The sequence below is a fragment of the Ctenocephalides felis genome, unplaced genomic scaffold (genome assembly GCF_003426905.1).
Source record: "Ctenocephalides felis isolate EL2017-DRISC unplaced genomic scaffold, ASM342690v1 CF-g0.4_SCAFFOLD_03571, whole genome shotgun sequence".
NCBI classification, from domain to species: domain Eukaryota; kingdom Metazoa; phylum Arthropoda; class Insecta; order Siphonaptera; family Pulicidae; genus Ctenocephalides; species Ctenocephalides felis.
In genome coordinates, this window is record NW_020539725.1 from 341,165 (window position 1) to 404,557 (window position 63,393).

The window sequence follows — 63,393 nt, forward strand, 5'->3', positions numbered from 1 at the left end:
TCGGCAAATTGGATCCTTAACTTTGGGATAAGGATTGGCACTGAGGATCGGGGCGTGCCGGGCTTGGTCGGGAAGCGGGCGTAAGCCGATGTGCGGGGCCTGGGCAAGGTAAAATTGTCCTTGTGACTTAGATCCGAGCTTGGTCCCGTGCCTAGGCCCCCCGCGAATTTTTCTTGCTGCGAGGTGTCTGTGCCGGCTTCAACGGTCAGCTCAGAACTGGCACGGACTAGGGGAATCCGACTGTCTAATTAAAACAAAGCATTGCGATGGCCCTAGCGGGTCTTGACGCTAGGGATTTCTGCACAGTGCTCTGAATGTCAACGTAAAGAAATTCAAGCAAGCGCGGGTAAACGGCGGGAGTAACTATGACTCTCTTAATGGTGGGAGTGGTTGGGGTTCTTCGGGACCCCAGCTAGCAAGTAGCCTTCCTCCTTGTGGGTCCCATAGTGAGTACCCCCTCGGGGAGAAACCAAGAGCCACCTCTGTGAATATGGGCTTGTGGGCTGCCAACCCTCTCGCCTCCAATCAAGTGAGTGAAAGCATTAGAAACCTAGCCTCGGATAAAAATTTAGATTCAAATTTGGGTGGAACGTCTGGTCTGCCCCAACCGACTAATAGAGTTGGGTATAATTGCCGTTTTCCTACCTGTGAAAAATCTTTTGCAACTTCGGTTGGCCGTGGTGTGCACGAGCAACGAGTACATAAAGACTGTTACGACCAGAAACTCTCAAAGACTGTGACTAAAAAAGTACGATGGACCGAAGAGGAACAATTCTTGATGGACAAAGAGGAGGCTGTACTAATTTAAAAGGGGTGTAACCCAAATAAATAAAGCTCTCCTTTTATTAATACCAGGACGAACGATAGAGGTCATTAAGGGCCAAAGACGTTCTCCAAAATATAAAGGCCAGGTCGCGGGTTTTCTATCTGCACCCGTCGATCCAGAAATAAATAATTCTTGTTCTCCTGAAACTAACTCTGACACAAGAAGTGCACTCGTACAGGCGCTTAGCTAAGCAGTGAGCAAAGATGATGACAAATTTAGGAACTCAATTTTAGTAAATATATGCCATAAAGATCTGTTTCCTACTAAGCTAAGAATGCGAATGACCCAATATATAGAGGAAATTTTTCCTTCAAAGAGAACATCCAGATTTCGATCTACTACAAAGAAAAATGCACCAGAAATGAATAAAAGGCAGATGTGCAGGTTAGCTTATAAAGTCACGCAACAGCACTGAACCAAAAATCCCAGCAAATGTATTACTTACATTTAAGACTGCAAAACTGCTTCTACAATACCACCACCGAATATAATGGTGCAATTCTGGACAAATGTTCTAACAAGCACATCGACTACATCACGGAATGGCCAGGTAGCGAGAAACGAAGACCTCTCACACATATGGAAGCCTATAACTCCTGAGGAGATCAGAAACGCGCTACCAGCTAGAAACATAACACCTGGGCCTGATGGTGTTTCGGCCAAACTTCTGAGGTCGATGCCGGTGGACATCCTGGCAAATGAGCTTAACCTACTGTTACTACTAGGTTGCATTCCAGACAGATTGGTAGAATCATACACAACATTAATTTCTAAGAAAGATAACGCATGTAATCCGGGTGATTACAGACCAATTACAGTGTCATCAGTCTTAACTAGAACGCTAAATAAAGTGCTCGCCAGGCGGCTGCTTAATGAGGTTCATATTGACGATAGGCAAAAGGCTTTCCAACCAGTTGATGGTTGCGCGCACAACATATTCGCGCTTGATCACCTTTTGAGGCACCATAGGTACTACCACAAACATCTATTTACAGCGTCAGTCGATGTAGCTAAAGCCTTCGATGCAATTTCACATACTGCACTGTTAAACACACTCAAGTATTATAACCTTCCACAGAGCTTCATCAATTACATACAAGAGTTATATAAACATGGTTGGACAAGTCTCCGACTTGAACGCTGGATCTTGGATCCCATTAGTCCGAGGTGCGGTGTAAAACAAGGAGATACCCCGTCACCCATCTTATTTAACTTGGCCATTAACAGACTAATAGAAACATCACCACCAGAGATCGGAGTCAGGATTGATTGTAAGGTCTATAAAATACTGGCTTCTGCAGATGACCTAATTCTGGTGGCTTCTTCAATCAAAGGATTGCAGTCATTATTGGACCAGGCAGCAAACTTTCTTTTTAGCTGTGGTCTAGTTATCAACAATAGTAAATCGTTCACTGTTTCCATAAAAAATGCACTGCATGTTAAGAAATCATTTGTAGACAATAACACCGTCTTCACACGTGGAGGGCTGGAACTTCCGGCTCTATCGAGAACAGACGGCTGGCGCTACTTAGGAGTACCATTTACTCCAGAAGGTGCCAACATTGGGGATATTAAGAGCAAGCTCCAAATAGTTATTGATAAACTGACAAAAGCACCATTAAAGCCCCAACAACGCCTATTTGCACTGAGAACCATTGGTATTCCCAGGCTGTTACATCAACTAACCCTGGGAAATGCCAAGTTGGGTTTTCTCAAATCACTTGATGGTGTCATAAGAAAAGCGATTAAGTCTTGGCTCAGATTACCGAATGACCTCACAACAGCTTATTTTTACGCGTTTTCCTCTTCAAGGTGGCTGGTACCTCTGAGGCGTAAAAACCGTTTAATAAAATTAAACTGGGGCGAAAACGAATTCCACAAACTTGAGATTGCCAACTGCAAAAAACTATTAAAGGATAATAACAACGTCCTGTCTTCTAAAAAGCAATTAGACGACAGATGGGCCCGGCTACTGCACCAATCAGTGGACGAGGGACCACTCGCGAAATCGTCGAAGACCCCATCACAAAATCGATGTGTAATTGATAGCCGTAGATTTTTGTCGGGCAAAGACTATATGAACTGCATTAAATTTAAGATTAATGCAATGCCAACGAGATTCCGTACCACCAGGGTAGAAAGGAAGACAGATTTTGTTGGACGGGTTGCAATGCTCCCGAAACCCGAGACCACATCCTACAGACATGCCATAGAAGTCATCGTCAAAGAATTGAGAGACATAACGCCGTATGTCAATATGTTAGAAGAGCTCTAGGAAAAACGCACTCGCGTGTCGACCTAGAACCAACATTCAAAACAACGGAAGGCACCAGGAAACCAGGATTTAATTTGCCTGCGCCAAAACCCGCCAGCCATAATACTAGGAGTTAGGTTTAGTGGGTATTGCCTTCGGTTCGAGTCCTACACTACATGGTCAACCTGGCGACCGGTGCGTGTAAATGCATTCCTTTCCTAGCCAAAAAAGCCAAATTTCTCGTCATCTAACTAGTGACGCGCATGAATGGATTAACGAGATTCCCACTGTCACTATCTACTTTCTAGCGAAACCACTGCCAAGGGAACGGGCTTGGAAAAATAGCCGGGAAAAGAAGCCCCTGTTGAGCTTGACTCTAGTCTGGCATTGTAAGGAGACATGAAAGGTGTAGCATAAGTGCGAGATAGTAATATCGTCGGTGAAATACCACTACTTTCATCGTTTCTTTACTTACTCGATTGGGCGGAAAGAGTGCATCGACAACTTGCGTTCCGACTGTCACGGTTTTCTAGACCTAGTCGAGCGGCCGGTGGTGTAAAGCTACCATCCGTGGGATTATGCCTGAACGCCTCTAAGGCCGTATCCTTTTTAGACAAAGTAAGCAACGATATCTATAGGAGTCTCGTGAGTCGAAAGGCCTAATACAATGTGTTTTATTTGGTATTCGGCGCACGCCGTTTATCGCACGAGCCATGTTTAGCCGAATGAGGCGCTGGACAGTGGCGGTATCCGTACGTTATACCTGTCTTGCCTATAGCGGTCGATCATGGGTCACTAGTTCGATGTTGAGACTCGGAATCGTTTGTAAACGACTTAGGTACCTGGCGGAGTGTTATACTCGGCAGAGCAGTTACCACGCTGCGATCCGTTGACTTGGGGATTCGTCATGTTGGCTTGACGTCACCCCACGCTATTAGAGCATAAGCCTTAAGCCGTCGCATTACAGCATGCCACAATCAGTAGGCTTGACAGTCGAAAACTTGTATATGCTGTACATGTGACACTTCTTCGGTATCTACTTAGCTATTTTGTACAACGTGCGTAAGTCAGCACGTAAATCAAAACTTATCGACAAATTCCAATACTAGAAATATTCATTATTTCTTTCTTATTAACCATAATGCTAAAAAAGTAGTCATGAATATTTTGTAAGTTTACGAAATATATGTTTTTAAGAAAAACTTTTTGAAATATATGAAATAATTCATTAAATTCTAAATAGGGAGAATGTTTTTTGCTAAATTTCTTGGAAACAAGTTGCTAATAAGCAAAGTATGTATAAGTTATCTATAATGCAAAATGCGTGCAAGTTGTCAATGTGTAAAATACGTGCAAGTTGTCAATTTGCAGAATGCGTAAAAGTTGTCAATTTGCAAAAAATACGTGCAAGTTGTCAATGTGCAAAATACGTGCAAGTTGCTATTTTTATTTAATTTTTGTAATATACTCTAAATAATTAGTAACTTCCAACCTATAAATATTTCGATTCTTTTATAATAAAATATTCAGTATATTTATTTCTTTTTTAACAAAATATTCAGTATTCATATATAATTTCAAACTACATCAGGTATACTTGCATCGAAAGAGGTCAAACTACTTTTGTAGAAAAATATTGTTTTTGGGTTTTGAGGAATGACATATATTTATTTTATTATTTATTTACATGACATGGTTTAAATACGACATTTCTTACATTTAGCTAATACAATTTGAATAAATTAATATCTGAAATCTTGCTTGCTTTTCAGTCGAGGATGCTTTTCACGAGATAGTAGTGTCGCTGTCATAACACTTTCGCGATTTTGCTCTAATACGCGTTTTGATACATTAGCCAGTAATTGAACATGTCTCTCAGTTCCCTGAATGTGGACCGGAATTTTAGGGTCACTCCATGTACACTCATTGCTTTGTAGATATTTTACTAGATGTTCATGAGGAATATTTAGCGTAAAGGCTGGTTTGGATATATTTGAATAATCATCCACATCTATCATATTAGTATAGTCGGTGCTTTCGAAATTTATTTTGGGTGTGTTGTAATCTCTCAATTGCGTCAGGTCTTCCACATTATTACGGTAATATAAGATTTTTCTTATAGCTGAATCTCGTATTTCTTTTTTATTATTAAACAACATTGCTAATAAAATATTTTCCGAGTGAGCATAGTATGCGTTTTCTTTAGCAACATTGTTCACAATTTGTCTCAAATTCGAGTCTAAATATTGCATCCAGCTAATAAATTTATAAAATAATATACTACCATACACCACAGAGTTGTAATATTTAATGTTAAAGTACATTGGAATATATACTTTCATTACGTAGTTTGCCAGAATTTTGAAATTTTTGGATGGCTTATTAGTAGTTACATATAACCGAAGTAACCTACTAGCCTTCGTGAGCCAACCGGAATGTGCCATTGGCCCTGGTTTTATGTTAGCTAAGTCTGTCGATACTTCTCCGGAAGCAACTGCTTTAGCTATTTTTATTAAATAACTTGAGTCAGTTGTCGATTCAGCAGGACTTAAATCAGCCAAATTTTCAAGTGGGATTATTTCAAAGTTTGTTACCGGCTGGAAGTACATAAGAAAAAATAAATTATATTGAATTTGAACATAGGGTATTAAAAAATAGTAAATATGTTAAAACTCACCGGTATATTTTCGCATGTTTCAATTTGTTTGCTTATAATCCAGTTTTTGTTCGTGGTCCAGTGGTCAATGATTTTTTTAAATAGTTAAATAAATGGCGAAGTGGAAGTTCGTTAAAGTGAAGAAGACACACAAACCAATGCAGTGGCCTGTTTAACTGAATTTCAAATTGACGTAAAATCCCACTTTTACGCCTGTATTTGCTGGTTCACCATCGCAATATATGCCTATCAAAGAATCAAGAGCTATTCCTTTATTGGCGAAAAACTCGTTCAATTTGATTACTTTACTTTCCGAATCTTCATTTTCCAATTTTATGTAACCCAACAATTGACAATTCGTTTTTTTTTTTAAATAACTAAATGCGCTTCTTTAATCATTCGTGGGTGAAACTTCTTATCGATTTTTTCCATGGTAATAGAATCATTTTTTCGGCCGTCGAATAAAAATACTATTAATTTAGAAAAATCATATCACTTGTGTAGAGTTTGCCTATTTTTCTGCCTCTCACGAACGCCATTATTTTTATTCATAATGACAGGATTGCCCCAATAATCCATTACGCCCAGGTCATGCAGGATTGCTGTCACCACGCCAGAACCAACTCTATCAGAAATTGCAAATCTGTGGCACATTAAGGCATAGCTTGGAGCATTATATCTTCGACTATATGGTCCACGTTTTAAATGAGAAGTATTTTGTGAACTTTCCGAACTGCTTTTAAAATCAAAACCAATGTCTGGAGTATATGTCTCACCTGGAATAATATTGCTAGTTATTGTAGATGCTGATACTTTATCCACAATTTTTATAATATATTCTGGTATCGTAGATTTCTTCTCATTATGTTGATCCATCATAAACGCTTGTAAATATTCTGGGATCAGTCCGCAAAAACACAGTAATCTCCGCAAATCGCATTTGCATTTTCCAATATAAAATAATTCTCTCGTGGATTCTACAAACTCCTGAAATGCTGCTTTGGTAGACTTACTTTTATTTGTACTTTTATATTTATCAATCAACCGGCTCAATTTTCTAGCGATACTTCGTTTCTCCATAATTGGAATATCAATTTTTTCCCACGTCTGAATCAATTTCGTTACCACATTTGGAGTAAATGTTTTATATGAAAACATTTTATTTTGTTTTTTTGATTTTTCCGCCAAATAAAAATAACCTGATAATTTCCACAATTGTCGGAAGATTCACTTCTGAAAATTCTACTGCTGGTCCAAACGTAATTTGATCATGCGAGCGCATATGATTCAAATTACTGGCACTTGCGCCTGAATTTAAATAAGGATTCGCCATTGATACTTGACGCCCTAGTAAAGAACTGAATGAAGATTTATGCGGATTTGTCACATTAATATATTATTTTCGAAATTTCTAAAATTATAATAAAAAATACTAGCGCACTCTGATGGAAATAAATAACAACAAACTAAACCCGATTTAAAAACCCCCGCACAAACTATTAATAAAAATATAACTCACAATTTGAATTATTCACATGCCTAAATTAATATAATATATTTAATTATTAAAAACAGTATTTTATTGAAAATTTCGCTGGTTAAAGAGTTATTTGCGATATCTGGTTGTACAGTCAAAATTCATTTAAATAGCACATATATTTCATATAAAAGGGTGCCCATATCGCTTAATTTTACTTCAATAATGAATTGGCCCGACCATATATATACATATATATATATATATATATATATATATATACTAGATGACCCGACAGACGTTGTCCTGTACCCACCTCAACGTTTTTTTAATATCCTACACTAATATTTATACCGTTCAGTTAAAAATAATCATTATTGTTTTTCGAGTTACTATTTACACCAATATATGAGTGATGTTAAATGTAGTACTGTTTCAAATAAAATGATTATTCTCAATTCCCACAGTTAGCACTTTAATTATCCCTTTAACAAATATTAAAATATGTTCAATAAAATTATATATTAAAAATTATACACTGCGATTTATTAAACAAATTTATTTTCAATAGCTCAGTTTATTTGAATTTAAGGAAATTTATTTTAATACCACAATATTTTTAGACATACCTGTAGATGCGGATGTTTAAATGAATGATTTTTTGTTTATTCAAGGCTAAAACATTGATTTTCCAAATTTATCACCATGTATTTATTGTCATAGCATAGATACACGTGTTGAAAATTGAAATCTTTTAAAAAGTATAACAAATTCAGAAAAAATTAATATATAGCATGCGGTCAAGGTACAATATCACCTTGGATTTTTCTATCCAAAATAATTGCTTCAATAATGTTGCCTACAATTTTTATAATTTCGTACCATATTTTAACTGGCTTTTAGTATTTTAATATCTAAGTTGCATTTTTCACACTAATAATTCAATATACATTATTACTTAAGTTCATAATTGAAGTGAATTAATTTGCCAAAGTTTGTTCACATGTGCTATATTCAATCTACTATCAACAAAATTATTGCAGTAAATGAAGAGGAAAAAAACGTATGACCAGCTAATCTTAATCTAAAGTTCAGAAATGAAAACAATTTGCATTTCGTCACCACCCCCGCATTAATTGGATTATAACTCTTTTAATTCTGATTTTATCATAACTTGTAATATACTATTTTAAAGGTGATTAAATGAGCTACAACTTTCTCTATCATAAATTTTACCGTAACTTCTCGTATTTTGAAACGGCGACGGGTTAAAGAGCTCGAAAGACACTCTGGTTGGACAGCCGCGCACTCTTTAAACAATTAGAACTCTATCAATATTTGTGTAACAAAAAAATAATAAAAGCAATAATTAGTCTGAAAAATACCTTGAATTTTCACATATATACTTTTATACGTATTCTTTCAGAGATATTATAATGAAAAATTGTTTTTTTTTAAAAAATTGATTTCTTTATGAAATCATGAGTTTTTTGAAAATCATTTGTACTAATGTTATGGTATTTTCTAGAATCCATCAAGATCTCTCAAACCAAGTTAATTCTAGATGGAAAACGATTATTTTTAATTTTGGCGGAAGTGGCACTCATAAACTATTTGATTTAAATGAAAAAAAAAAACATTGTATGCGTCTTTTAATTGCTTGATCGCTCACTCATTTTACACGCAGAAGTACTTCTTTTAAAGCTTATTTGGAGAACTATAAAAACCCATTTTTATAATTAACTTAATATTGTTTCTAGAACACTGTAAAATAGCGATTTATTAGAATTTTTATTGATATAATTTTGTTCATTACATAATTTTCCTTAAAATGTATATTTTTGAAGATATTAGCAAAAAACGATGAAAAACGCAAAAAAGAAACAAATTTTCCGTAGCCAGTAACTTGAAAAGTATTTGCTTTTTTGAAAAACATTATTAAACATTTTTCTCTTATAATTAGTTCTTTTATCCACACCCAACGTTATTACACCACTGAAAAGAAATGGCATTCCCCCGGATAGTGCAAAGGAGTCTAAATTGTTTTCACTTTTGAACTTGAGAGTAAGATGAGCCTAATTCCAAAATTCCAAACAAATTGGAAAACAGTAAAAAAAAGTTCAGACCCAAAGCGCTCCATTGAGTAAATATTCCGTACAAAATGCCAATGCCATATGAACCATATGAATTTTTGACACAATGAATCTTCTAAATAATTTTTTGAATAAGTTGTTTTTTTTGTATTGTGACTTAGTATAGTAAGACAAAGCGACCGCAAATTGAATATTTTTGAGCGCAATCTCTTATGGCTCGTCTCTTTTGCACGAATTCGTACGGCGAATCTGTTCGCAAAGTGCGTTGAGAACACGATTCGCCGTGCGCGTCAGTCGCATGCGCAGACTGTCAGACGCATGTTATATTATTTGCATCTTATATTATTTTAATTATGGCATATCTCAGCTGCTTTGCGATAATAATAATGTAGACATTACGTTTTCTTTATTTTAATCATGAATTTATTATATTTTAATATTGCCTTAGCCTATAAGTGAATAGAAATGTTTGGCAAATGACAGTTGTAAAATGACCTTAAATATTTTAAAGGTCAAACAATGATGAGCGGTTTTTTGTATTTTTTTTCATTTATTTCTACAATCTAACTATATTTCTATGAATCAAAACATTCTAGAAAATTTTCCGAACAAACTTCAGGAAAATTCATGAAAATCCGAATTTTAGTTTAAGAGGATTAATGAAACTTACATTGTTACAAAAGAATTTTATATATAAGATATATATATATATATATATATATATATCTTATAAATAAAATTCTTCTGTAACTACGATACTGTAACTCGTATGTATGAATGATTAATCCTCCTTCCTGAAGTTTGTTCGGGAAACTTTCTAGAATTTTTAGATTCATAGAAATATAGTTAGATTGTAGAAATAAATAGAAAAAATTACAAAAAACGCTTTTCATTGTTTGTCTTTGAAAATATTTGAAGCTTAGTTTGACATTAAAAACAAATGAAGACTGTCATTTGCGAAACATTTCTATTCACTTATAGCCTAAGGCAATATTGAAATATAATAAATTCATGATTATAAATAAAGAAAATGTAATGTCTACATTATTATTGCCAAAAAGTAGCTGAGGTGCCAAAAATTAAAATAATATAATAAACTAGAGTCAACATGCGTCTGACAAGTGATGCAGTTCTGCGAATGCGTCCCACGTTTGTGAAATGTCAGTTCAATATAATTACATACCCTATATTAAAATTCAATTTGACAGATTATTATTTCTTAACTAAATGATAAAGAAAAATTAAAAGCGTTGTTTGCTAATATCAGGAATATACATTTTAACAAAAATAATGAAATGACCAAAATTATATGAATGAATATTTTAATAAATCACTGTTTTAGAGTGTTCTAGGAACAATATTAAGCTAGATATGAAAATGGGGTTTTATAGTCCTCAAAATGAGCTTTAATATAAGTATTTCTGCAAGTAAAATGAGTGAGCTATCATGCAAATAAAAGACGCATACAATGTTTTTTTCATTTGAATGAAATAGTTTATGAGTGTCATTTTCACCAAAATTAAAAATACTCGTATTCCATCTGGAATTAACTTGGTTTAAGAGATCTTGATGGATTCTAGAAAATACCATAACTTAAGTACAAACGATTTTCAAAAAACTCATGAATTCATGGAAATTCAAGGGTTTTTTTCTGACTAATTATTGCTTTTTATTATTTTTTTGTTACACAATTATTGATAGAGTTATAATTGTTTAAAGAGTGCGCGGCAGTAAACCAGAGTGTCTTTCGAGTCCTTCAATCCTTTGCCATTTTAAAATAAGAGAAGTTACGGTAAAATTTATGATAGAGAAAGTTGTAGGTCATTTAATTACCATTAAAATAATATATTACAAATTTTGATGAAATCAGAATTAAAAGAGTTATAACCCAATTAATGCCAGGGGTGGTGAAGGAGTGCAAATTGTTTTCACTTTTGAACTTAAGATTAAGATTAGTCTATTTCCAACATATCAAGTAAATTGAAGGATAGTAAAAAAATTCGCAGAGCACACGCTTTTTTCCTCTCTATTTACTGCAATAATTTTATTTGTCGTAGGTTGAATAGAGCACATGTGAACAGGATTTGACAAATTAATTCACTTGAAATATGAACTTAAGTAATAATGCATATTGAATTATTCGTGAGAAAAATGTAATTTAGATATTAAAATTACTAAATAGTACCAGTTAAAATATGGTACAAAATTATAAAAACTATAGGCAACATTTTTGATGCAATTATTTTGGGTAGAAACATTCAAGGTGATATTGTACTTATACCGCGAATGCTATATATTAATTCTTTCTGAATATGTTAAACCTTTTAAAACACTTCATTTTCTAATACGTATATCTTATGCTATAAATCACAAAGGCAGACGATTTTTCTTGTGATAAATTTGGGAAATCAATGTTTTAGTCGTAAATAAAATCTTGGCACTAAAATAAATTGAGCTATTGGAAATAAATTTGTTCTATTAATTGCAGTGTATAATTTTTAATATACAATTTTATTGAACACATTTTAATATTTTTCAAAGGGATAATTAAAGTGTAACTGTGGGAATAGAGAATCAAAATTTTATTTGAAGCAGTTCTACATTTAACATCACTCATATTTGTGCAAATAGTAATTCGAAAAACAACAATTATTATTTTTAACTGAACGGTGTAAATATTAGTATAGGATATTAAAAAAATGTAGATGTGGGTACAGAACAACGTCTGTCGGGTCATATATATATATATATATATATATATATATATATATATATTAAATGGTAGAGTCTTGGATTTGTGTATATTTTGTAGTGTTTCGAACAAGAATTCAAAAGTAATAAAAAACAAGAAAATAATTAGTTTTAATAAACAATTTCTTTATTTATTTATTTATTTACTATCGACGTTTCGGAACTAGGTACGTTCCATCTTCAGGACATCTGTCAAGAAACATGATCTTGATGAGATTTAAGCAAACAATATGTTTAAGAAAAGAAAATGGATTTTTTAAATTAATAAATTAGTTGAAAAAATAATGTACAGAAATATGATAATATGATCAAAATGAAAATGATAAAAATAAATGAGGGGATTATATAACAGGATATTAAAAATGATAAAAAAATTCTTAAAATTTTCCATAACTTTCAAAAATTTTTTTATCATTTTTAATATCCTGCGATATCTGTTGGTTTTTGATACCAGTTAATAATGATTTTATATTCTGGCATTTTAATGATATTTACGTCTGAAAGGCTAATTGATCTATTGAATTCTTTTTCAAAAGTGAAGGTGAAACATTCATTAAAAGAGTTAAAAAAATTTAACAAGGGATCAAAGTTATTTTCAGGAATACAAGTAATTATATCATCGACATATCTATAATAAAGGAAAAATTCAACGTTAGATAGTTCAAAGACGTTTTTTTCGAGGTGTTGTTTCAGCAAGAGCAGGTGAGATAGGCGTTCCCATGGGTGTACCAACAATTTGTGAATAGAACTGTGAATTGAATTCAAAATATGCATTCGCGACTATGAATTTAAAGGACTCTCGATACCAATGGAGAGAAAAGGGAGTGTGACAAGAAATCTCATCCCATCTATCTGTGATTGACTCTAAAATTAGTTCCAGTGGGACATTTGTAAAGAGAGAAACTACATCTAGGCTTAATAAGAGGGAGTTATTGGGCAATTGTGTAATACGAATTTTGTTGAGAAATTCGAAGGAATTTTTAATGAAGAAAGGAAATTTATTATTTAGGGGAGAATTAAAATCTGCAACTATAGGTCTAAAGGGAACATTGGTTTTGTGGATTTTTGGGAGACCGTATAATTTTGGGTTGTTGGGATGTAGGTTTTTTAACGACAAGGACAAGTTTTGAGGAATTTGTTTGGTGGATACTAAATTATTAATGAATTTGTAGAACGTGCGGTTGATTCGATCTGTAGGGTCGCTGTTGATAGGACAGTAAACGTTAGTGCCATTAACTAGGTTAGTGATTTTTCCTAAATAGGTAGTTTTGTCGAGAACTACTGTGACATTTCCTTTATCTGCCCTGGTTACTAAAATGTTCGGATTATCTTTTAAAAAGTTTTTACAAAGTTTTATGTCTCTTAAAATATCTTTGTAATCAACTATTTTTTTGGAGTTATAGAACTTGAATGGCTCCAGCCGTTTTCGAGAAAACGTCGATTTACGGCAAAAAATCTGTTCACACACACATACTTTTTTCCAAATTTGGTCTCATTCGATTCAGAATGGTTTGAAACGTCAAGAAACCATAAAATTGGTCAGATTTTTTGATGAAAACATAAACTTCTCCTTCGGGAAGTTAAATAGCGTAATGCTTTTGAAAAAAATTATTTAGGCAGTTATTGTTTTGGGAATAGTCAGTTTGTTTGAGCATCATGTGGTTGATAGTCGTTTGCTTCAGGATGTAAATAAAAAAGCGGTAAGTTAAAGTAAAAGTAAAAAAAATAGATAAAAAAAGAAAAACACGGAAATTTAAAATGACAAGAATAGTGTACAAAATATTATTCTAAAGTTATTACAAATTACTAAGATACTTAGCTAAAAATTATATAAAAATTATTATACACGTAATAGAACAAAAATAATTAAATAGAGCAACGATAATTTAACTAAAAATCAATAAAGTCTTGATAGAGTGCGTAGTGAAGCAAGAAGTTGGAACGATGTGATACGAATTGTCCTTTGTTAGCCCAGGAATTTATGTTAAAATTTTAATAATTTTGATGTTGAGATATGTGAGATTTAGTCTTCCGGGCAATACATCAATTAAAAACTTGTATGAACTTATAACATTTTTATTGTTACCATACGTTTTGACACATTGTTTTGTGTCATCTTCAGTGGACTCTAGCTTAAAAGCACAGATTAAAGCTATTAATTAAAACTAATTTATAAGAAAGTGGTATGGTGTAAAAACTTACATGTAATTGTAGTAATTCTAATTATTTCATAATTATAATTGCTCATAAATGCACAATGAAAAACAATTTTTGTCACTTTAAATCGGAACAATTAAATACATTTTTAAAACGAATTTTTTATGTATAGTACATGTCGCAAATTCCGATGCGGCAATGGGATCTGATCAGAAAAATCTGCACCGCACATGTTAAGTTAGGTTGAGGGCACAAACACTGACCAGAAAATTTAAGATTTGACAACACGAGGAGGGTACATACAGTAAAAAGATAAAAAGATGACAATTGTGAGGGTGGACAAGTCGGTAGAATTAAGAGGAAAACTAAAAAAGAAATTAATTAAAATTAATATAATTTAAAAGTCGAATCAGGATAGGTGATGAAAGCTACTTGATAATTCTCACAAAGTAATTCATACACATCTTTATAAAATTAGCATAATTAAAAGAATTGATACTTCTTCACTGTGTTCTTCATATTGTTTTTATAACTTCTTGTAAGGTAAGTTATAGTGAACGCAAAAAATAGAAAACTTTTATATTTCTTTACGTTTCAATGTCTTCGGAGTTTCCCTATCAATACGAATCAAATGAACTAGACGAAATATCCAAAGAATATTAAATGTTTTCAAATAGATTATTATATATACTGTAAATTCTATTATTCGTATTTTATAGACTATAGAAGCATATGAATTAGACAACGACGTTCATATATGGTAACGTGAAAAGTAAATGAACAAAACTTAATTAATCGAATGTAAAATGAAAATTATTGCCATAAACCTCTTCTTTCCATCATTACAAATCGATTTTTTTTTCAATTATTCAAATTGGTTGAGCGGTGCTCCTGAAAACGTGGACAAAACATTGTATCCACACATACATACACACACATCTATTTTTTCTGAGGTATGCTAAAATGTTCAGAAACCTCTGAAACGTGAAGATATGCAAAAAATTCATTTTCGGTAATAATTATACGACGTATAACAATGCTTAAAACATTCTACAAAAACACTAAAATGATTACATTTTCCTTTTTATCGGTATTTATATTGTATGGCAACAAAATCACAGAATAATAACCTTTATATTCTGCAGCAAGTAACCTGTAAAAAAACAAAACAACTGGCAACATCTCTAGGCAGTGTAATATATTTATATACTTAAATAAGTAAAAAAAGTGTTGCCTCATAAAGTTTAATATATCACGTAATCCAAGGTCGGTCAACAAAAACCTACCTAACCTCTCCCAATTTATCTCGAAAACAAAAGATTAAATATTTGACTTCATCACTCAACTCATAGCATAAAAGTCGGTAAGAACTCATTGGTCAAAAGTTTACGTACATTTCTATTTATGCACAATTATAGTTTCCTAAGATACTTACCTCGAATTCTATAAAAGTGTGGTATGCACCCACAACGCTTATAAGATTCTTTAATTCTGCACTCCATCCGGCAGAAGTTGTAGCTGTATACCGGACTATGTTTCAAATTGGATTCGTGTTGGAAACGGCATTTTCTTTGCCAAATGTGAAGTCTAAAATAAAACGAATAAGATCTTATATAATATCAAATTTGATAAATTGCGTAAACTTTAAAAAGTATGCTATGTTGTTCAGGTGGGTACGGATATCATTCCCCGGTGTAGTTTTTACATCATATTCGATACTTTTAGTCTGTCAATGATATATTAGCGTAACTTTTAATAATGTTGTGAGCCATATCTAGAATTATATACTCCTCATTCGTTTTATGAACGTTCGATCGGAGCGAGTTGAAATTATTCGGGTCTGCGGACCGCAAATGTGAAATCTATATATTTTAATAATATAGAATTTTACAAATTGACTACGGTCAAATAGATGGGTGGTGAAGCAGAACTGACGATTCAAAAGCTTCTTGCAGCGATGGATCATTTGTTTTATGAACGTTCGATTGGACCGAGTTGAAATTATTTGGGTCTGCGCACCGCAAATATGAAATCCATTTATTTTAATAATATAGGATTTTCCAAATTGACTACGGTCAAATAGATGGGTGGTGAAGCAGAACTGGCGATTCAAAAGCTTCTCGCAGCGAAGGATCATTCGTTTTATGAACGTTCTATCGGAGCGAATTGCAAACTGAATGTTGTGGTTACTCGACAAATTATCGCAGTAATCAAGTGCGCTCCCATAGTATAATATACTGCGGGTAAAACCCTCTGGCAATGACCGTTCGTTTCATTAACGTTTAACCGGAGCTAGTCGCAAAATATTGCGCAGTGTGCAAAAGCAGCGTGACGCAGTTTACAACCGCTTAGCGCGCTTATGCATTGTGTGAGAGCACTGCCATTTATATCTGCTCGGTATCGTCAGATTCCTGAGCGAATAACGAAGTTCGTTGTGAAAACAGCGCTCTTTTTGAATATTATACCTAAACGCGTATTTCAATCATTTCTTTGGGCGCTAGGCGAACGTCTAGTGTTTCAAAATCGATTGTCGTAAACGCTTGCGTTAGTATTCTATACACTCTGCACATTTTACTCAAATTGTGCGAATTTGAACATTCGCTTCATTGCGTTGTTTTGAGAAAATGAAAGATCAGCAAACGCAGATTTTGAAATCTCACACACAATGAAATATTCATATTTCAATTTTGAAACGAGATCTTGTATCTCGGACCGAAAAGCGAATGCTTTACGGAGTAATAAACTAAATGTAGCCATAATAAACATACTAGTTTCAGAATCGCCCGAGTTATCGTAAACAATTTCGTGGAAATCACGATCGAAACATGTATAAATATATATTAAATCACCCTGAACGGTGGATCACTTGGCTCGTGAGCCGATGAAGAACGGTGAGCTGCAGGATACATAAACATTGACATTTCGAACGTACATTGCGATCTTCGGATACTGTTTCCGGACCACCTCTGGCTGAGGGTCGTATAACATTACGAGACTGCAGCTTGCTTTAAACGGCTTTCCGGCGAATGATGGAGTTTCGCGTATATGCGTGCTCTTAATTAATTCACTCAACGTGTGAGCCGGTCCACTTTGCAACATCGGACATTGCAGTTCGTTGATGTTTTGTGAGATTACGGCGGGCTGTGTGTCCTAGAGATTTTAAATTCATGCGACCCTCTCCATAACCGGAACACAAACTCTTCGTACTGCGGTTCTTTCCGGCAAATTTGGACGATTCATAGGTTCCTCGTCGATTTTGTGTGCGCTTGCTTACTAACGTTTGCGAGCACATCATAATCATAATACGACCTCAGAGCAGATGAGATTGTGTGTTAGGGAGGTGCGTTGCGGCGAGTTCACGTTCATCTTGAATGGGGCCATTTACGCGTATCGAGAGAATCTCTCCTCAGAGTCGAGTTGCTTGAGAGTGCAGCTCTATGTGGGTGGTAAACTCCATCCAAGGCTAAATATGACCACGAGACCGATAGCGAACAAGTACCGCGAGGAAAAGTTGAAAAGAACTCTGAAGAGAAAGTTCAAGAGAACGTGAAACTGTTCAGGGGTAAACCTGAGAAACCCGAAAGTTCAAAAAGAGAGATTCAATGTTATCGCTTTCTTCCATTTATTGGCGTGCGATTGACCGGGATTTGTCCTGCGATACGCCGTGGGTTTATGCGTTAGGCGGCGATGGCATGCACTTCTCTCTCAGTAGGACGTCGCGACCCGTTTGGTGTCCATCTACGACCGTTTAAGCGTTCGGCCGGTTGCAAGCACGGACGGTTATTGGCCGTCGGACCTGGTCCGGCATCAACGCCGCCTCGAGCTGTTAGCTACCGTGTCCTCGGACGGACTCTATTACCGGTCAGCGATGCTATTGTTTTGGGTACTTTTAGGATCCGTCTTGAAACACGGACCAAGGAGTCCGTGTCCGAAATACAAAACCTATAGGCGCAATGAACGTAAAGGTTTGCTTAAGTGAACTGAGGGATGACGGACCGCATCTACGGATGCGTGCTTGCAATTCCGGGGCGTCTCACTCTCATTGCGAGAAGAGACGCGCTCAGAGCGTACACGCTAGGACCCGAAAGATGGTGAACTATGCCCGGTCAAGTCAGGGGAAACCCTGGTGGAGGACCGTAGCGATTCTGACGTGCAAATCGATTGTCGGACTGGGTATAGGGGCAAAAGACTAATCGAACCATCTGGTAGCTACCTCCAAAGTTGGCCTCAGGATAGCTGTCATTCGATGAGCAAGTCTCATTCGGTAAAGCGAATGATTAGAGGCCTTGGAGCCGAAACGATCTCAACCTATTCTCAAACATTAAATGGGTAAGATCTCTGGCTTGCTTGAATAGTGAAGCCAAAGATTTAGATTAGAGTGCCTAGTAAGCCACTATTGGTAAGCAGAACTGTAAGATGAACCAAACGTCGAGTTAAGGCGCCTAAACGAAGCTAATGAGATACCATGAAAGGCGGTGGTTGCTTAAGACAGCAGGATGGTGGCCGTAGAAGTTGGAATCCGCTAAGAAGTGTGTCAAAAACTCACCTGCCAATGCAACTAGCCCTGAAAATGGAAGCGTCATGCCTATACTCGGCCGCCAAGCCAGGAGGAGCGTTCATCATAGTTCGTTTTGACGCCCTGGTGAGTAGGAGGGTCGCGGTGGTGTGCGCAGAAGGGTTTGGGCGTAAGTCTGCCTGGAGCTGCCTACGGTGCAGATCTTGGTGATAGTAGCAAATACTACAGCGAGGCCCTGGAGGACTGACGTGGAGAAGGGTTTTGTGTAAACAACCGTTGCACACGAGTCAGTCGATGTTAAGCCCCAGGAGGAATTCTATGTTGATGTTGGTGTAATTTATTTTGAATAAAATCTCACACCAGTCGGGCGACCCGTCGGGCGAAAGGCAATCCCGTTCCTATTCCGAAACCCGGCAGCAAAACCGTTTACAAGTCGGGCCCTTGCAAGAGAGTTCGTCGGGGTAACCCAAAATGGCCTGGAGACGCCGTCGGGAAATGCGGGGAGAGTTTTCTTTTCTGTATGAGCGTTTGAGTTCCCAGGAATCCTCTAGTAGGGAGATATGGTTTGGAACGCAAAGAGCACCGCAGTTGCGGCGCTATCTGTATCTTTCCTCGGACCTTGAAAATCCTGGGCTACGGTGGGTGTCGCGCCGGTTCGTACTCATATCCGCAACAGGTCTCCAAGGTGAAGAGCCACTAGTCGATAGATTAATGTAGGTAAAGGAAGTCGGCAAATTGGATCCGTAACTTCGGGATAAGGATTGGCTCTGAGGATCAGGTTAGCTTAAGAAAACCAGATGGACGGAAGAGGAACAAGCGCTCATGGCTAAGGAAGAAGCAACTTCAGTGATTAAGGGAGCTTCACATATAATCAAAGCTCTTCTGTTGGTTACACCCGGTCGATCTCTGAAAGCCATTAAAGGCCAGAGGAGATCACTAAAGTATAAAAGCCAGGTTGCTGACTACGTTAATATGATGTCAAACCAAATTAACACCGAGCATTGTTAGAACATTGTTCTACGGTTACTACAAATACCACCGGTAACGCACTGTTAGAGGCACTGTCACAGGCAGTCTCAAATACAGTAGAGAAATTTGACGCCAAAATTTTAGCGAATATCTGCCACTCAGTTAGCGCAAAAACGCTAAGCGATTTTAGATAACAAAGTTGTTTCTAACAAACCACCAGCAGACACAATGACACAATTCTGGACCAACGTTATGACTGGAGATTCTACTCTATCGCCCGGGTCAGATAAAGCAAGAATCCAAGATCTCTCGCTTATATGGAAGCCTATAGTCCCAAATAAAATAATTAAGAACTACCCGGCGAAAAACTCAGCGCCAGCACCGGACGGTATATCAGCAAGCCTTTGAAGACCGTTGCAAATTAATACCTTGGTAAATCTGTATAACCTATTTTTATTCATGGGGAACATCCCCGAACAACTATTGGAGTCATACACTACACTGATTCCGAAAAAGGATAACGGGGAGAATCCGAGCTGGACAAGACTCCGGTATGAGAACTGGCCCTCGGATCCCATTAGTACGAGGAGCGGTGTGAAACAAGGAGATCCTTTATTGCCAGTCTTGTTCAATCTTATTATTAACAGCCTTATTGAAAGCGCCCCACTTGAGATCGGAGTTATGATGAAGGGAATGATGCTAAATATCTTAGTCTTTGCGGACGATATTGTCCTTGTGGCATCGTCCCAAAAAGTCTTTGAGTACTGCTTGACCACGCTGATGACTTTCAATCAAAGTGTGGCCTTATAGTTAACCACGCAAAGTCATTCTCTATTTCCATTAGAAATGTGCCACACGCAAAGAGATCGGTTATTGATAAGAGTATTAAGTTCAGGTGTGGTTGTCGTGACTTACCCGCCCACTTCAGGGTGGAAATATGGACCTATCTAGGAGTATCTTTTACTCCGGTGAGTGCCGTATTGTGTGATCTGAAAAATAAATTACAAGACATTATTGAAAAGCTATCCAAAGCACCAATAAAACCCCAGCAACGGCTGTTCGCGTTAAGAACAGTCGGGATTTTCAGACTACTTTATCAGCTGACGCTGGGTAACACAACATGCGGGCTTCTGAAAGGCCTTGACACAATTACAAGAAAAGCCGTAAGATCCTGGCTACCAACAGATACAACTAACGCTTAATTCTATGCAAGAGACAGATACGGTGGGTTATTCCTTCCGTCTCTAAGATGGTTGGTGCCTCTTAGAAGAAGGGTAAGACTCCTAAATTTAGGAAGGACGGAAGGATAGAAGTTACCATCAACTTGAATTAGAGAAATGTGTTAAACGCATCACTGATAACGGAAATGTTATAGCTTCGGTCAAGTTATTAGATGGTAGATGGGCCAACCTTCTTCATAATCAGTAGATGGTCGACCGCTCGCTAAATCATCGAAAGTTCCACAGCAACACCGGTGGATTACCGATGGCACTAAAATCCTGTCTGGTCGGGACAAACATGACATGCAAACATGTCATCGGAGCCACAGGCAAAGAATTGACAGACATAACGCCGTCACCTAATACCTAAAACGATCCCTAGAGAAAACCCATGCCAGGGTTGACTGGGAACCATTGTTCCGCACTCCAGACGGAACACGCAAACAGGACTTAAAAGCATCGCAAGGACAATTCTCCATTCTGCTTGATACCCAAATTGTGGGTAGTAATTCGGATATGTAGTCGGCCCACAGACGCAAGGTTAACTACTACAAGAGCCTGGACGCCATAATCAAAGAGAGATATAATACATCGGAAGTGGTATACCGGACAGTCACCTTGAACAACAGAGGCGTGTGGCACTATGAGTCAGCCAATTTCCTGCTATCAGAAAATGTCATTAAGAAAGAGGACCTGAAGATAATATCTACACGTGTATTGATTGGTGGACAAAACGGTTTTGGAGCATGGACAAAAACAACGCCCATAAACGACAAGGAATAGGGTAGGATGTACCTGAGTACAGCGTGCTGCCTGCGCATAAGATTCCATCAGGCGCAATACTAGGAGTTAGGTTTAGAGGGTATTGCCCTCGGGTCGAGCATCACACTACCTGGTCAATCTGGGAACAGGTGTGCGTAAATGCATACCCCTCCTAGCCAAACAAAAAATAGCCAAATGCCTCGTCATGTAACTATTGACGCGCATGAATAGATTAACGAAATTCCCACTATCCCTATCTACTTTCTAGCGAAACTACTGCAAGGGAACGGGCTTAGAAAAATTAGCGGAAAGAAGACCCTGTTGAGCTTGACTCTAGTCTGGCATTGTAAGGAGACATGAAAGGTGTAGCATAAGTGGGAGATAGCAATATCGTCGGTAAAATACGACTACTTTCATCGTTTTTTACTTACTCGATTGGGCGGAAAGCGTGCGTCAAAAACTTGCGTTCCGACTGTCACGGTTTTCTAGAGCCAAGCGCATAAGAGTCGTGTGAGGCATTGCGCCGATTGCCAACAATACACTAGCGTAATCCGATTCGAGGAAACTGCTAGGCGGGGAGTTTGACTGGAGCGGTACATCTGTCAAATAATAACGCAGGTGTCGTAAGGCCAGCTCAGCGAGGATAGAAACCTCGCGTAGAGCAAAAGGGCAAATGTTGGCTTAATCCCGTTGTTCAGTATGCACAGGGACTGCGAAAGCACGGTTTATCGATTTTTGACTTGAAGAGTTTTCAGCAAAATGTGTCAGAAAAGTAACCACAGGGATAACTGGCTTATGGCAGCCAAGCGTTCAAGACGTTGCTTTTTGATCTTACGATGTCGGCTCTTACTATCATTGCAAAGCAGAATTCGCCAAGCTTTGGATAGTTCATCCACAATAGGGAACGTGAGCTGGGTTTAGACCGTCGTGAGACAGGTAAGTTTTACCCTACTGATGAATCGTCGTTGCGATAGTAATCTTGCTCAGTAAGAGGGGAACCGCAGGTTCGGACATTTGGTTCACGCACTCGGTCGAGCGGCCGGTGGTGCAAAGCTACCATCCGTGGGATTATGCCTGAACGCCTCTAAGGCCGTATTCTTTCTAGACAAAGTAAACAACGATATCTCTAGGAGTCTCGTGAGTCAAAAGTCTCAATACAATGTGATTTATTAGGTATTCGGCACACGCCGTTTATCGCACGAGCCGTCCGTTATATCTGTCTTGCCTATAGCGGTCGATCATGGGTCACTAGTTCGATGTAGAGACTCGGAATCGTTTGTAAACGATTTATGTACCTGGCGGGGTGTTGTACTCGGTAGAGCAGTTACCACGCTGCAATCCGTTGAGACTCAGACCTTGGCTTGGGGATTCGTCATGTTGGCTTGACGTTACCCCACGCTATTAGAGCATGAGCCTTAAGCCGTCGCATTGCAGCATGCCACAATCAGTAGACTTGACAGTCGAAAACTTGTACATAAGGTACATGTGACACTTTTTCGGTATCTACTTAGCTATTTTGTACAACGTGCATAAGTCAGCACGTTAATCAAAACTTATCGACAAATTCCAATACTAGAAATATTCATTATTTCTTTCAATTACCATAATGCTAAGGAAATAGTATGTAATAACGAAAAGTATGTTTTTAAGAGAAACTTATTGAATTTTTTATATGACATAATTCATTAAATTTTAAAATAAGCGTAACCTAGAATCTTGCATCGAAACAGGTTAAAAACATTTTTCGGCTTTTTGAAATCAGTAAATTACGGGGACCTCAAACCCCGTAAGTAAACTTTTAGGAGACATTAGCTAGTAAGCGTAACCTAGAATCTTGCATCGAAACAGGTTAAAAACATTTTTCGGCTTTTTGAAATCAGACCTCAAACTACATCAAGTAAACTTTTAGGGGACATTAGCGAGTAAGCGTAACCTAGAATCTTGCATCGAAACAGGTTGAAAACATTTTTCGGCTTTTTGAAATCAGTAACTTACGGAACCCCAAACTACATCAAGTAAACTTTTAGTGGACATTATCGAGTAAGCGTAACCTAAAATCTTGCATCGAAACAGGTTAAAAACTTTTTTCGGCTTTTTGAAATCAGTAACTTACGGGGACCTCAAACTACATCAAGTAAACTTTTAGGGGACATGAGCGGGTAAGCGTAACCTAGAATATTACATCGAAACAGGTTAAAAACATTTTTCGGCTTTCGAAATCAGTAACTTACGGGGAGTGGCGGGATTAGCTCAAGAGTAGCGTTCCCGATTTACATGCTGGAGGTTTCGAGTTCGAATCTCCGGCAAGAATTTGAAAAAATATTAACTAGTTAAGTTGGAATAATAATAGAATTATAAATTGTAATAAAAGATATGTATGTAAAATCAAAATGTATAAAAATTAGAAAGTTAGAATTGAAAATGAATTGAAGTAAGAAGAATTTAGAAGAAGAAATGAGAAGTATAGAAGAAGAAAAAATATATGGTTAAAAGATGGAATGAAAAGATAGTAAAAGAAGAATGAAGATAAGTTAAGAAGTATAGAAAAAAAAAGATAGGATTATATGAAGTAGATAGTATAAAATTGAAGATTGTATAGGATATATGATTGTATGGAATAATGTAGGTGGCTAAATGCTCGAGTAAGCGGAGCCAATAAAAATAAATAAAAATAAATAAAAATAAATAAAAATAAATAAATAAAAAACTTACGGGGACCATAAACTATATAAAGTAAACTTTTAGGGGACATTAGCCGGTAAAGCATAACCTAGAATCTTGCATCAAAACAGGTTAAAAACATCATTAGGCTTTTTAAAATCAGTAACTTATGGGGACCTCAAACTACATCAAGTAAACTTTTAGGAGACATTAGCGAGTAAGCGTAACCTAAAATCTTGCATCGAAAAAGGTTAAAAACATTTTTCGGCTTTTTGAAATCAGTAGCTTACGGGGACCTCAAACTACATCAAGTAAACTTTTAAGGGACATTAGCGAGTAAGCGTAACATAGAATCTTGCTTCGAAACAGGTTAAAAACATGTTTCGGCTTTTTGAAATCAGTAACTTACGTGGATCTCTAACTACGTCAGGTAAATTTTTAGGGGACATTAACGAGTAGGCGTAACCTAGAATCTTGCATCGAAACAGGTCAAACTGCTTTTGTAGAAAAATATTGTTTTAGGGTTTTTAGGAATGACATATATTTATTCTATTATTTATTCACATGACATTGTATAAATAATACATTTTTATTTCTTCAAGTTATATTTTTATTTAAAATAAAATTTCTTAAATTTACCAAATACAATTAAAATAAATTAATATCTGAAATCTTGCTTGCTTTCCAGTCGAGGATGCTTTTCACGAGATAGTAGCGTTTTCGGCTCACAGACGCAAGGTTAACTACTACAAGAGCCTGGACGCCATAATCAAAGAGAGATATAATACATCGGAAGTGGTATACCGGACAGTCACCTTGAACAACAGAGGCGTGTGGCACTATGAGTCAGCCAATTTCCTGCTATCAGAAAATGTCATTAAGAAAGAGGACCTGAAGATAATATCTACACGTGTATTGATTTGTGGACAAAACGGTTTTGGAGCATGGACAAAAACAACGCCCATAAACGACAAGGAATAGGGTAGGATGTACCTGAGTACAGCGTGCTGCCTGCGCATAAGATTCCATCAGGCGCAATACTAGGAGTTAGGTTTAGAGGGTATTGCCCTCGGGTCGAGCATCACACTACCTGGTCAATCTGGGAACAGGTGTGCGTAAATGCATACCCCTCCTAGCCAAACAAAAAATAGCCAAATGCCTCGTCATGTAACTATTAACGCGCATGAATAGATTAACGAAATTCCCACTATCCCTATCTACTTTCTAGCGAAACTACTGCAAGGGAACGGGCTTAGAAAAATTAGCGGAAAGAAGACCCTGTTGAGCTTGACTCTAGTCTGGCATTGTAAGGAGACATGAAAGGTGTAGCATAAGTGGGAGATAGCAATATCGTCGGTAAAATACGACTACTTTCATCGTTTTTTACTTACTCGATTGGGCGGAAAGCGTGCGTCAAAAACTTGCGTTCCGACTGTCACGGTTTTCTAGAGCCAAGCGCATAAGAGTGGTGTGAGGCATTGCGCCGATTGCAAACAATACACTAGCGTAATCCGATTCGAGGAAACTGCTAGGCGGGGAGTTTGACTGGAGCGGTACATCTGTCAAATAATAACGCAGGTGTCGTAAGGCCAGCTCAGCGAGGATAGAAACCTCGCGTAGAGCAAAAGGGCAAATGTTGGCTTAATCCCGTTGTTCAGTATGCACAGGGACTGCGAAAGCACGGTTTATCGATTTTTGACTTGAAGAGTTTTCAGCAAAATGTGTCAGAAAAGTAACCACAGGGATAACTGGCTTATGGCAGCCAAGCGTTCAAGACGTTGCTTTTTGATCTTACGATGTCGGCTCTTCCTATCATTGCAAAGCAGAATTCGCCAAGCTTTGGATAGTTCATCCACAATAGGGAACGTGAGCTGGGTTTAGACCGTCGTGAGACAGGTAAGTTTTACCCTACTGATGAATCGTCGTTGCGATAGAAATCTTGCTCAGTAAGAGGGGAACCGCAGGTTCGGACATTTGGTTCACGCACTCGGTCGAGCGGCCGGTGGTGCAAAGCTACCATCCGTGGGAATATGCCTGAACGCCTCTAAGGCCGTATTCTTTCTAGACAAAGTAAACAACGATATCTCTAGGAGTCTCGTGAGTCAAAAGTCTCAATACAATGTGATTTATTAGGTATTCGGCACACGCCGTTTATCGCACGAGCCGTCCGTTATATCTGTCTTGCCTATAGCGGTCGATCATGGGTCACTAGTTCGATGTAGAGACTCGGAATCGTTTGTAAACGATTTAGGTACCTGGCGGGGTGTTGTACTCGGTAGAGCAGTTACCACGCTGCAATCCGTTGAGACTCAGACCTTGGCTTGGGGATTCGTCATGTTGGCTTGACGTTACCCCACGCTATTAGAGCATGAGCCTTAAGCCGTCGCATTGCAGCATGCCACAATCAGTAGACTTGACAGTCGAAAACTTGTACATAAGGTACATGTGACACTTTTTCGGTATCTACTTAGCTATTTTGTACAACGTGCATAAGTCAGCACGTTAATCAAAACTTATCGACTAATTCCAATACTAGAAATATTCATTATTTCTTTCAATAACCATAATGCTAAGGAAATAGTATGTAATAACGAAAAGTATGTTTTTAAGAGAAACTTATTGAATTTTTTATATGACATAATTCATTAAATTTTAAAATAAGCGTAACCTAGAATCTTGCATCGAAACAGGTTAAAAACATTTTTCGGCTTTTTGAAATCAGTAAATTACGGGGACCTCAAACCCCGTAAGTAAACTTTTAGGAGACATTAGCTAGTAAGCGTAACCTAGAATCTTGCATCGAAACAGGTTAAAAACATTTTTCGGCTTTTTGAAATCAGACCTCAAACTACATCAAGTAAACTTTTAGGGGACATTAGCGAGTAAGCGTAACCTAGAATCTTGCATCGAAACAGGTTGAAAACATTTTTCGGCTTTTTGATATCAGTAACTTACGGAACCTCAAACTACATCAAGTAAACTTTTAGTGGACATTATCGAGTAAGCGTAACCTAAAATCTTGCATCGAAACAGGTTAAAAACTTTTTTCGGCTTTTTGAAATCAGTAACTTACGGGGACCTCAAACTACATCAAGTAAACTTTTAGGGGACATGAGCGAGTAAGCGTAACCTAGAATATTACATCGAAACAGGTTAAAAACATTTTTCGGCTTTCGAAATCAGTAACTTACGGGGAGTGGCGGGATTAGCTCAAGAGTAGCGTTCCCGATTTACATGCTGGAGGTTTCGAGTTCGAATCTCCGGCAAGAATTTGAAAAAATATTAACTAGTTAAGTTGGAATAATAATAGAATTATAAATTGTAATAAAAGATATGTATGTAAAATCAAAATGTATAAAAATTAGAAAGTTAGAATTGAAAATGAATTGAAGTAAGAAGAATTTAGAAGAAGAAATGAGAAGTATAGAAGAAGAAAAAATATATGGTTAAAAGATGGAATGAAAAGATAGTAAAAGAAGAATGAAGATAAGTTAAGAAGTATAGAAAAAAAAAGATAGGATTATATGAAGTAGATAGTATAAAATTGAAGATTGTATAGGATATATGATTGTATGGAATAATGTAGGTGGCTAAATGCTCGAGTAAGCGGAGCCAATAATAAATAAAAATAAAAAAATAAATAAAAATAAATAAATAAAAAACTTACGGGGACCATAAACTACATAAAGTAAACTTTTAGGGGACATTAGCCGGTAAAGCATAACCTAGAATCTTGCATCAAAACAGGTTAAAAACATCATTAGGCTTTTTAAAATCAGTAACTTATGGGGACCTCAAACTACATCAAGTAAACTTTTAGGAGACATTAGCGAGTAAGCGTAACCTAAAATCTTGCATCGAAAAAGGTTAAAAACATTTTTCGGCTTTTTGAAATCAGTAGCTTACGGGGACCTCAAACTACATCAAGTAAACTTTTAAGGGACATTAGCGAGTAAGCGTAACATAGAATCTTGCTTCGAAACAGGTTAAAAACATGTTTCGGCTTTTTGAAATCAGTAACTTACGTGGATCTCTAACTACGTCAGGTAAATTTTTAGGGGACATTAACGAGTAGGCGTAACCTAGAATCTTGCATCGAAACAGGTCAAACTGCTTTTGTAGAAAAATATTGTTTTAGGGTTTTTAGGAATGACATATATTTATTCTATTATTTATTCACATGACATTGTATAAATAATACATTTTTATTTCTTCAAGTTATATTTTTATTTAAAATAAAATTTCTTAAATTTACCTAATACAATTAAAATAAATTAATATCTGAAATCTTGCTTGCTTTCCAGTCGAGGATGCTTTTCACGAGATAGTAGCGTCGCTGTCATAACTCCTTCGCGATTTTGCTCTAATACGCGTTTTGATACATTAGCCAGTAATTGGACTCTCAGTTCCCTGAATGTGGACGGGAATTTTAGGGTCACTCCAATGACACTCATTGCTTTGTAGATATTGTACTAGATGTTCATGAAGAATATTTAGCGTAAAGGCTGGTTCGAATATATTTGAATAATTATTCATATCTGTCATATTAGTATAGTCGGTGCATTCGAAATTTATTTTGGGTGTTTTGTAGTATCTCAATTGCGTTAGGTTTTCCACAATATTACGGTAATATAAGATGTTTCTTATAGCTGAATCTCGTACTTCCTTTTTATTATCGAAAAACATTGCTAATAAAATATTTTCAGAGTGAGCATAGTATGCGTTTTCTTTAGCAACATTGCACACAATTTGTCTTAAACTCGAGTCTAAATATTGCGTCCAGCTAATAAATTTATAAAATAATTTACTACCGTACACCACAAAATTGTAATATTTGATGTTAAAGTATATTGGAATATACACGTTCATTATGTAGTTTGCCAGAATTTTCAAATTTTTGGATGGCTTATTAGTAGTTACATATAACCGAAGTAACATACTAGCCTTTGTGAGCCAACGGGAATGTCTTATTGGCCCTGACAGACATGTTAGCTAAATCTGTCGATACTTCTCCAGAAGCAACTGCTTTAGCTATTTTTATTAAATAAATTGAGTCAGTTGTCGATTTAACACGGCTTGAATCAGCCAAATTTTCAAGAGGGATTGTTTCAAAGTCTGTTACCGGCTGGAAGTACATAAGAAAAAATAAATTATTTTTAATTTGAACATAAATTATTAAAAAATAGTAAATGTGTTATAACTCACCGGTATATTTTCGCATGTTTCAATTTGTTTGCTTAATATTCCAGTTTTTGTTTGTGATCAATGGTCAATGATTTTTCCAAATAGTTAAATAAATGCCGAAGTGGAATTTCGGTAAAGTGAAGAAGACACACAAACCAATGTAGTGGCCTATTTAACTGAATTTCAAATCGACGTAAAAACACGTTTTTTACGCCTGTATTTGCTGGTTCACCATCGCAACATATGCCTATCAAAGAATCAAGAGCTATTCTTTATCGGCGAAAAACTCGTTCAATTTGATTACTTTACTTTCCGAATCTTTATTTTCCTATTTTATGTAACCTAACAATTGACAATTCGGTTCCTTTAAAATAACTAAATGCGCTTCTTTAATCAATCGTGGGTAAAACTTCACATCGATTTTTTCCATGGTAATAGAATCATTTTTTCGGCCGTCGAATGAAACTGCTATTCATTCAGAAAAATTATATCGCTTGTGTAGAGGTTACCTATTTTTCTGCCTCTCACGGACGCTTTCATTTTTATCCATAATGACTAGATTTCCCCAATCATCCTATACATCCAGGTCATGTAGGATTGCTGTCGCCACGCCAGAAGCAACTCTATCAGAAATTGCAAATCTGTCGCATTTTAAGGCATAGCTTGGAGCCTTATATCTTCGACTATATGGTCCACGTTTTACATAAAAAGTATTTTTTGAACTTTCCGAACTGCTTTTAAGCTCAAAACCAACATCTGGAGTATATGCCTCACCTGGAGTAATATCGCTAGTTATTGTAGATGCTGATACTTCATCTTCAATTTTTGTGATATATTCTGGTATCGTAGATTTCCTCTCATTATGTTGATTCAGTCCGCAAGAACACAGCATTCTTAGCAAATCGCATTTACATATTCCAATATAAAATAATTCTTTCGTGGATTCTACAAACTCCTGAAATGTTGTATGGACTTGCTTTTATCTGTACTTTTATGTTTATCAATCAATCGGTTCAATTTTCTAGCGATATTTCGTTTCTCGATAATTGGAATATCATTTTTTCTCACATCTGAATCAATTTCGTTACCACATTTGGAGTAAATGTTTTATATGAAAACGTTTTATTTTGTTTTTTGAGTTTTCCGCCAAATAAAAATAATACCTGATAATTTACACTCTTGTCGGAAGATTCAGTCCTGTAAATTATTCTGCTTGTCCAAATGTAATTTGATCATGCGAGCGCATATGATTCAAATTACTGGCACTTACTGGCGCCTGAATTTAAATAAGAGTTCGACATTGATACTTCTCGCCTAACTGAAGAAATTAATGAAGATTTATGCGGGTTTGTCACATTAATATATTATTATCGAATTTTCGAGAATTATATTAAAAAAATACTAGCACACTTTGATGGAAATAAATAACAACAAACTAAACCCGATTTAAAAACCCCCGCACAAACTATTAATGAAAATATAACTCACAATTTGAATTAAAATCTACAACTACTTATTAAAAACAGTTAATTTAAGTTAAGTTATTTGCGATATATGGTTTTGCGTTCAAAATTTATTTAAATAACACATATATTTCATATAAAAAGGTGCTCATATCGCCTAATTTTACTTCATTAATGAATTGGCCCGGCCTAACCATTGGTTTCTTAGAAAACTGTGGTTAAATATACGGGTTTTACTAAGAAATATCAATAGAGTTGGCCAATTTGTTGCATATTGAGGCACCTCACTAATTTAACTTTTTACATCATTTGAAACAATATTATAAAAAAAGCATAACCCGCAAATGAATTTAAAGCCAGCAAAAAATTTTAAACATTTTTTAATTTAAAAGAAAAATTAAAAAATCTCATGAAAATTATATTATGATCATTTTATTAGTAATTTTATTCTGCATCTTTTGTACGAACAAAGTTTTTTCGTATCTTTTACGGTTTAGATAGTAGAGAGCGATCAGTGTGAATGTTAACTTGTTGAATTGCAAAGTGCGGTTAGGTTAGAGCATCGTTAGATTCGATATTTCTATAAAGAAAACATATAAAGTATTATACATCGTTAGAAAGGTCACAAAATTCTTAGTTCTTTTTCCATATGTCACAACTTAGAATTTCGCACGGTGTGGCATACAGGCGAGATGCCGTCGTGAAAATTTGGGAAAATTGGAAAATCTCGGGAAAATTATATGAACACACTTAACCGTTTATATACCATCTTATTCGTAATTTTATTCTGCATCTTTCGTACATAAAATTTTAACAAATATTAATATAATATAATATAACTATTTATAAATTTGTTTTATCTAATTTCTATAAAAATCAATAAATACATATTTTAATACAAAAGTTTAAAAATAACCAAAAAACACCTAAAAACTCAAAAATTTACAATAATTAATATTGTCCATATATATAAAACTGTTTGAACATCTAACAAAATTTTCGAAACAAAATTTATATCATAAGGGTTTACAGTTCGAAATTTTCCCAGACTTTTGTCTTGGCGATTCATACCGTAACCCAGAGCGAAGCCTCGCCGCAGGTCAAAATTACGTCGCTTGGGACTCAGCCTAATACTTTTGCTGTGGCCGCGCGCCTTGTATTGGGGGATAGGTCGTGTTGAGTGCGATGCGAGCAAGCTTAGGCTAAAGTACGCTATGTTGTTCAGGCGGGTACGGATATCATTCCCCGGTGTAGTTTTTACATCATATTCGATACTTTTAGTCTGTCAATGATATATTAGCGTACTTTTAATAATGTTGTGAGCCATATCTAGAATTATATACCCCGTATATGTTCGGATGCTGATTTGCGTCTGGAAATAATTTTGACCCGCCTGTTTGAAATTATTTAGGTCTGCAGACAGCAAATATGAAATCTATATATTTTAATAATACAGGATTTTACAAAATGACTACGGCCAATGATGGGTGGTGAAACAGAACTGACGATTCAAAAGCTTCTCGCAGCGAATCATTCGTTTTATGAATGTTCGATAGGAGCGAGTTGAAATGATTTGGGTGTGCGGACCGCAAATATGAAGTTTATATATTTTAATAATATAGGATTTTACAAATTGACAACGGTCAAATAGATGGGTGGTGAAGCATATTCAAAAGCTCGATCGGAGCGAGTTGCAAACTGAATGTTGTGGTTACTCGACAAATTGTCGCAATAATCAAGTGCGCTCCCATAGTATAATATACTGTGCGCAAAAGCCTCTGGCAATGATCATTCCTGAGATTCCTGAGCGAATGACGAAGGTCTATTTGAATATTAGCGAAAACAGCGTTCTTTTTGAATATTATTCTTAAACGCATACTTCAGTAATTTTTTTGGGCCAACGTCTTGTTAGGCAAACGTCTAGTGTTTCAAAATCGATTGTAGTAAACGCTTGCATTAGTATTCGATACACTCTGCACATTTTACTCAAATTGTGCAAACTTGAACGTTCGATTCATTGCGTTGTTTTAAGAAAATGAAGATCAGCAAACGCAGATTTTTCAATCTCACACACAATGAAATATTCATATTTCAATTTTGAAACGAGATCTTGTATTCGGACTGAAAAGCGAATGCTTTACGGAGTACTAATTGTAACCATAATAAACATACTAGTTTCAGAATCGCCCGAGTTTTCTCAAACCATTTCGAGGAAATCACGATCGAAACATTTATAAATATATATAAAATCACCCTGAACGGTGGATCACTTGGCTTGTAGGTCAATGAAGAACGCAGCTAATTGCGCGTCGACATGTGAACTGCAGGATACATGAACATTGACATTTCAAACGCACATTGTAGTCCTCGGATACTGTTCCCGGACCACCTCTGGCTGAGGGTCGTATAACCAGGGGCGTAACTATCGCCGTATCAGCCGTACCAAAAATATGGGGTCCCCGAGCCAGGGGGGCCCCCAACGAGCGCAACAGAAAGCAAAACAACATTTGTTTTTAAAAAAGTGAATAATTTTAACGTATTTTGCATTTTCTTTTGTTATCGAAAGATATTAAATTTCAACATGTAAGCTAACGCTTTAAGAGAATTTATTTCTGCAGCAATATTTCTGCAAGCTCTGGCTAACTAATCTAGTTTATACGTTCTTCATCGAAAATTGGGAGTTGAAATTTTTATTGTTATATTTATAACATCTTTATATTTGTTTTTGTTACTACTTGAATTGTCTGCATAACGCGTAAGTTTATTTGTTAGATTTTGATAAATATGATCAACTAAGTCGTTTTCAGATTTTTTTATACACTGTTTCAAATTATTAGTTTCTTTTCTAGAATTTGACAATATGACAGTAATGACTTACAAATAACTAGCATTTTATTAAGTAATCTTTTGAATAGACTGCAAATTAAAACATGAAAATTTAGTTAATTAGTTTGCTAAACATGTCGGAATATTTTGCAAAAATATGGATTGAAATAAATATTTTTAAGAACAAAAGATAAAAAATAATAAAGCGTTATTATGATGAGTTATCACAAGATGAGAGAATTTTGTACCCAAAATCTTATTTCAGTTTATATTATTGCTGTTTGGATATATTAAGTTCACAAGCCAAACAAAGATTTCAAAAACTTTGCGACGTAAATAGTAACATTTTTTAAAAGAAGTAGAATTTTTAAAAATTGAAACTAATTAAAAATTACGTAAAAACTTTAAGACAGAAATGTCAACCAGACCTGTATGTTCCTAGTGACAGAATTTTTACAAAATTTAAAGATCATTAAATAATTTAATTTTTCAAAAAAAATTCAAATAAAGTGAATATATATCTGGAATCATTTGTGAAAAATTCAGAAAATGAGAGAAAATTAGATAGATAATTAACAAGAATGATAAATAAATATTTTTTAATTTTATGTATTTTTATATTTTGTAAAAAAAAAATTCTTGAGGGGGCCCCCAAACAAATTTTGATACGGGGCCCCGCCAAGGCACGCTACGCCCCTGCGTATAACATTACCAGACTGCCGCTTGCTTTAAATAGCTTGCCGAGGAATGATGGAGTTTCTCTGATTCAGATTTTTTTCAAAGGCTTGTTTTTCATTGAATTTTATACATTTTTTTCAATTTTATAGGTTTATCCTTACCATTGATTTGTTCTCAAAAGAAATCATTAAAATTTTTTTTTCAGATCGACGGTTGATGAGTGAGAAATGCAGCAGTTTTGGACCTCGCGCCGGAGGCAGTCCACAAAAAGTTATGCTGAGCCGCCATTTTGAAATAATTTTTTGTTTTAAATATTTTTTTGTATTCTAAAAGGGTTAAATAAAGTTATGTCAAAGTTTAAAAACAATAAAATTATTCCATCACGTTTAAAAATATTTTTAGAATATGACCTATTTTCATGCGTCTATATAGACTTCCCCCCTTAAATAATTCACTCAATGTGTGAGCCAGTCCACTTTGCATCATCGGACATCACCGATCGTTGACGTTCTGTGAGATTACGGCGTTGACGTTCTGTGTCCTAGAGATTTTATATTCTTGCAACCCTACCGATAACCGGAAACCCGAACTGTTCGTAATGCGGTTTCGTTCCTGCAAATTTGGACGATTCAAAGGTTCCTCGTCGATTTTGTGTGCGCTTGCTTAATAACGTTTGCGAGCACATTATAATCATAATACGACCTCAGAGCAGATGAGATTACTCGCAAAATTTAAGCATATTACTAAGCGGTGGAAAAGAAACTAACTAGGATTCCCTTAGTAGCGGCGAGCGAACTGGGAAGAGCCCAGTACTAAATCCCGCGGCCGGAGACGGACGCTGGCAAATGTAGTGTTAGATAGGATTTGATCATCTCGGTGCGTTGCGGCGAGTTCAAGTCCATCTTGAATGGGGTCATTTACCCATAGAGGGTGCCAGGCCACTAGCGAGCGTTGCGCGTATCGGGAGGATCTCTCCTCAAAGTCGAGTTGCTGGAGAGTGCAGCTCTAAGTGTGTGGTAAACTCCATCTAAGGCTAAATATGACCACGAGACCGATAGCAAACAAGTACCGTGAGGGAACGTTGAAAAAAACTTTGAAGAGAAAGTTCAAGAGTACGTGAAACCGTTCAGGGGTAAACCTGAGAAACCCAAAAGATCGAAAGGAGAGATTCAATGTTATCGTTTTAATCCATTTATTGGCGTGCGATTGACCGAGATTCGTCCTGCGATACGCCGTCGGTTTATGCGTTAGGCGGCGATGACATGCACTTCTCTCTCAGTAGGACGTCGCGACCCGTTTGGTGTCTACCTACGACTGCGGCGGTAGTCTGTCACGAATTTATTCGCGTCACACCCCGCGTTCTCCGGTCGACTGCCAGACGGTATAAACGATATGGTATAGGGTCGCTTTTAAGCGTTTGGCCGGTTGCAAGCACAGACGGTTATTGGCCGTCGAACCTGGTCCGGCATCGATGCCGCCTCGAACTGTTAGCTACCGTGTTCTCGGACGGACTCTGTTACCGGTCAGCGATGCTATTAACTTGGGTACTTTTAGGACCCTTCTTGAAACACGGACCAAGGAGTCTAGCATGTGCGCGAGTCATTAGAAAATACAAAACCTAAAGGCGCAATGAACGTAAAGTTTTGCTTAAGTGAACTGAGGGATGACGGACCGCTTCAATGGATGCGTGCTTGCAAACCCGGGGCGTCTCACTCCCATTGCGAAAGGTGATGAACTATGCCCGTTCAGGTCGAAGTCAGGTGAAACCCTAATAGAGGACCGTATCGATTCTGACGTGCAAATCGAGCGTCGGAACTGGGTATAGGGGCGAAAGACTAATAAAAGGTAGCCGATTTCATCCGAAGTTTCCCTCAGGATAGCTGGCATTCGATGAGCGAGTCTCATCCGTAAAGCAAATGATTCGAGGCCTTGGAGCCGAAACGACCTCAACCTATTCTCAAATTTTAAATGGGTGAGATATCTGGCTTGCTTGAATAGTGAAGCCAAAGATTTAGATAAGTGGGCCACTTTTGGTAAGCAGAACTGGCGCTGTGGGATGAATCAAACACCAAGTTAAGGCGCCTAAACGACGCTAATGGGATACCATGAAAGGCGTTGGTTGCTTAAGACAGCAGGACGGTTGCCATGGAAGTTGGAATCCGCTAAGGAGTGTGTAACAACTCACCTGCCGATGCAACTAGCCCTGAAAATGGATGACGCTGAAGCGTCGTGCCTATACTCGGCCACCAGAACATGAGGAGCGCTCATTACTGTTCGTTTTGACGCCCTGGTCAGTAGGAGGGTCACGGTGGTGTGCGCAGAAGGGTTTGGGCGTAACCTTGCCTGGAGCCGCCATCTGTGCAGATCTCGGTGGTAGTAGCAAATACTCCAGCGAGGCCCTGGAGGACTAACGTGGAGAAGGGTTTTGTGTGAACAGCCGTTGCACACGAGTCAGTCGATCCTAAGACCCGGAAAAAATCCTATGTTGATGTTGGTGTATTTTATTTTAAATAAAATCTTACACCCATCGGGCGAAAGGGAATCCGGTTCCTATTTCGGAACCCGGCAGCGTAACCGTTTACAAGTCGGGGCCTCGAAGAGAGTTTGTCGGGGTAACCCAAAATGATCTGGAGATACCGTCGGGAAATACGGGGAGAGTTTTCTTTTCTGTATGAGCGTTTGAGTTCCCTGGAATCCTCTAGTAGGGAGATAGGGTTTGGAACGCGAAGAACACCGCAGTTGTGGTGATCATGAGCTGAATATGAGACGATACATATTAGATTTACATGAATTTTCCATATTGCTAAATGTGGGATAAATATAAGCTATATATGATATGTTTTACATATGATTTTTCTATATTGCTGAATGTGGGCGATATATGAAACGCTGAATATGAGTTTTACATGGTTTATTCATATTGCTAAATATAAGCTGTGTATGAGAGTACTAATATTGTAGGATTTAGAATATAGAATTATTTACATAAAAATCATTTAAGATTTTGCTAATAAAGAACGAATGTGGAATATGTTTTTTCTTGTATTTCTCAATAGGGATGGGAAATATGGTTTCTCATTTTGTAGAATCGGTATGAAATAAATAAATATAATTTTTTTTTGTAAAATCTGCTTTCCGAAATTATTAATCATATGTTATAATATATCTATTTATATTTTTAACTTTGTGTTTTATATTGTTCCATGAAACTTTCATGCATAGACATATTACAATATCACATGCACAGACATATTATCATAATAATATATTTATATCTTTATAAAGTTATGTTCAAATATAATATTATAAAATATGTTTTGCCATTGATAAAAATTAAAATAGTAACAATATAATATAAATATATATATATGTCATTAATAATTTATAGATTACGTTTTTAAAAGAATGTGAAAACAGGTTATCATTAAAAACGCTGGAAAAATGTTATAAAAAATGTACTGTCTGATATTTATTTACTGATATCTATTTCCGCATAAATAAATAAATAAATAAATATATATATATATATATATATATATATATATATATATAATACCCTAATTAACTCATAATTTTATTGTATTGAATATAAATACTTGAACCGCACGTTAATCATCAGTGTCATACTGTGTTATACCGTTATACCAACTATCGAAATTCGACACACGCACACATAGAAACGCGTCTTCCTTGGCACAATTCCCCGAAGCGTTGTTCCAGAAGTTTGTTAAATCTTTAAGTAATAAGCAATAATAATAGTATGTAAACTGTGATAAAATTAATAAAAGTTAATGTGTGGATAAAATATTATTTTGTGAAATTAAAAACGAAACTTGGTGTGTGAAATTGTAGTGAATAACAGAATTATTGGTGTATAATATGAAATAATAATTTGTTATAACCTCACTGACATGGAAAATCAAGTAAACAGACAAGTGAACTCTTAATATCTCAAATGATTAGTACTTATACATAAACAAACATTAATTATGGCACGAAAATTTATATCATAAATATTAAATATATTTTTAATATTTTATATCCTAATAATCATGGAAAATAATATGTAGAGTAGATTATAATAAAATTAATTATGGCACAATATATTATATTATAGATACTAAATATATTTAAAATTGTACATATTTATTCAGAATACATTTTTTTTTTTTTTTTTTTTTTTTTTTTTTTTAATGGTGTTTGTTCAATATTAATTAAATAATATTTAATATTTCAGAATATAGAGTCAATAATTTTGAATATGGTTTATATAAGTTTTTCAATATGGTATAAATATTATTTTCACATATTCTCCTTACATTCGGAATATGAGCGTAATATGGAAAAATGTTAAGGAAATCATATAAGCTAAATATCATATTAGGTTGTCAAATACCTCCCTTCCGCTTTTTTGCTCTGTTTATAATACAAAAAGGCGGAAGGGAGATATTTGACAACCTTCTCCCGCATTCGTCTCTCATTATGAGTCTGAGCGGAATATGACCGAATGTTAACAAAATCATATGGACTCAATATTGGGAAACTATATTTAGCTTACGTAAAAATCATATTCAGCTCAGATTCATTGCTACTAGGGCAAAGGATCGACTTTTAAGCTTACTAATTTGTGCCGGACATAGCTCATGGTTAGCATGTCCGACTCACATGCCAGAGATCGTTGGTTCGATTCCAGGCACTTCCTAATAAAATATGAATTGTAATAACAAATGTGTATATGATAATATAGAATTGTAATTGAATAAGTTAGTATGTATGAATGAAAGATAGTATGCTAAAAAAAATTAGAAGAAGACGCAATAGCATTAGTAGAAAAATGAAGAAGATGGATTTAGAAGAAAGAAGAATGAGTAAAAACGAATTAATAGAAGAAGTATTTGAAGTAAAATAATGTCTTGAGTTAGAATTTAAAATGTTGAGTTAAAATTTATTAGAATTAGAAGTAAAGAAATAGAATTAAAAATAATGTTGAATAAATAAAGAAATGTTGTAGGTGGCTAAATGCTCCATGTAAGCGAGGCCAATAATTTTTTTTTTTTTTTAAAAAAAAAGCTTACTACTTCAACTGTTCAATTTATTAAAGTTACAGATACGTCAACTAAGCAATCATAAATTCCACAACGTTTTGATTAATTTACTAAAAGCCAACAGTTCTTATGACATTTTTGAGTATATTAATTTTGACTTCAAAAATTACAGTGGTACCATCCTCTCTATATTATAAATATCTATTCTTACTAAATATATGTGATATCTTACAAATACAGCAATTTTTGGCTATAATTGAGTACTGCTTAGTTGTGAAATATTTATCTTTGTCTCTGATACTGCTTTTCTCAGAAAAGCTTCGTAAAAGTTCAACTTTTTAAAAATTTCTGTGAATCAATATACAGGACCTCAACTTTTGAAGATGCTCTAAACGAAGACGTAATATCAAGTTTCTTAAAATCAAGACACAAAATTATTTTAGCATTCCTTCGTTAATATTTTATAAGTTGGTTGTTTTGTTATTTAATTGCAAAATTGTGAATTGTATATCGAATACATCTAATTCAAAATACCCCTTTGACGCATGAACAAAATTAAAAACTTGAACTCTACTGACTTGAGATTCTACCAGCTCGAGATCGCAAAATGTGAGAAAACGTAACATGATAACAACACCGTACTAGGCTCTCAAAAAGAATGGGCCTGTACGCTTCATAAGTCAATGGATGGAAACCCACTCAATCACTCAGCCAAGACACTATTCCAACACCGATGGATTACCGAGGGCAAGAAACTTCTCGCCCATGACGGAAAGGTTATAGTTTTGGACGCCCAAATAGTTGGAAGCTCTGCCAACTTGGCAGCTTCACATAGAAAAAAGATAGGTCATTACAGGCCATTGGTAGATATGATAAGGACAAGATACAGCGCAACTGAGGTATGCTTCAATGAAAGGACAAACTAAAAATCATTTCGAACAAAGTCATTATCGGAGGACTGAATGGTTTTGTAAAGTCGGTGGTGCGAAGCTACTATCCGTGGGATTAGGCCTGAAAACCTCTAAGGCCGTATCCTTTCTAGATACAGTAAGCAAGTTTTTCAGTTTCGTGAGTCGAGAGGCTCAATACAGTTTGATTTTTTATGTATTCAGCATACGCCGTTTACACCACGAGCTATTTAAGCATAAGTTTTAAGCCATCGCATTGCAGCATGCCACAATCAGTATGACTTGACAGTCGAAAACTTGTACATGCTATACATGTCACACTTCTTTGGTATCTTCTTAGCTATTTTATACTACGTGCGTAAGTCAGCACGAAAGTCACAACTTATCGACGAATTCCGATACTAGAAATATTCATTATTTCTTTCAATAACTATAATACTAGGAAAATAGTTATAAAAATTTTGAGAGTTGAGAGAAAGAGTATTTGTTTTTAAAAGAAACTTTTTGTGTTTTCTATTATAAATATATGCTATAGTTTATTAAATTATATATAAGGAAAAATGTTTTTTGCTAAGTTTCTTGGAAATGCGTACAATTTACCAATTAAGTGAAATGCGTACAAGTTGCTAATAAAAGCAAATGCGTACAAGTTGCTAATCAAGCAAAGTACGTATATGTTATCAATAATGCAAAATACGTGCAAGTTGCTAATTATGCAAAACACGTGCAAGCTGCCAATTATGTAAAATACGTGCAAGTTGCTATTAATAAATAATACGTGCAAGTTGCCATTTTTATTTAATTTTTTTAATATACTCTAAATCTATAATGAATAGTAACTCAACTTGATCTGAAATCTTGCTACAAAACAGGTCTAAAACATGTCTCGGCTTTTTGAAATCAGTAACTTACACGTACCCCAAACACATTTAAGTCGTCCACATTTAAGCTCATACTACCAAATCGATTTTAAAAAATCAAGAACTGTTCGAAAGATATTAGTTTGGAATGATACTGATCAGTTTTAGGTGAAAATATAACAAGCCGTTTACTTCTAATTAACTGTTAGGGAAAAAAAATTAAGCCGATTTTTATGGAACTTTTTTTGGCGATATATATCATGGTCTTATAGAACTCACTGAAATATTACGGCCTTACGACAAATAGTTTAATTTTAAATATTCATCAAAGTTTGACAAGATGAGTAGTGTTTTTGACGCTTGTTAAAGTTGAAATTAGATAATTCACTTGGTATAATGATAAAGTACTTGGTCCTAATGATTTGTGAAAAGTTGCTTTTAGAAAATACTCCGAGTTAACGTGTTTGTTCGTTTTCAATTATGTATAATAAATCCACTCGAAATACTTTTAATCACTCATATAATATATTTTTATTGATTAAGTCGATTATTCATACATATAGGGAAGTTCACGTAACTTGCCTCAAGGTAAAATACCAATACCTACTACTTTCTTATGTACTTCCAGCTTCCGGTAACAGACTACGAAACAATCCGACTTGAAAATTTGGCTAATTTAAGTCATGTTGAATCGACAACTGACTCAAGTTATTTAATAAAAATAGCTAAAGTAGTTGCTTCTGGCGAAGTATCGACTTGGCTAACATGAAACCAGGGCCAATTACACATTCCCGTCGGCTCACGAGGGCTAGTAGGTTACTTCGGTTGTACGTAACTACTAGCGAGCCATCCAAAGATTTAAAAATTCTGGCAAACTACGTAATAACAGCATATATTCCAATGAACTTCAACATTAAATATTACAACTATGTGGTGTACGGTAGTATATTATTTTATAACTTTATTAGCTGGACGCAATAATTAGACTCGAATTTAAGACAAATTATGAACAATGTTGCTAAAGAAAACGCATACTATGCTCACTCGGAAAATATTTTATTAGCAATGTTGTTCGATAATATAGAAGAAATACGAGATTCAAATATAAGAAAAATCTTATATCACCGTAATAATGTGGAAAAACCGATGCAATTGAGAGATACAAAACACCCGAAATAAGTTTCGAATGCACCGACTATACTAATATGACAGATATGAATGATTATTCAAATATATTCGAACCAGCCTCCATGCTAAATATTTCTCATGAACATCTGGTACAATATCTACAAAGCAATGAGTGTCCATGGAGTTACCCTAAAATTCCACATTCAGGGAACTGAGAGACATGTTCAATTACTGGCTAACGTATCAAAACGCCTATTAGAGCAAAATTGCGAAGGAGTTCTGACAGCGACACTACAATCTCATGAAAAGCATCCTCGACTGGAAAGCAAGCAAGATTTCAGATAATAATTTGTAAATTATGTAAACACAAAATTTAACTTAAACTAGTGGGGTGGGTGGCATCGTGCCTTAAGGCAAATTGCTGGAACTTCCCGTACCGTAACGAAATGTTCGAGGAATAATGAATGTTTTCAAATAGATTATTATAAATATTGTAACATTGTCTAATATTTATAAGAATTATATAAACTGAATTGCAAAGTTGAAATTATTTGTTTCAACAAAAAACTAAAAAAAAAAAAAAAAAAATGGAACAAAAAATTTTTTTCCAAAATCAATTATTTTGTTAAGACAAGCAGAAAGTTTTTTGAATCATTCAAATCGGACGCTTAGTTCTCTCAAAAACTGTCATTTTTTACATATTTAGCTCCGTATCTTCGAAATGGCTGGGCCTGCCTTTGCCAAAAACTAATAAACACTTCTCCCAATCATTACTAATTGAATATTTTTTAGATCATTCAAATCGGATACTCCGTTCTCTCAAAAATTCGATTTCTATTTTCCGCACTCTTTGCTCCGTATCTCCGAAACGGCTCGACCTGCCTTTGCCAAAAACTAATCAGCTCTTTTCCCTATCAATAGGAATCGAATGTTTTTTGAACCATTCAAATCGGTTGATCCGTGCGCCCTAAAACGTGACTGGAAATTTGTATCCACACATACATACACACACACACATACACACACACACATCCATTTTTTCTGAGGTATGCCAAAATGTTCAGAAACCTTCAAAACGTCGGGAAATGTAAAAATTTTCAATTCCGATTTTCGGCCCATTACAATAACTTACCCTACGGAAGTTAAAAAATAAAAATGTATTATTTAAACTATATCATGTAAATAATTATTAGAATAAATATATGTTATTCCTAAAAACCCTAAAACAATATTTTTCTACAAAAGTAGTTGGACCTGTTTTGATGCAAGATTCTAGGTTACCCTTACTTGCTTATCTCCCTTAAAAGTTTACTTGATGTTGTTTGAGGTACGTGTAAGTTACTGATTTCAAAAAGCCGAGAAATTTTTTTGACCTGTCACAATACGAATTATTTACTTGCTTAAATTAATATATTTACTTATTAAAAACAGTATTTTATTGAAAATTTTGCCGACTGAAAAGTTATCAGCGATACATGGTTTTGCAGTCAAAATTCTTTCAAACAACACATACATTTCATATAAAAAGGTGCCCATATTACTTAATTTTAGTTCATTAGTAATTTGACCCGCCCTAATATATATATATATATATATAATATATATATATATATATATATATATATATATATACCCGGCAAACGTTGTTTTGCCATCAAAAATATTTTGCTGCTTTGCAGTGGTTATTATTTGAACAACATGGATCAACGTGGATCCAATACCATTGATCAAAATTTCCTTAAAATTTATATTAATAAAAAAATTAAAGTTTAGCATAAATTTATAAAATTTATCATAAGTAATCAAGGCTGGGACTAACACGCAAGAAATGCGAGAGTTTGGCTTTGTTCTTTCTATATTCTGCAAATCAGCAACACTTGTGTTTTAATATCGTATCAAATTATTGTTATATTTCATAATGTGATGAATAATAATTTATTGAGGCTCACTCAATGAATAAAATCGATAGCAAACATATAAATGTATTCGATTCAAGTTGGATGTGAAGATTTTCTATTAGTATCATTATTTTTTAATTTCTAACCAGCGGTATTTAAATTATATATATATATATATATATATATATATATATATATATATATATATATGGCATATGTGTGCCATATGTTATTTATTAATTAATTCTTTAAATGAAATCGCAATTACTTGATGTAGACTCGACAATGAGTGTTTATTGATATCTCAATTAATAAAGGTGCTGATATTACATTAAATCTAATATCAATTTTGATCTCGAGAAAATGCTCGATGAAAAACGCGATACATAATTTTAGATCGTTTCAAAACTGCGAAATAATATTTTTTTCCGATCGTATTAAAACAATCCGCTCGCTATGGCTTGCTTGATATGATATTCGATTTGCGTCAATCAACTGATATGTGTCATGTGGGCGTGTTGATTCCGCTATATCACTCCCCTTCAAAAGAAAAAGAAGTATCTGTTAGAAATAAATGAATTTAATTATTATAATTTGAAGGAGACTTTTTTAGACTTCATCTTTTTTGGAGGATCCATCGATAACTCCAAGTTATGTGATTTAAATTCTTGTGGAGTGCTTAGTTGACTTTCATGTGGTATGTCAAAAGCAGTTCTGAGAATACTTTGTGGTCGGTAGGGTTTCACAAAATTATCTTGATTATTGCAGTAAACTGGATAGCTCCCTAATGTCCATTTTTGAAGATTCAGAGAGGTGTTGCCATTTAATATAGTTTGCATTTCAACGTCCTTGCTCTGTTCTTGCTAAATTTCCTCTGCGGTTAACTTTGAAGGCATTTGAATGGCATTGATCCTGGACAAGGCATCAGCAACCACGTTCTGATCACCCTTCATGTATACAATGTCCGTGGAAAACTGTGAAATGTATTCCAACTGCCGTCGCTGACGATCTGATGCTTTTTCTAATTTCTGTTGAAATGCATGTGTGATTGGCTTGTGGTCTGTCTTGATTACAAAGTGCCTTCCTTCTAGCAGATATTCAAAATACTTTAAAGCCGCAAAGATGGCTAGTAGCTCGCGATCGTAAGTTGAATATCGCTGTTCAGTAGATGTGAGCTTTCTGGAAAAGAAACCTATAGGGTGCCATGCGCCATTTTCTTCCTGCTCCAGAGTTGCTCCAATGGCTGTTGTAGATGCATCTGTAATTAAATTAATATTTGCTATGCTTGAAGGAAAATGAAGAAGAGTTGCATTTGTTAGAGCTTCCTTCAGTTTGCTGAATGCTAATAGTGAAGTGTCATTCCATACAATTTGAGTCTTGTCATTTTTAACTGAGGACTTCAAATACTCATAAAGTGGTGCTTGTATATTTGCTGCCTTGGGTATTGATTTACGATAATAGTTTACCATGCCCAAAAATCTTCTGAGTTTTATAACTGTCAAAGATTTTGGATAATTAATAATTTTTTCTACTCGGTCTGGTGAAGGAAAATATCCTGCTGCACTCAGTTTGTAACCGAGGAAGTTTACTTCATCTTTTCCAAAGGCGCATTTCTCTAAGTTAATTGTGAGTGAATATTCCTGTAGCCTCTCAAAAACCATTTGAAGATGACGATGGTGTTCATTCACATCAGTCGACATTACTAGGATGTCGTCTATATAAATAAAAACAAAATTAAAATCTTGGAATATGTGATTGATAAACCTCTGGAATGTCTGAGCAGCGTTTTTGAGTCCAAATGGCATGCGTAGATACTCGAAGAGTCTCCATGGTGTGATAATTGCAGTCTTTTTCATATCCTCTTCATGCATGTGTACTTGGTGGTAAGCTTTTTCCAAATCTATTGTAGAAAATACTGCTTTCTGATGAAGATTATTAAAAACATCTTATATTAAAGATGGAGGATACCTGTCGGGCAGCGTGTTTGCGTTCAGCCTCCTATAATCTCCACACATTCTGAATGTGCCATTCTTCTTTGGAACCATGTGAAAAGGGCTTGCCCATGGACTGTTGGAAGGCCTCAAAATGCCCCTGTTCAGGAGATCTTGTATCTCGGACCTGGCTGCAACAGCCTTTTCTCCGAAGATCTTCCTGAATCTGGAAGCTAATGGTGGACCTGTTGTGGTTATCCTGTGGGCAAAGTGAGATGATTTATTATTGGTGGTTACCTGCGGCTTTGTTATTGCAATGTATTGTGCCAGTAGATCCTTGAAAGACTCTGCCGGGTTGACAGTGGAGATGTTGACTTGCTGTGCCTTGAGTACCTTTCCATCAGAGGTAAGGCCTGTGGTGAAATCAATCAATCTCCTACCCTTCAAGTCTATTAATAGATTGTAGTTGCTTAAGAAATCGGCTCCTATTATGGCTATGGCTACATCGGCAACAACAAACTGCCAGTTAAAGCTTCTGCGTAGTGATAAATCCAGCTCCAGAGTTCTCTTGCTATACGTGGATATTCTGCTAGAGTTTACTGCAAATAAAACTACCTCTTCCTTGGCATGACCATTGGCGAACTTATGTGCTGGTAAAATGGATAAAACTAATCCCGAATCTATAAGAAATTGGATTGTAGTCTTTCTGTCTGAAATATGTAGGTGGAGCTCAGAGCAGACAGAATTTATTTTACCGTCATGGCACGCTCCAATTAATGACGGTGAAGTTAGTTTTCCGACCGGTTTAACGAATTAAGCAGGCAGGGCTCTTCACACTTTGTGGCTTTCTCACCGTATCTGTAGTGATAGTAACAAATAGATCCACGAGAAGGTGTCCTGGAACTATGTCGAGAACCACTTCTTGATCTTGACTGATTGTGTTGTCCACTTCTTGATCTTGACCGATTGTGTTGTCCACTTCTTGATCTTGACTGATCATTTTTTTGCCTTTCAGTGTTTAACATTGCCCTTAGTTCTTTGATTTCCTGGACTAATGACATAAGAAGAGTTTTATGGTGGTCCAGTCTCTGTTCCACTGAAAATTTGTGTGTTGAGGACATCACATGTGATGTGGGGCTACAGTGATCGACCAAAATATCGGCTACTTCCGCCAGGGCTTCTGGGCCAAGATGACGAGAAACTATCAATTGTGGCCGAATGTGGTGTGGCAGGCGTTCTGACCATAATTTAATTATGATGTATTCACTGACCTCTCCCTTAGCCAAATCTATCATCTCTCGTAGGAGCTGTGATGGTTTCTTCTCTCCTAGAGATAAGTTTTTTAATAGCTTGTCAATCTGCTTACCTCTGGATTCAGACATTCTGCTTAATATAGTCTTTTTGATATATTCGTATTTGCCCGTCATTGGAGGATTACGGAGGACATCTTGAATGAGACGCAGTGTTTCAAAGTCCAGGGTTTTAAGTACTGCCGTGTATTTAGTATCGTCGCTCCTGATCTTAGCAGACTGAAACTCATATTCAATTACTAAAAACCATAGGTCTGGTGAATCTCCATTGAATGGAGTGAGACGATGATTATTAAATGCTGCTATATTGTATTGCTCAGCATAACTGTCATGTTCAAAAACACGTGGACTGCTCGTGTTAAAGATCGCCTCGTGATCCAAATCGATCAGAGATCTGCTGAGCGCTGTTCCATCATTGCTGAACGAAGGTGGAGTCGACATCTTTGAAAAAAATTGGTATAATTTACTTTTGAAAGATGCTTTGTAGTTGTCAAGTGTTTTTCTTTCTCCGTCTGACGTCACCAATAATGGGTACTAAGACGTTGAGTATGTCTCTTGTTTAACGATTTCATTTACACGTACGGAGTCACCAGTTATGGCATAAGTGACATTTGATATTACTTATTAAATTTTTTTATGAAATCGCAATTACTTGATGTAGACTCGACAATGAGTGTTTATTGATATCTCAATTAATAAAGGTGCTGATATTACATTAAATCTAATATCAATTTTGATCCCGAGAAAATGCTCGATGAGAAACGCGATACATAATTTTAGATCGTTTCAAAACTGCGAGATAATATTTTTTTCCGATCGTATTAAAACAATCCGCTCGCTATGGCTTGCTTGATATGATATTCAATTTGCGTCAATCAACTGACATGTGTCATGTGGGCGTGTTGATTCCGCTATATATATATATATATATATATATATATATATATATATATATATATATGTAATATTTTTGCAGCCCAACCGTCGAATTAAGAAAAGATTAAATAACAAAATTATTTATTCCATTATACGTTCCGACACTTGATGTGTGTCATCATTCAGTAAACTAAAAAAAACATATAACATAAATACACAGATGATGATGAAATATAAATAAAATAAAAGGAGGGAATTATACATACCAAACCACGAAAAACAGGGAACATTAATTTTGATGTAAAAGTGATTGAACACTAAATTTGTGTAAAATAAAAAAATACTATTAATTAACAAACGAGAAATAGGAGGAGCACATATTGCCCTCCTATATTTAATGTTAATGTAAGCCTAGCATTGTGTGCATTGTTCAAGGTTGAAAAGTACAGCGCAGTGTAGGCAACGCGCGTGTAATGGGAGTGGGAGAGAGTTACGAGAACGAAAGGGGAAAGAAAAACAGGGAAGAAATATAACGAATGATAGATTCTAAAACTGTATTGAATTACTTTTCATGAAATTAATGGCTACTTTGTAACTAGCATGTAAGAGATGAGAGGAATTACGTTTGTTTACACAAGACGTATTAAGGGATATAAGTAAATACTCAACTATCTTTCTAAGGTCACCGTTTCTTTTTCAATGTAAAGGATTGAGAGACTTGACATGTTAAAAGTGTGGTTCAGGTTTATCATATGTTCAGAAAGCATCGTTTTGAATTGATTTGGGTTTCTGGAATTATATGTATGTTGATTAACCCTCTTGTATATATATTGGGAAGTTTCACCAATGTAGCAACTATTGCAATCATTGCAATCCAACCTGTAAACAGAATCAGTAACCCTATCAGCGGGAGTTTTTGATTTAAGAGGAGAAAAAAGGCAACGGAAAGTGTTGTCAAAACTGAAAACCAAAAGAAAACCTTCAGCGGCAAATAACTTTTTTAAAAAATAAGAAAAACTGCTTAAAAAGGGTAAACAAATAACACCTTTATATTTATCTAAAGAAGAAGAATTAAATTTTGAAAAAGAATTGTTATGTATCCCACACTCTAAATTCTTTTAATTCTTTTAATAAGCATTTGCAGTTCACTTGTGAACTTGAAGCTAGTAATTCTATCAGTTTCTTAGACTTAAAACTTATAAGAAATAATAATGTCATCCTCACTAACTGGTTCCAAAAACCAACTTGGTTTGGTCGATATTTATTTTATTTGGTCGATATTATTTATTTTTCTTATCACTCTCGTTCTATAAAAATTTCAGTTGTCATTTCCTTAATAGATAGGGCCATTTTGTTAAGTGATAAGATTTTTTGGAAAAAAAACCTATCTTTAGTGCGTGCTGTTTTGAATAATAATTCTTATCCTTCATATTTAGTTAATAACGTCATTAAAAATAGATTAGAGTTTTTACAAAACATTTTAAACAGTTCTTCCTATCTTAACAATTCTTTTTCAAAATTTAATTCTTCTTCTTTAGATAAATATAAAGGTGTTATTTGTTTACCCTTTTTAAGCATTTTTTTTATTTTTTAAAAAAGTTATTTGCCGCTGAAGGTTTTCTTTTGGTTTTCAGTTTTGACAACACTTTCCGTTGCCTTTTTTCTCCTCTTAAATCGAAAACTCCCGCTGATAGGCTTACTGATTCTGTTTACAGGTTGGATTGCAATGATTGCAATAGTTGCTACATTCGTGAAACTTTCCAATGTATATACAAGAGGGTTAATCAACATACATATAATTCCGGAAACCCAAATCAATTCAAAACGATGCTTTCTGAACATATGATAAACCTGAACCACACTTTTAACATGTCAAATCCCTCAATTCTTTACATTGAAAAAAAACGGTGACCTTAGAAAGATAGTTGAGTCTTTACTTATATCCCTTAATACGTCTTGTGTAAACAAACGTAATTCCTCTCATCTCTTACATGATAGTTACAAAGTAATCATTAATTTCATGAAAAGTAATTCAATACAGTTTTAGAATCTTTCATTCGTTATATTTCTTCTCTGTTTTTCTTTCCCCTTTCGTTCTCGTAACTCTCTCCCACTCCCATTACACGCGCGTTTCCTACACTGCGCTGTACTTTTTAACCTTGAGCAATGCACACAATGCTAGGCTACCATTAACATTAAATATAGGAGGGCAATATGTGCTCCTCCTATTTCTCGTTTGTTAATTAATAGTATTTTTTTATTTTACACAAATTTAGTGTTCAATCAATTTTACATCAAAATTAATGTTTCCTGTTTTTCCTGATTTGGTATGTATAATTTGCTCCTTTTATTATATTTATATTTTATCATCATCTTTGTATTTATGTTAAATGTTTTTTTTAGTTTACTGAATGATGACACACATCAAGTGTCGAAACGTATAATGGAATAAATAATTTTGTTATTTAATCATTTTTTAATTCGACGGTTGGGCTGCAAAAATATTACAAACTAGCTGACCCGGCAAACGTTGTTTTGCTAAATAAGGTATATTCTAAACCATTTCTAGAGAATCAAAAATATTAATACTTTAAGTGCATAAGGATGTGTTGTTTAAATGCTGTATACAATTAGGTATTATAAAAACAATAAACCCCATTAGTTTGTCTATATTTTGTCAATACAATCAAACTGCAAGTTTTATACACTTTCTATAGAAAACATCGTATAATCCAATCCGAGTCTTTTTTGGTTTTTCGGCTTATTAATTACGTTTCAAGTTTTTCAGATTCTTTTTGGATTCTGGATTTTGTGTATAATTGCAAATAATACTACTGAGCTTATACAAAATTTTCAAATTTTTGCGAGGAGAGATAAAAAATGAATTAAGTTACATTCGATGAATTAAAGTAAATTTAATAAAAAGTATATATGTAGAGCAGGGCGAGGCACAAAGGTCCAATTTGACTTTGAGCAAATATAAACTATATTGTGAAAACCATAACAATTATATCACAACAAATAACACATATCAAACGAACAATTATCTGACTACGTTCAGTAAACTGACTTCTACTTCATCATTGTAGAAATGTGCTTTTTTGATGTCTTTCAAAAATTTGTTATCTAGACCTTTTTATTCTATATGTAGGGTAACTTGTAAAGGGCAGGTGGCAAAAGGTTTAGAGCCTTATTATAATTTTAAATGTATTTTACAAAATAATTACATTTTTAACTAATGCTAAAACTACCAACGGAAGAAAATACTTTTATTATGGATTTTCAAAGATTACCGTTTATCTCCCCCATTTCAAAGATTATCGTTTTCTAATCAAGGTTGTAGCTGGCTATACATCTTTTTTCCTCTACTTTCAAATATTGTTGTTAAACAATGCTTTACTTTACTGATTTTTGGCACATCGGTGGTGAACCTTTTTAATCCCGGACCTTCTATCTATTCCGCAAAAAATTCTGGGAAATTATAACTGAAAAAATGTTATTCGATAAAATGTCCATTTGATCGATACCAAATTTAGATTCTGAATTTGAATAACATAAATAAAAAATAATATAACCTAGAAAATGTTTTATAAATACCAATGAGTATATAATCATACAAATGAGATCTTTCAGAGCACAGTGTTTGAGAAAAATATGCCAAAAAGTGCATTTTCATATTAACATTTCAAAAAAGTTGATATTTTGAGTCTCTAGTAACACTTGCTGCCCGTTTACTAACGTTTTTGTATGTAAATAAAACTACAAACAAAACTACATACTACAAATTTATCATAATTAAATAATATTCGCGTAAAACATCCTATTAAACGTAATTGAACATCATCTGTCAAAAGCGTTTGACATTTCACGAAATTGCCACCGTCAATTGTTTTATTTAAATTACTCTTCAACAAAAATTTTCAAATTAAAAATGTAAAGTTTCTACGCGGATTTGAAATAATTTCTCACCTTTTGGACTTTCTCTGGATTGGCACGAATTTTTCCAGACTAAGACTGGCCAAATCGATTCAGCCGTTTTCGAGTTTTATTCGGACATTTGAAAGAGAGCTCCATTTTTATATATAAGATATGTATCAACGTCGACGAAACTTTCATCATATATATATATATATATATATATATATATATTAGGGTGGGCCGAATCATTATAGAAGTAAAATTAAGCGATATGGGCACCTTTTCATATGAAATATATGTGTTATTTAAATGAATTTTGACTTCAAAACCATATATCGCAAATAACTCTTTAGCCAGCGAAATTTTCAATAAAATACTGTTTTTAATAAGTTAATATATTAATTTAGGCATGTGAATAATTCAAATTGTGAGTTATATTTTGATTGATAGTTTGTACGGGGGTTTTTAAATCGGGTTTAGTTTGTTGTTATTTATTTCCATCAGAGTGCGCTAGTATTTTTTTATAATAATTCTCGAAGTTTCGAAAAGGATATATTAATGTGAAAAATTGGCATAAATCTTCATTCAGTTCTCCAGTTAGACGTGAAGTATCAATGGCGAATTCTTATTTAAATTCCGGCGCAAGTGCCAGTAATTTGAATCATATGCGCTCGCATGATCAAATTACATTTGGGGAAGCAAAAGAATTTACTGGAATAAATCTTCCGACAAGTATGGAAATTATCAGGTATTATTTTTATTTGGCCGAAATATCAAAAAAACAAAATAAAATGTTTTCATATAAAACATTTACTCCAAATGTGGTAACGAAATTGATTCAGACGTGGGAAAAAATTGATATTCCAATTATGGAGAAACGAAGTATCGCTAGAAAATTGAACCGATTGATTGATAAATATAAAAGTACAAATAAAAGCAAGTCTACCCAAGCATCATTTCAGGAGTTTGTAGAATCCACGAAAGAATTATTTTATATTGGAAAATGCAAATGTGATTTGCGAAGATTACTGTGTTCCTGTGGACTGATCCCAGAACATTTACAAGCGTTTATGATGGATCAACATAATGAGAGGAAATCTACGATACCAGAATATATTATAAAAATTGAAGATGAAGTATCAGAATCTACAATAACTAGCAATATTACTCCAGGTGAGACATATACTCCAGATGTTGATTTTGATTCTAAAAGCAGTTCGGAAAGTTCACAAAATACCTCTCATATAAAACGTGGTCCATATAGTCGAAGATATAAGGCTCCAAGCTATGCCTTAATGTGCGACAGATTTGCAATTTCTGATAGAGTTGGTTCTGGCGTGGTGACGGCAATCCTGCGTGACCTGGGCATAACGGATGATTGGGGCAATCCTGTCATTATGGATAAAAATAAAAGCGTTCGTGAGAGGCAGAAAAATAGGCAAGCTCTACACAAACGATATGATTCTTCTGAATTAATAGCATTTTCATTCGACGGCCGAAAAAATGATTCTATTACCATGGAAAAAATCGATAAGAAGTTTCACCCACGAATGATTAAAGAAGCGCATTTAGTTATTTTAAAGGAACCGAATGGCCAATTGTTGGGTTACACAAAATTGGAAAATGAAGATTCGGAAAGTAAAGTAATCAAATTGAACGAGTTTTTCGCCGATAAAGGAATAGCTCTCGATTCTTTGATAGGCATATGTTGCGATGGTGAACCAGCAAATACAGGCGTGAAAAATGGTATTTTACGTCGATTTGAAATTCAGTTAAACAGGCCACTGCATTGGTTTGTGTGTCTTCTCCACTTTAACGAACTTCCACTTCGCCATTTATTTAACTATTTGGAAAAATCATTGACCACTGGACCACGAACAAAAACTGGAATATTAAGCAAACAAATTGAAACATGCGAAAATATACCGGTGAGTTATAACATATTTACTATTTTTTAATACCCTATGTTCAAATTCAATATAATTTATTTTTTCCTATATACTTCCAGCCGGTAAAAGACTTTGAAACAATCCCACTTGAAAATTTGGCTGATATAAGTCCTGCTGAATCGACAACTGACTCAAGTTATTTAATAAAAATAGCTAAAGCAGTTGCTTCTGGAGAAGTATCGACAGGCTTAGCTAACATGAAACCAGGGCCAATAGCACATTCCCGTTGGCTCACGAAGGCTAGTAGGTTACTTCGGTTATATGTAACTACTAATAAGCCATCCAAAAATTTGAAAATTCTGGCAAACTACGTAATGAAAGTATATATTCCAATGTACTTTAACATTAAATATTACAACTCTGTGGTGTATGGTAGTATATTATTTTATAAATTTATTAGCTGGACGCAATATTTAGACTCGAATTTAAGACAAATTGTGAACAATGTTGCTAAAGAAAACGCATACTATGCTCACTCGGAAAATATTTTATTAGCAATGTTGTTTGATAATAAAAAGGAAATACGAGATTCAGCTATAAGAAAAATCTTATATTACCGTAATAATGTGGAAGACCTGACGCAATTGAGAGATTACAAAACACCCGAAATAAATTTCGAATGCACCGACTATACTAATATGATAGATATGGATGATTATTCAAATATATCCGAACCAGCCTTTACGCTAAATATTCCTCATGAACATCTAATACAATATCTACAAAGCAATGAGTGTCCATGGAGTGACCCTAAAATTCCGGTCTACATTCAGGGAACTGAGAGACATGTTCAATTACTGGCTAATGTATCGAAACGCGTATTAGAGCAAAATCGCGAAGGTGTTATGATAGCGACACTACTATCTCGTGAAAAGCATCCTCGACTGGAAAGCAAGCAAGATTTCAGATATTAATTTATTTAAATTGTATTAGCTAAATGTAAGAAATTTTATTTTAAATAAAAATGTAACTTAAAGAAATAAAAATGTTTTATTTAAACCATGTCATGTAAATAAATAATAGAATAAATATATGTCATTCCTAAAAACCCAAAAAACAATATTTTTCTACAAAAGTAGTTTGACCTGTTTCGATGCATGATTCTAGGTTAGGCTTACTCGCAAATGTCCCCTAGAAGTTTACTTGATGTAGTCTGATGTACCCGTAAGTTACTGATTTCAAAAAGCCGGAAAATGTTTTTAACCTGTTTCGATGCATGATTCTAGGTTAGGCTTACTCGCAAATGTCCCCTAGAAGTTTACTTGATGTAGTCTGATGTACCCGTAAGTTACTGATTTCAAAAAGCCGGAAAATGTTTTTAACCTGTTTCGATGCATGATTCTAGGTTAGGCTTACTCGCAAATGTCCCCTAGAAGTTTACTTGATGTAGTCTGATGTACCCGTAAGTTACTGATTTCAAAAAGCCGGAAAATGTTTTTAACCTGTTTCGATGCATGATTCTAGGTTAGGCTTACTCGCAAATGTCCCCTAGAAGTTTACTTGATGTAGTCTGATGTACCCGTAAGTTACTGATTTCAAAAAGCCGGAAAATGTTTTTAACCTGTTTCGATGCATGATTCTAGGTTAGGCTTACTCGCAAATGTCCCCTAGAGGTTTACTTGATGTAGTCTGATGTACCCGTAAGTTACTGATTTCAAAAAGCCGGAAAATGTTTTTAACCTGTTTCGATGCATGATTCTAGGTTAGGCTTACTCGCAAATGTCCCCTAGAAGTTTACTTGATGTAGTCTGATGTACCCGTAAGTTACTGATTTCAAAAAGCCGGAAAATGTTTTTAACCTGTTTCGATGCATGATTCTAGGTTAGGCTTACTCGCAAATGTCCCCTAGAAGTTTACTTGATGTAGTCTGATGTACCCGTAAGTTACTGATTTCAAAAAGCCGGAAAATGTTTTTAACCTGTTTCGATGCATGATTCTAGGTTAGGCTTACTCGCAAATGTCCCCTAGAAGTTTACTTGATGTAGTCTGATGTACCCGTAAGTTACTGATTTCAAAAAGCCGGAAAATGTTTTTAACCTGTTTCGATGCATGATTCTAGGTTAGGCTTACTCGCGAATGTCCCCTAGAAGTTTACTTGATGTAGTTTGAAATTATATATAAATACTGAATATTTTGTTAAAAAGGAAATAAATATACTGAATATTTTATTATAAAAGAATCGAAATATTTATAGGTTGGAAGTTACTAATTATTTAGAGTATATTACAAAAATTAAATAAAAATAGCAACTTGCACGTATTTTGCACATTGACAACTTACACGTATTCTGCAAATTGACAACTTGCACGCATTCTGCAAATTGACAACTTGCACGTATTTTACACATTGACAACTTGCACGCATTTTGCATTATAGATAACTTATACGTACTTTGCTTATTAGCAACTTGTACGCATTTCCAAGAAATTTAGCAAAAAACATTCTCCCTATTTAGAATTTAATGAATTATATCATATATTTATATTAAAAAATTATGAAAAGTTTCTCTTAAAAACATATATTTCGTAAACTTACAAAATATTTATAACTATTCTCTTGACATTATGGTTATTGAAAGAAATAATGAATATTTCTAGTATTGGAATTTGTCGATAAGTTTTGATTTACGTGCTGACTCACGCACGTTGTACAAAATAGCTAGGTAGATACCGAAGAAGTGTCACATGTACAGCATGTACAAGTTTTCGACTGTCAAGCCTACTGATTGTGGCATGGTGCAATGCGACGGCTTAAGGCTTATGCTCTAATAGCGTGGGGTGACGTCAAGCCAACATGACGAATCCCCAAGCCAAGGGCTGAGTCTCAACGGATCGCAGCGTGGTAACTGCTCTGCCGAGTACAACACCCCGCCAGGTACCTAAGTCGTTTACAAACGATTCCGAGTCTCTACATCGAACTAGTAACCCATGATCGACCGCTATAGGCAAGACAGATATAACGGACGGATATCGCCCCTGTCCAGCGCCTCATTCGGCTAAAAATGGCTCGTGCGATAAACGGCGTGTGCCGAATACCTAATAAATCACATTGTATTGAGCCTTTCGACTCACGAGACTCCTAGAGATATCGTTGCTTACTTTGTCTAGAAAGGATACGGCCTTAGAGGCGTTCAGGCATAATCCCACGGATGGTAGCTTCGCACCACCGGCCGCTCGACCGAGTGCGTGAACCAAATGTCCGAACCTGCGGTTCCTCTCGTACTGAGCAGGATTACTATCGCAACGACGATTCATCAGTAGGGTAAAACTAACCTGTCTCACGACGGTCTAAACCCAGCTCACGTTCCCTATTTGTGGGTGAACAATCCAACGCTTGGCGAATTCTGCTTCGCAATGATAGGAAGAGCCGACATCGAAGGATCAAAAAGCAACGTCGCTATGAACGCTTGGCTGCCACAAGCCAGTTATCCCTGTGGTAACTTTTCTGACACCTCTTGCTGAAAACTCTTCAAGCCAAAAGGATCGATAGGCCATGCTTTCGCAGTCCCTGTGCACACTGAACAACGGGATCAAGCCAGCATTTGCCCTTTTGCTCTACGCGAGGTTTCTGTCCTCGCTGAGCTGGCCTTAGGACACCTGCGTTATTATTTGACAGATGTACCGCCCCAGTCAAACTCCCCGCCTAGCAGTTTCCTCGAATCGGATCACGCTAGAGTATTGTTGGCGATCGGCGCAATGGCTCACACCACTCTTATGCGCTTGGCTCTAGAAAACCGTGACAGTCGGAACGCAAGTTTTCGACGCACGCTTTCCGCCCAATCGAGTAAGTAAAGAAACGATGAAAGTAGTGGTATTTCACCGACGATATTACTATCTCCCACTTATGCTACACCTTTCATGTCTCCTTACAATGCCAGACTAGAGTCAAGCTCAACAGGGTCTTCTTTCCCCGCTAATTTTTCCAAGCCCGTTCCCTTGGCAGTGGTTTCGCTAGAAAGTAGATAGGGACAGTGGGAATCTCGTTAATCCATTCATGCGCGTCACTAGTTAGATGACGAGGCATTTGGCTATAAAACTGTCCCAAAGTGGGACACTTCCTGGTATGATATTGACCAGTCGCGATTAAGACGCTTGATTTCCTCGTGACAAGAGTACCGTGTCAAGACATCGGCACCCTAACTGCCACGATTTAATCAAGCGTCTATAGTGACGCAGGATTAACAAGATTCACCTCTGCACTATCACCCTCCATCGAAATCACCACCGGATGTGGCAAGGAAAAACCACCAGTACTGGAGTTCAGTAACAGCAATGCGGATCGCTACTGATCCAATTCAGCACTGATGTAGAGGATCCCTCGCAGGTTATTTCCGCAACCTACTTCTTTAGGGAACAGCAGAATTTAGTCAGTGTCCGATCGCACGGCATACCCCAGAGTTGGAATATGACATGCCATCGGAAACCGTCCACGGGGCACCGCGTGGAGGTATCTGCTGCCTTTGACAAACGGGATGTTGTTGTTTGTCAAATGCCTCACAAAAGCCAGAAGGGCTATAACACATAACATAAAAGTGGACAACACAGACAACACAATGGGCCTCCCGTGATTGTTTCCTCTGCGTTTAGTGTAAGAATAAAAATTTAAAGAAACCCGTAGCTCCGACACATACGGGTACGCTTTGGAAGTTCACCGCCCGGCAGTTAGAATTAAATATCGTTTTAGGTAAAATCATATTCATTGTTATTTGCATGGTGACTATTGGTGTCTTGCACTTAGCCGTCTAAAAACCTATTGCTCATTTCTATTGATGTTCTTAATGCAACCAGTACTGATGTTAAGCCAGTGTGTTTGGGGCGTTTGGAGAGAAGGGATAAGTTTGATAGGGTTTTGGGGGGTAGGGAACCACGGGATCCCACAACTATCGGGAGAACCCGACAGTGTGTTGCTCCGGTGATATTGAGTACCTCTGGGTAGAGGCACTCATATTTAAGGATTTTCTCCATATTCGCTTTTCCGAGAGAATTTCCCTGCTCAAGTCTGACTGTAACGTCGACGATATATGATTCCTCAGCATCCCATAGGATGAGGTCGGGCTTTAACCGTTTTCCATCAACTGTAAATGGTGATTCAATCATATAACGCCCAGCAGGGTGTTTATCGATAAATTCACTTCGACATAGAGACACGATTTCGTTGTGTCTGTGAATTCTCTGCGGCTTTACGAATGTACACTGGCCTAGTACATGTCCAAGGGTCTCATTGGCAGAATGGCATCGTCGGCATGTTATGTCGCTCATTGGTGTTGCGCGAGCAAGTGCTGCTCGACAACCAAATGTGTTGCTGCGAAGTCGAAGAGCATCGATATAGCGAGAGTTACCTTTGAGAAGGTGGGGCTTCCAGAGCCAGGAGTTTCCAATAGTGTCCTTTCGGAACATTGTTGCGGGACGCGCAACTCGCCCATCTTCGGAACTCGTCCTCGACAGCTCTTCGCTTCGCGCTTTCAATGGCCTTTATGTTGAGCGGGCCTCTAATATTTGCGCGATGTGCCATTTCAGCAACTCTATTGCTTACATTGCTCTGCTCCCATAGTGCTTCTAATACTGGGTCTCCAGAATCTCGACATCTAGCCATTGATTTTAGGAAAGAGTAAAAAGCAACTCTTTCCAATCGAGGTAGGCCGAGTCCTCCATTTCCTGGGGAGGTATGCAGGAAGGCAGAGCTAGTAGAATGAGGGAGATGGAAAATTTCCCTCGTAAAGTTGCGAAGTGCCTTGTCTAACCCTTGTAGGTCGCCTTGAGATGGTGGGTCTACGGTTAGCCGGTACAAATAGTGCGGGATGATAAATCGCTTAAGCAGTTCCAGTTTCTGAGTGGGCTTAAGTCTCAGTTTCTTGATGTTAGGGAGACAACCATGGAGGTCGCCCACTACTTTTTTGTGTTCACCCTTTCCAGGGTGAGAATCTCAGTCCAAGGTAGTCAAAGTGCCCATCCGGACCACATTGAGGAAGCATTTTACCGCTTATCTCAACTTTAGGGTCCAGAAGTATCCATGACTTCCCTCGAACCGATATCTGGAAACTGCTGCATTTTTCAACCGCAACATGCATACCAAGATCACTTAAAAATTGGGAGGTCATGTTCAGCTTTTTCTGAAGATCCTGCGGTGTTCTACCGAAAACCACAAGATCGTCAGCGAAAGCCAGAACAGAGACGCTCTGGGAACCAATACTGATTCCTTCTCCCGTGCTCTCAAGTTGTTCGAGAAGGGGGTCCAAGACACAGTTAAACAACAGCGGGGAAAGCGGGTCACCCTGCTTAACCCCTCGTTTAATGTTAACTGCAATCTTATCATTCCCCGATTTGATCTCGGTGTAGATGTTTTCGTGCATGGACATTACCAGTTCTCTTGTGTGATTGGGTAATCCTAGTCTTGTCAAAGCGTCTTTGATTGCTGCATGTGGGATCATGTCAAACGCTTTAGATATGTCTGATACGGCACATGACGCTCCTTTATGTGTCTTGGCAAACTTTATAATTTCGCTAAGTGCGAAAATGTTATTAAAACAGCCATTTTCAAGGGTGAAGCCCTTTTGGCGTTTGTTGATAGTTATGCAATTCCGGAATCCTTTCTCAATGATTCCGGAAAAGAGTCTTGCCAAGAGCGATCCAATCGTAATTGGGCGCCAGTTCTCCGCCTTGGAGCAATCTTTGCCTCTCTTGGGTATAAGAGTTGTTGAGCAGACCCTCCAGGACTTTGGAAAGTACCCGGACCAGACAATTAAATTAAAGAGACGGGCCAACACGGCTTCCGTCCCTTTGAGCCTGGTGAGATCTGCTTTTCTTACACCACTTGGTCCCACAGCTTTCTTAGCGTTAATGCGCATAACTCGCTCCCGAATGTTGTTGGGAGTTATAATTGGGATGCTATCAAGCACAGACACTTCTGGTCTTGGATCGTTGTAGGAGAAACTACCTTTCCACTCAGTTCCCCAAAGACCGTCATACAGTGACTTGATATCCCCTGTTGGTGGACGAATGTTGTTGTCCACCGCATTAAGAGAGTCATAGTTACTCCCGCCGTTTACCCGCGCTTGCTTGAATTTCTTCACGTTGACATTCAGAGCACTGGGCAGAAATCACATTGCGTCAACACCCGCTAGGGCCATCGCAATGCTTTGTTTTAATTAGACAGTCGGATTCCCCTAGTCCGTGCCAGTTCTGAGCTGACCGTTGAATGGCGGCCGAAGAGTACGACTGACCGACCGAAGCCGGCACAGAAACCTCGCAGCAAGAAAGATCCGCGGGGGGCCTAGACACGGGACCGAGCTCGGATCTAAGTCACAAGGACAATTTCACCTTGCCCAGGCTCGCACATCGCCTACGCCGTTTCCCACCAAGCCCGGCAGCCCCGATCCTCAGAGCCAATCCTATCCCGAAGTTTACGGATCCAATTTGCCGACTTCCCTTACCTACATTTATCTATCGACTAGAGGCTCTTCACCTGGAGACCTGCTGCGGATATGGGTACGAACCGGCGCGACACCTACCGTGGCCCTCTCCTGGATTTTCAAGGTCCGAGGGGAAGATACGGACACCGCCACAACTGCGGTGCTCTTCGCGTTCCAAACCCTATCTCCCTTCTAGAGGATTCCAGGGAACTCGAACGCTCATACAGAAAAGAAAACTCTTCCCGTATTTCCCGACGGCGTCTCCAGGTCATTTTGGTTACCCCGACGAACTCTCTTGCGAGGGCCCGACTTGTAAACGGTTCCGCTGCCGGGTTCCGGAATAGGAACCGGATTCCCTTTCGCCCGATGGGTGTGAAATTTTATTCAAAATAAAATACACCGACATCAACATAGGATTTTCTCCTGGGCTTAGGATCGACTGACTCGTGTGCAACGGCTGTTCACACGAACCCTTCTCCACGTCAGTCCTCCAGGGCCTCGCTGGAGTATTTGCTACTACCACCAGATCTGCACCGATGGCGGCTCCAGGCAGGCGTACGCCCAAACCCTTCTCTGCGCACACCACCGCGACCCTCCTACACCCAGGGCGTCAAAACAACTATTATGAACGTTTCTCATGCCCTGGCGGCCGAGTATAGGCACGACGCTTCAGCGCCATCCTTTTCAGGGCTAGTTGCTTCGGCAGGTGAGTTGTTACACACTCCTTAGCGGATTCCAACTTCCATGGCCACCGTCCTGCTGTCTTAAGCAACCAACGCCTTTCATGGTATCCCATTAGCGTCGTTTAGGCGCCTTAACTCGGCGTTTGTGTTCATCCCACAGCGCCATTCTGCTTACCAAAATGGCCCACTAGGCACTCTGATCCAAATCTCTGGCTTCACTATTTCAAGCAAGCCAGAGATCTCACCCATTTAAAGTTTGAGAATATTTGAGGTCGTTTCGGCCCCAAGCCTCTAATCATCGCTTTACCGGATGAGACTCGCTCATCGAATGCCAGCTATCCTGAGGGAATTCGGAGGGAACCAGCTACTAGATAGTTCGATTAGTCTTTCGCCTATACCCAGTTCCGACGATCGATTTGCACGTCAGAATCGCTACGGTCCTCCATCAGAGGGTTTCCCTGACTTCGACCTGACCGGGCATAGTTCACCATCTTTCGGGGTCCCAGCGTGTACGCTCTGGGTGCGCCTCTTCTCGCAATGAGAGTGAGACGCCCCGGTTGCGAGCACGCATCCGTAGATGCGGTCCGTCATCCCTCATTCTCTTAAGCGCAAACTTTACTTTACTTTCATTGCGCCCTTTAGGTTTTGTATTTCCCAATGACTCGCGCACATGCTAGACTCCTTGGTCCGTGTTTCAAGACGGGTCCTGAAAGTACCCAAAGCAATAGCATCGCTGACCGGTAATAGAGTCCGTTCGAGAAACACGGTAGCTAACACTCGAGGCGGCATCGATGCCGGACTAGGTCCCGACGGCCAATCCCGTCCGTGCTTGCAACCGGCCGAACGCTTAAAAGCGACCCTATACCATATCATTTATACCGTCTGGCAGTCGGCCGGAGCACGCGGGGTCTGGCGCGAATAAGTCCGTGACAGGCTACCGCCGCGGTCGTAGATCGACACCAAACGGGTCGCGACGTCCTACTGAG

The 63,393-nt window shown here is 36.6% G+C and overlaps 1 protein-coding gene and 1 pseudogene across 1 annotated transcript; one reads left to right on the forward strand and one right to left on the reverse strand.

The window, feature by feature from the left end:
* The first annotated feature begins 33,239 nt into the window (after positions 1-33,239).
* Positions 33,240-33,394, forward strand: LOC113387175 (annotated as a pseudogene).
* Positions 33,395-59,049: 25,655 nt separating this feature from the next.
* LOC113384801 lies at positions 59,050-59,574 on the reverse strand. The gene has a single exon (XM_026622560.1). The coding sequence runs from the start codon at positions 59,572-59,574 to the stop codon at positions 59,050-59,052; it is 525 nt and encodes a 174-aa protein (XP_026478345.1).
* Between the last annotated feature and the right edge of the window lie 3,819 nt (positions 59,575-63,393).

Bases quoted from the DNA above. Each gene is read 5' to 3' on its own strand.
- LOC113384801 (XM_026622560.1), bottom strand. From the start codon at position 59,574: ATGAGCGACATAACATGCCGACGATGCCATTCTGCCAATGAGACCCTT.